Below are 72089 nucleotides of genomic sequence, written 5' to 3'. Positions count from 1 at the left end.
TAATCCATTTCTTATCTAACCTATAATAATAATAATATAAAATAACGTTTTTCATTATTTATATTATGCAATGTTTTAATTATTGGGCCACTTGCACAACCATATTAATTTTTAATTATTTAATTTATATGTGGTTTCATTATTCTATCAAAAAAAAAAAAAAATAGATAAGTAGATGTGTGGATGATAGTCAGGCAGGTTTTGATAAACACTTCAATACTATTATATTATTACACTATTTCAATTAATTGTTTTTTAATAAAAAAATTGACTATGATATTTTATGCACTGATAGCATGCCTTTTTTGGGGCTTATTATTATTATTATTATTATTATTATTATTATTATTTTACCATTTACTTGTCATCATTTTTGTACAAAAGAACATAAAGCGAATTGAAATATGAAAATAATAATCTTAATTAAGTATTTAGTTTATTATCTAAAAATAGTTTAAATTCGAAAGCAGTCCCGAGAACAGAGGCAATGTGGCTTGGAGAGGCCGACCCTTTTGACTGACAGAACCATCCTTATCAGGGATGGTCTAATCTCATTATCTTTGTAAGATTGGAATTAAGGGTCTCAAGATAGCATATTTTTTTAATTATTATATACAACATATGAAATTGACCTTCTAATACAGTAGTTCAATATTCGTCCTTTCATGTTTTCATGTTTTTCTGTTTTTTTTTTCTATTTTTCTCTATTCTCTCTTTCATCATATCTTGTTGTTTTGATCGATAGATGAAAGATGTATTGTTGTAATGTGATAAAATATAACTTAAGGAATATGTATTCCTAAGTTCACTTAACGAATATGTATTCCTCCATTTGTGTAATAATTATTTCATGTAAAAAAAATAAAAAAAACTAACTAAATACAGAAATAGATATACTATTTTAGTCTTAGCATATTCTGTGAACTAAACAGGCCCTTAAAGTCTAGCTCTCACTTTCATGAAATATATGCTTATTTTCTTTTTGTACTTGATTTGAAATTTTTTTCCTTTCAAAAAGTAAAACCTTTTCTTAAAAAAAAAAAGAGTAAACCTTTTCTTTTAAACATCCATTTTCTAATATACTGTTATTCATAATAGTTTAAGGCTTTGTTTGATAACTTACTTAATCACTTAAATTAAAATATTAAGTACTTCTTTAATTTAAGTGCGTTTGATAATAATCATTTAAATTCGTTAATTAAGCTAAAAATCATTTATTTTGACAACTCAAAATATTTAACTTAACATTTTAAGTTAAACATTAACAACTAATATTTTTTATAAAAGTTATAATATTCAGCATTTAAAATTCAGTACTTATTTTTTCAACACTTAATTTTCAATTTTATCAAACAACACCTAAGATTAAGGTAATTAAGTCTACTAGACATGATATTTAAAGTTAAGATAAAAAAAAAAGAAATGATATTTAAAGTAATTAAATGATATTTATGAAATCACTCCTCTAATATAAAGACACGTTAGAAAGATAACTTTATTATTTACATAAAAAATTAGTAGGTTTTTTTAGGCCAAACACTTTTTGATCCGAAACTTTCACAAGGATTAAGCTCTATACTAGCCTCTTGAATTTTCTCGTTGAGAATCTGGAGATGGATCTCTATTATGAGGGCATCTTCATACGATATGATGTTTAGTAAGCAACATAGTCCTGATTGTTTGAACATTTGTATGTCTCTTTAGCTTATTTGAGCTCTTTTTTAACATTCATCATTTCTATCGCATGTTCGTCTCTAAGGATGTTCATTGATTCTTGCATGAAAGTTATAGATGAGTTGTTTAGTAATCTCATCCACAAATTTCCTATATTCAGGATCCAATGAGCCTAAACATGCCTCCACATATTGATCAAATTCTAGGGTAACTAGTAAAAGCTTGATTGGATCATCATTTGCGTCCACCAGAGCTCTGGATCTCTACGGAGGGTTTGATGATAAAGAGATCAATAAATTGTTTTGCTGGGTCATGGTTTCATTCACTTGTCGCACCAATTCGATGCAGGATAAACTGCGGTGCGCTTTCTAGGGTTCTTCCAATGCTTGATATAAGACAAAAAAAAGGATCAGGGAAAGGTCGGGAACCGGCAATCCCATTCTGATAATTAAGTCAACAAAGCTAAAAGGGGAGATAAATAATGAAAATTTTATAGCTAAAATATGCAATGAGAATGTTATCTTATGATATATTATGTACCTTTCTATTTATAGAGTGGCAGAATTGTGCAATTTAAATGATCGAAATTCTACGTGGCAGCTGCTTAATAGAAGATGTTTACTACCAACCTGAAACGGTTTGTACCGGTCATAATTATAGTCCACAATTTAAGATGGAAGATTGCGATTAAATGTGCATGGCCCTATAGTTTTTTCGAATTGGTGCATACGACACTGATAATTAGTTTTTCGAGAGAACTTATCTCACATTTACATGTGTTATTATATTGTGATATGGATATCAATGCAAATTAATTAAATAATTAATTAGGGCACATACAAAAGTTAATGGGAAAAGAAAAAAAAAGAAGAAGCTCATGGTTTGTCCAATTTGCAAACATAGACACACGGTTTAAAAGTTTACAAATAAAAATTTGTGGTATGCTTTATTTACAAAATAAAATGTTGTAAATTACACTATTAAGTTTTGATTACATCCAAGAGTAATTTTATGTAAAAAAAGGTCTTCTTACATATCAACAAAACATATCCCCTCAAAACACAGCTCCATAAATCGAAATCATAAATCATATGGTGAATATTTTATGTTTTCTACTAATTTCACTACGCCAAAACCCCCTTCAGACGACGGTTAGAAACCGTCGTCCCGCGATATATAAATCTGTCACAGGGCTCGCTACCGTCTATTGCACCTTCAGACGACGGTTAGGTTATGTCATTTGAAGATACTATACATGACATCAGCCTAGTTTCGTACTATCATATGAACATTATTACGATGCATCTTTTTATTTATTAACGCCACTTTTAATGTCATCACATGACATACTAATAATTTAAAATGTCAAGTCGCTATATGGGAAATTGGCATATTGGTATTCACGGTGACAGTTTTTATAATAATTTATGTCGTAGTAACTTGTATCAGATGGCATAGGTCTTAATCAATCATGTCAATAGATTTATTTTAGATGACAGATTCTTTTATTTTAATGTCTTTTTATTGTTGTTTACATGATATTTTTTAACGTAAATGTCACTCCTTGCCTTCTTCTTCGAATGATTCTGGAAATGAACAATAATCAAATGAACAAGTATTTCTGTATATCAATGATTTTAATTTTATTGGAGACTAATGCTCATAATCTGTTTACATTTGAACTACACAAATTTCTGAATGTAGTAAGGTAAAAAAAAGCAATTAATGTACATCTCCAAATCTATCAATATGTAGTCAATCTTTCAGAGGCGTGGTGGTGTTGATTGGAAAGCCAAATCCAACTTGAACTGAAGCATATCTAAGTCATCATCTCCTAGAATCCCCAAAGTCTTGATATCTCCAACTTGAACTGAAGCATATCTAAGTCATCATTCTGAGACCCTTCACTTACCCACCCACATTATAAATAGGAAGCGTTTACCAATTCTCAATAGTCACCCAGGGCAACCTAACACTATACTTACAGTTTTTTATTTCAAGCATGGATAGACTTGTAAGGAACCTCTATCGTAATGTTGAGTTTCAGATTGACCTACTCCGATATGAGGCATCCATGTGGCTTGTCAATATAAATGGTCCTCACCGGCGGCAATGGACTGCCGTGATGAAGGGCCCTCCGAACACCCCTTATGAAGGAGGTGTATTCATAGTCCACATGGACTTCCCTCTCTATTTCCCCTCCACACCTCCAGTTGTAAGAACATGCATAAACTTGTTAACACACATAAATCAGTTCATATATTTGTAAATACACTCATGATATTACTATTGTTCGCATGTCATATTCAGGACCAAAACTTACCATCCTAATATCGGTCCCTTGGGGCATGTTTCTATGCCCCAGCTACTTGATCGCCCTGCCCATAGTATTGCCACGGTAAGATGATGCTATAAATCTTTGCATTTGGGGTCTAACTTATCTATTCATGTTTGGGGTCTAGTTTATCTACTCCTGTTTGAGGTCTAATTTAATTTATCTATGCATTTTATAGTTGTTGTGGAATATTTATGGACTGCTGGTAGAGCCCTTCATTGAGGGGTCATTTCCTGGCCGAGAGCGAATTGCTGAACGATACATCAGCAACAGGGCAGGTTATGTAACAACTGCCAGGAGATGGACTGAAGAGCATGCATGGGATATATGATGTGAAAATAGCAAGCAAGGGGGGCATTATGATGTGACGTGCGTATAGCGTACAAGGGGGGCGTGATGTGCGAATAGCAAGGAAATTTGGATGCTGGGCAACCATTGAGTTAGATGGTGTGGACTACTGGATGGGCATAGAGCCAATCTTGAAGAACAGAATGATTACTGATTACAAATGTACTTGGTAATCAATCTGATCTTCAATATTGGCTCCATGCCCCTCAAGTATTCGACGCTATTTAACTCTAATGGTTCCCCATCATCCCGATATCCTTGGTTACCATCTGCACATTCTTGAAGAAAGGAGATTTGGATGCCAAAGAAACACTGAGCTGGATGGTGTGGACTACTGGATGGGCATAGAGCCATTCTTGAAGAACAGAATGATTACTGATTACAAATGTACTTAGTAATCAATCTGATCTTCAATGTTGGCTCCATGCCCCTCCAGTACTCCACTCCATCCATCCAGCTCCAGTGTTTCTTTAGCATCAAAATCTCCTTTCTATTCGCGCATCACGCCCCCCTTGTACTCTATTCGCACGTCACATCATAATGCCCCCCTTGCACGCTATCCTTTTTTTTTATAGGCAATACAAAGTAGACAACTTATTCAAGTAGACATATATATGTATATTCAAGTGGATTATAGCATGCTATAACAAAGTAGTCAACTTATTCGTTTATGTCTATTAAATTGAATCATTTCTATTTCCTAACACATAACATGCTAAATTGATATGAAACATATGTCTATTCCTGAATCAGTTACTTCACAAACAGAATATAAAACAAGCCAACATGCTTCATACATAGACATATAACACATAACATGCTAAATTGATAACTTATTCATGCATGTCTAAAACTTGTTCTCATAACATCATAAAGCCACCATTATGTACCTGCCACTTGGATTGTACAGTTCATGATGAAGTTAGCATGGTGATGAAGTGTATGATACTGTCACTATAAGCTTAGTCATAAACTTGTGTTGTTAGAATCATACAACTTCATCACCATGTTAAAAACTTTTCCATAAGCATAACAATCCAAGCGACATGATACATAGTAATGGAGATTTAGGAGTATGCCTAACATGCTATAATAAGTAGACAACTTATTCAAGCAAACATGTATATTCAAGTGAACATGCTATAACAAGTAGACAACTTATTCGTGCATGTCTATTCCTTATTCAAGACAATATTCCTTACTTATCATCATAAGTCATGTTCAAATAAAAAAGAGTATGGTGATATCTTATCATTTGCAAGCCATATCAGTACATGCAATTAGCCTAAATTTACCCTTTAATACATGCTTCATACATGCTCAATGACCCTTTTACAATGTTCCTCTAATACTTGATGCATGATTAATAAGCTACATGCCCAAATGAACAATCGTACACATACTCATACAGAACCTCAAACATAAACATCAACAGAACATCAAACATAAACATGTTTCATACACATACACATACTCAATCACTTCTATCAGTATAACTCATAGGTATAAGAGTATTGCCAATCACAATGAACATTCAAAGCTTTAGAGTATGCCTAATCAGCCAAATGCTTAATGATCATTCATATGTAAACTCTATAAGTCATAGCTTCCTAGACAGTTATATCTAACCAATCAGTTCATACCAATCATTTCATCATCACCCACAACATCATACATATATGTAATCGTTCAGTTCAAACCCACATAACTATATATATATATATATATATATATATATATATATATATATATATATATACTCAAAATCAGGCTAGTTTCCTAAATCAACGAGTTCTATGTTCATATACATACACATACTCATTCATATAACAATCCAAGTGGAAGATATATTGCAAACCTATCTCATACATGCAACCAATCAGTTCAAACCAACATAACAACAATATATACTCAATAAGTTAAAGAAATCTTCCCATATGCTAAACGCAAGAACTGATTGACAATCTCTTCAGCCAGCCTTCGCATGTAGCATTATCCCTGCAAATATTATGTTCAAATAAAAAGAAATCAGAACATCTTCAGCAACTGGCACTGTATTACCCTAGGTTAAAAAAGATAAAGACCCAAGAATTTCAGCGGTGAATCTAACAATGAATAAAATAAAATCAGTATCTAAGCGAGAGATCTAACCTTTTAAATCATAGCTCTGAAAATCAATAGATCCGTATTCCAGCTGTTGAAATCGACATACACAAAAGTAAATCGGATGAGAAAAAGAGAAAGTAAAGAACAATGAAAATCAATAGATACTTACTTACCAGTACCGTGTTTATAGCTCACCCAGTGATTGCATGTTCAAATCAGCCATGGAGATCGAGAGGGATGAGAGGGATGAAGCTCTTGTGTAACCTAAACTGGGGTTTGGGGATTAGAGAGAGGGTTTATATATCAGCTGAAATTTCAGTCGAACAATAGAGCGCCTAAAATTTGGTATGGCCGCGTAAGTGAAATTTCATTTGCCGCTTTTTTGTTTTCGGCAAACAATGACATTCATTTATTAGAAGTGTCATCTGTTGAGCGCATCAAATTTAACGAAAACGCGTGTTTTCTTTGGATGATAGGATTATGTAATCGCAATGTCATCTGAGAATCGAGCGTATTTTTTATTTCGCTTTCAGATGACATACAGTTAAAATACTGTCACGAAAAATATTCAGACGACACGAAAACAAATGTCTGTCATGTATCTTGTGTCATGTGAAAGGGAAAATAACATAATGTTTGATAGTTTATGAACTAAATTGATTTTTAAATTCATGTTACGGAATTATAATTTGATTTGTGGATCTTTATTTTATCAATATGTAAATGTAATTTTGAATAATAATAAAAAATGCTCTTGATTTCTTATAATAACTTAAGATTATAAAGTTAAATCTTTTGTTTTATAAAAGAAAAAACATTATTCCTAGACATTTATTTATAAACTTTGAAATAGCACAAACACAATTTTCTTTTTATTGTTTTTTAGTTTGGCCAAATTAATTGTCAAGTGGCATGCCTTCCTATTAAGGGTACTTACTATGAATGTCAGCATATGGCAACAATAGTTTACTATTTGTTATATTATAGTATTTAACTTATTCTTTGAATAGTCTAGACTAGGATCCAATTCTTGTGGAGGGGAATCCAATAATGGACCATGATTTTTTTATTCTTTTTAAATTCATGGTGATGACTAAGATGGCAAAAATCTCAATAACACCCCTAAACTAGTTTGGTTTGCAACCTAATTCCCTTTTCATACTTCACTTTTATGCAATTACATACTATTTTTTATTTAGTTAATCAAGTCAAATTATTTAGTTAATCAAGGTTGTAAGAATTGGACTGACTCGATTGAATGAACCCAGTTCAACGAAACTACGACAATGACTTGGAGAAAAGAAATTGTTGACTTAATTATACATTTAACGGAAAATTTGAATGGACAATGACTTGCACTGCATCAAGCTATTCGGTTTATACAGAGAGCCAAAAAAGGATACAAAGAGAAAGGAAACAAATGACTATGAAGTCTTTTATCTATTTGTATATTTTCCAAAAAGGGAATGAAGTCTTTCATACCGACATATTATGCATTAATAAATTAATCACATATTGCTATAGAAATTAAAATCAATTACTTAAACCGTTAAAATCAAAATGCGGTGATTAGTAATGTCTTTAGGGCTCTACTCGGGCTAGCTCGACCCCCGCTAGCAGTCTGTTTACTTAAACCGTTTGTGAATAGCCGTGTCTGTCCATGAACAGTAGTGTCCTTTCGATTTCTATTTATACATAATGGACCTATCAAAATTTGGAGGCTAGAAAGGTTGTTGAAAAATATATTCTCTGAAAGTTTTCTGCTTTCCGTCTGTTCATGTTGTTCTTGTTTGCCTACTCTAGTGATAATGAATCTACATATGGTAAGAGTTCGCTTGTGTAATCTGTTGTATCCTGGAAGACGATTGTCGATAGCAACGAAATCTGTTTTAAGGAGATTGCTAATACAGGCCTGAAAGTAATCCGTGTTAGAAAAAAATGAATAAAATTATATAATTAATTTAAATACCAACAAACACCTCCTTTTATGATTAGTCGTGTTCGTTTGTGAACAGTCGTGTCCATCGTGAACAATCGTATTTATTCATGACTAGTCGTGTCCGTCCATGAGCAGTGGTGTCCTTTCGAGTTCTATTTATACAGAATAGAACCGTCAAAAAATTTGGAGGCTAGAAAGGTTGTTGAAAAATAGATTCTCTGAAAGTTTCCTGCTCTCTATCTATTCATATTGTTCTTGTTTTCTCACTCCGATGATAATGAATCTATACACGGTAAGAGTTCGCTTGTGTAATCTGTTATAGGGAGATTAGTTTACACAACCAGGCTAGGCACCACTTTCTCTGTCAACAACTTGAGTCAGTTCTTAGAAAAACCAACCGACATTCATATTCAAACAACAAGAAGAGTTTTACATACATCAAAAGTGATCCTAATAATAGGTTGTTTTACTCTTCAAAGTCAAAAATGGCATTGGAGGCTTATTTATATGATGATTGGGCATCTTGCACATATACTAGAAGTTGATTTTAGGATACTACATATTTCTTGGATAGCCTATGATTTCCTAAAAAAAGTAAGAAACAAGTTTCAGTTTCAAGATCATCAATAAAAGCATAATACATGAATATGTCTTCTGTTACAAGAGAAGTTCAATGGCTTGTGTATATTTTATAGGCTCTATAGTTAACATTCAAGATGTTAGTGCCATTGTTCTGTGGCAATGAGTCTGTTATTTACCTCAGTATCAACTCAACCTTTTATGAAAGAACAAAGCACATCGAAAAAGATTGTTATCTTTTTCAAGGAAAGTTAGTAACAATGCTTTATTTGTCCATTGCTAGTCTCTATTACAAGCCAACTAACAAACATCTTCACGAAGGCTTTGCCAACAAAACTATTTTTTCAGCAGAACAAAAAGCTTTCAATTAATGGGGCAAGATAATACATCTTGCAAAATAACATAAGTTAGCCAATTTGGCATTACATCTGACACAAAGTCGTTTTCGTTGGAACGAGCTTGCCTGGAAATTAAGTGAGCAACTCTGTTCGCTAAACGAGGAACATAGAAAACTGAAAATTCCTTTTGAACCACAAGGATCTCCTTACAATCTTGGATTAACACCCCTAGCTCGGACATATTGTCGCTATTAGTATTAATCGCATCCACAACCCCCTTTGCATCTGTCTCAAAAACTATACCTTCGACATTCGCTTGGAAACCAGCCACAATATACTAGATCGAACTGCTATTGCTTCAACAAATTGAGGGGCGATCTCACCTTTGATTAAGCTGCTGCTGCAACTAATAAAAACGTCCATCTTCTCCCCTCATAACAACGCATATGCCACAAGCTCCTATGTTTGTGAAAATAGCATCGTCGGTGTTACATTTAACAAAATCCTGCTAGGGGCATTGCCATACCGGACGACCCTAAGCTTGTGACGTGCTCGGCTTATCTGATAAGCGTCTGTTCTGCATCCATTCCTGTAGGAGATGTTGGGTTCGTCTGATACACATACCAGCTATAATAGTCTTATTATTAAACAATAGATTGTTTCACTGATGCCAAATTGAGTATAGAACCACAACCTTCCTTTGGATAATTTTTGTCCTATCCGTCTGACAACAGTGCAACAGCCACTGATCAATCGTACCGGTGCTACCCACGGGGGCTAAAAACCCGCCGCCCACCAACAGCAACCTGCAAAAAAACAGTTAGTAAAAACATGCTTGCTAGTCTCCTCCTCCGTGTGACATAAGACACATTCTAATGGGACAGATATATGACGCACCGCCAAATTTGATTTAGTTGGAAGGCAACCTGAACACAATTTCCAAAGAAAAATCTTCATCTTGGGAGGTATTGATAACTCCCATAATCTAGCCCATCCCTCAATTGGTTCCCTATCAAACATTGATTTCTCAAGCACTTGATATCCCGACTTCGATGTATATCTGGCATCCTTAGTAAAATTCCATATTAGGACATCTTCAATATCCTTATACGGTGGAATGATGGCACAATCTTTCGCTGCTTCCTCTTCACATAAGCACCCATACACTTTGTCTCTATTCCAACACCTAGTCCCTTCAAGGAAAAAATCATCCACTTTCATATTTTCCAATCCTGAAATACAATAGGATTTAATTGTAAACTCCTCCAGCGACTTTATCCATGGATCCTTCTACACTCCTATTGATTCTTTATTCCCCACTCTCCAGCGTAATCCCAATTTAAGAACATCAATTGATCCCCGTATACTCCTCCAAACAAAACTAGGACTATTGCCTAATTTAGAGGATAAAAAGGTGCCAGTAGCATAATATTTAGCTTTGAACAATCTACTGACAAGTGTAAAGGGGGAATTGATTAACTTCCAACCTTGTTTGCCCAGCAAGGATAAATTAAACAAGCGCAAGTCCCGAAACCCCAAACCTCCCTAGTTCTTCCCTCGACACAAAGTGGCCCAGTCAAACTAATGCAAATTTATTCTCCCACCTTCTTTCGAACCCCACCAGAAAGAGTTCATCATTCGTTGAAGTTCCTCGTAGATTGATTTAGGTAGCAAGAAAGTGCCTGGGCAACCGGTTTTAATAAAACTTCTTTCCCTGCACTAGAGAGAAAATGAAAACCCCAACTTCTGAACCGCTTCCTCAGTCTATCAATAAAAAAGATGAAAATGCTACGTTTATATCTACCAATGAGAGAAGGAAGACCCATATACTTACCCATATCCAGAGGTGCAGAGATATTTAGAATAGTGCTTACTGAAATTCAGACGTCTTCATTTACATTCCTACTGGAAAAAATTCCAGATTTGTTCAAATTGATTGCCTGGCCCGAGGCTGCCTCATAGGTAGTCAGAATCTCCATTATGGCTTGAGCTTCTTCTGTATTAGCTCCAAAGAACAAGAAGTTGTCATCTGGAAAAAAAATAAATGGGAAATAGACAGAGCTTCTCTACATACAGTGCAACCTTGAATCCTGTTTTCACCCTCTGCCTGCAGAATTAATTTAGACAGCACCTCGACACACAAATATAAATAGATATGGAAACAAGGGGTCCCCCTGTCTTAGCCCTCTCCCTGGTGATATAGGTCCCACAGCCTCCTGATTGACAGAAACAGAATAGCCGACAAAAGTAATGCAGAGCATAATCCACTTAACCCATTTCTGATCAAAGCCCAGTCAAAATAACACAGCCTGCAAAAAAAACTCCAATCTACTATATCGTACGTCTTGCTATAATGTCAATTTTAAGGGCCACTTCACCCTTTGACCCTCTATTATTTCTGTGCATATGATGAATTGTTTTAAAAGCAATTTGTACATTGTCAATAATAGACCGACCAGGGACAAAAACCGATGCCAGCAAAACTGTTTCAGCTAATTATTAACAAGTTAGGATTTTTTTTATTATAGGCTTAATACATCCGTCGTCCTCTGAACTTATCTCATTTTGTTATTTAGCCATCTCTACTTAATGACTAGCCTATCAACCCTCTCATCTCCAAAATTGTTATACTTTTGGCCCTTTTGTGCCTATATGAGATTGAGTACACCTCTCAAAACACTTTCTACATCCATTCAGATACACATTCTGCATCCTGATGTGAACCCTTCATTCATTGCTTTGAAACAGACATAAATACCTAAGTGGCACGAAGTGTTACATTTGGTGAGTTGATTGAGCTAATCAGATGCATAAGGTTAGTTGAAGGGGCTAATTAAAAGGTCACATAGTGTTGCATTAGTTGAGTTGAAGAAACTGATAGATTAACCATTAAATAAAAAAGGCTAAGTGATAAAATGTGACAAGTTCGGAGGCAACTCGAGTATTAAGCCATGAGATATAATAGTTTGTAATTATTGTTTGTTTTCTAGTGCAACTAACTACACCTCTCCCCCATTGAGGTTTCTCTCTCTTCAATTCTTCTCCACAAATTTGGTAGTTGGTTACCAAATAATCATTTAAATATTTATTTTGTAAAGCCATCTTCTTTCAAAACCCATTAAATTGATGAATTGATGCCAATTTCTCAAAATTTCTTATGTGGTATTGAAAAGACCATCATCAATTCATTATTGTGATAAGATATCTCTTTATTGAATGAGGCCACTTTCTTTTATTATCATTTAATTCAAAAAACAAAGTTGACCTTCATCAAAATGATCAACAGACTTCATCAAGTAGATATCTTACCATTTATATGCAGATATTTCTTTTATGAAAATAACTCTATTGGATTAAAAAACCTGAAAATTCCATTTCCATTTATTGTGATAAAAAAACAATTTGAATTATTAGGATTTAATTATTGCAAAAGTATATGTTTGGTTTTACATTTTTTTTTTTTTTTTTTTTGAAAGAGGTTTTACGAATTTAAGATTGAGAAATGTGATAAAAAAAAAACACATAATAAAAGTATACCTTATTTAAATAGTTGCTACCAAATTAAGCACATTGTAATACCTTAATGGTTTTATCAAAAAAATACCTTAATGGAAAATGTCACATCATTAAATCATTTGTCACATAATCAATTTAATTTTTAAATATATAACCATCTATCTAATCCCTCAATTTTTGAACTTATCACATATTTATTAAATTACAGTTCCACTATTTAATGGGGGAAAAGGATACTAAAAATGCAAAAAGAACCTACAGCCGATTAATTAAATTTAGGAGGTGTTTGTTTCAGTTTTTCGGAGGAGCGTCTAGCGTTTCACTTCAAACCGCATGAAATATAACATTTGGTTAGGTTTATATAACCGTAGCGTTTTCGCTGAAAAATGAACCGTTTTGGAGCTTTTCACGAAAAGCTCTTATTTGAACGTTTTCATAAACAGTTGTTTGTAGTTATTTGTTAGGGAAAATTACAAAACTGGATCAAATGGGAGGTCCATTTACATATTTAATCCATTTACTCAACCTACTGCATATCTAGACTGTTTTTGCGTGATTTTCTCATAATACCCCTAATCTTTCCTCTTCCCCCTTCTCCTTGGTTACGCGAACAGTTGGCAGCTCTTCCATTAATCATTTAAATTGCACGAAATCTGCACCATTTCTCCAAATCACCATGTATTTCTCTTCTTCCTCTCTTCATCTCTTGATTCTTCATCTTCCTAATCCTAGAAAACGAAACCATGGTTCTTCATCTTCCATTTCCTGCTCGTTTCTTGGTTTCTTTCTTCTTGTGACCATCAAAGAAATGGTGATTCTACGTTATTTTCATCGTTTTTTCTAGTTTATTATATTGTTTTTATCGAAAAATGTAAGTATATACTATTTTCTCTGCGTTTTTTTCCAGAAATTCACTTAGCATATGCCGTTTTTGCGAAGTCTGTGGGAAAATTTTTACTGATTTAACTTCGCAAAACGATGATTACGCGAAGTTTGTGAGGTAATTCGATAAATTTCTCTCGTAGACTCCGCGTAATCATCGTTTCACGAAATCAAAGCATCACATTTCTCCTCGCAGACGTCACGAAATCATCGTTTCGCTAAGTAAAATCACCCCCATCCTTGCACATTTATTTTCGCATACTTAGCGAATCTTCATTTCGTGAAGCCAAATCGTCCTTTTTCTGCCTAACACGATTAATTTTTTTTTCTGAAAGTGGTTGAATACATAACATTCATTTCTGGAAGGCGGCGTACTGGGGTGCCATGAGAGACATCCATCCCAAAAGGCCTGGACTTCCATCCATCGGTGGTGAATAAGTAACTTAAACTTAAAATAGTAATGTAACTTAAACTTCCATCCATCGGTGGTGAATAAGTTGAATTATGTAACTAAATTTTTATAATTTATTATGTGTATAATTAAACTTAAAATAGTAATGTAAAATTAATATAAAATATATTTTGAATATCTATAGCATATAAATAAAAGAAAATAGTACATTATATATTTTATAATTTAATTTCAAATTAAAGTATTTTAAATATTGAATTTATTTTATATTATAAAAACAATATGTATTTATTTTTAATTAGTTAGTTTAATAATTTTCTTTCGCAACGACTTTTGTGTTGTCAAAATATTTAATTTTTACGCAACGACACGCATTCGTTGCTGTAAATCTTCCATTTCCAGTAACGACAAATAATCGTTGCTGTAAATTCTTTTATTTACAGCAACGACACATATTCGTTGCAGTAAATGCTTTTATTTATAATAACGACATGCAGTCGTTGCTGTAAATATTTTCATTTACAACAACAACATACAGTTGTTGCTATAAAGACTTTTATTTACAGCAACGAAGCTATTATTGCCAAAGTTGTTACCTTTTTTCCATAAATGTAAGAAATCTTCAGCAACAACCGTTAGTAACGACACGAAAATTATCGTTGCTAAAATTCATTTTTAGCAACAACTCTTTCTGTTGTTGCCAAAAAGCAATTTTCTTGTAGTATATGAAAAACTCGCATAAAAACAGTCTAGATATGTAGTAAGTTGAGTAAATGAGTTAAATATGTAAATGGATCTCCCATTTTACCCAATTTTGTAATTTTCTCTATTTGTTATTTAGAAAATTATCCTTCTTATTTCCACAAAATATGTTTCTTCTTTAACATTATTTATATTTCTACAACATAATTACCGGAAGAACAAGGTTTTGTTACGTTCAATAATTTTTTTATATTGATTATTTTTATTAATTTATGTAATACATTTTTTTTATCATATTATTTATTTTATAATATGATAAGGTGCAAAAATACCCCTAACGTTTATAACTAGGAGCAATTTTACAATTAACGTCTAAAGTGGTCCAATTATACCCCTAATGTTGGCAGTCAAGAGCAATTTCACCCGTAACATTAACAAGTTATGTCAATTTGAGAAATAATTCATCAAATTGTCTTCTTGGTCATGAATATTGTCATCTACACTTCACATATCATTACTAACACATCACAAAGATATGATTAGACGTTATTTTTTAAAAAAAAATTACAAAAAAATATATTGTCTTTTTTACGGGATGAACAAAAAAATGTTCAAATATTTCGCCGAATTTATAAATATTAATTTTTAATTTTATTATTAAATCATAAAAAAATGAAATCTCTTTTTTAGAACTAACTGATATGTGTAATTGGTATAAAATAAGAAATAAAATATCAATGTTTTATAATAATGTCTGAAATTGATCAAACTTGCCAATGTTATGGATAAATTGCTTTTAGTTGCCAACGTTATGGGTAAAAGTGCATCATTTTGGACATTAAGAGTAAAATTGCTCCAATTGTAAACGTTAGGTGCATTTTTTCATATTATCCTCTTTATAATTTCTTTGTTGATTAATTTAAAACATGTTCATATTAGACATTTTAAATCCGAACAACAAAAGTTCAATATAATTTTACCAAAGACTAAAAATTAAACTGCTAATAACAAACAACTAACAGCTTACTGCAACTGCAAACAACTAACATCAATCGTAACAGCTATTAGCTAACAACTGAACCAAACAGACTCTTATCGAATTACAGGTCCACTATTTAATGGGGGAAATGAATACCTAAAAAATGCAAGAAGAACCTACAGCCGATTAATTAAACTTAATGAGAAAATAATAAAATAAATTAGAGTTCCATATTTAAATTGCAGTGCCATACTATAGTAATCCCCCTTTAATATAAATATATCCTTAAATTGAAAATAGTTTGTAACTATTTTTAGAAAATTAGTTTGTAATTGTTTTGGACCCGACCTCCAACAATACAATAGTTCGCTCGGAATCTATATTATATACCTTCCTAATTAGTAATTATGAGTATCGACTCCACATACTTCAGTAGATTTATAGTGGTTCTGTTGTAATCTCGCACTGGGTCAACAGGTTAGATGTTGATACATTAGCACCACTAATGATGTGTCAATAGCAATATCAGATTAGTGTAGACTGAGACCATAGTAGATATTTTCATTTCATTAAGGTAAAATTTTCAATATCATTTTTAGGCCATATCAATATGATGTGGTAAAATTTTCACTTCATTTAGGACATTTTCACTTCAATGGAATATTGTGTGTAAAAAGAAGAGTGCAAGAGAGTTAAGAGTTCAAAAGATGCGTAGTTTTAATTTAGCAATGCTTGCAAAACTTAGTTGGGCGGTTCTCACTGAGAAGAAAGCTTTTTGGTTCTTTGCCGTAGCATTGTTCCAGGGGGCTCAATTCTGATTCCAAAGGCGGCAAAGTTGATTTTTAATGGTCAGGGTACTCGTTTTTGGATTGATACCTGGTGTGGTAACTCTCCTCTTGCTCCACTTTGTTCTATGGCTATTATTGAGGAGGATTAAGAGGAGACAGTATGCAAGTTCTAGGTTGATGGAACCAATAATTGGGAATGGGAAAGTCTGCAAACGAGTCTTCCTGCTTCGACTCTACTAAACATCGTTGCTTTCATTGTCAGTCCGAGTAGTCCTATCACTGACCTGAGGTTTTGGCCGTTGAATGATGTAGGCGTCTACTGTTGGTCCCTTGAGAATGAGAATAGGTTCCTAAGGGGGGGGGGGGTTAAAGGAACTATTTAAAATTTTGCTTATTTAGGCTGACTTGTTTGAGTTATGAGTTATAGTTTTTCACTTGATTCTTAGCATAATGATATTGGGTATAGTCAGAGGCAGCTTTAGTTGGTCAACGACTAAAGTTGCTTCTAACGTTGAGTCAGGAAATAGCACTTGGGAGTCTATTCATGAACTCAGCACCAAATCACACAACTCAGTATACTTTAAGTTAAGCATTTACTAGGCAAAATAAAAGCAAGCAGATAAAGGAGTTAAGGGATAGAAAAGGTTACTGAGCAGCTTTATCCTGGTTCGGCCGTCTGCCTACATCCAGTCCCCGGAATCCTTCCGAGCTTTAATCCACTACAAAGCTCTTTTGGATAGAGCACAAACTCCTTACAATAGTCAGCGAGTATTGTTGGTGTGCCCTAGTTCTTAGGCATTGGTTCATGTATATTGTATTATGCTTTTGATTATTCTTGCATAGATACACTATTTGTGTTACATTAATAAAGGCATTAATTTAGTTCATTTATATCTTGTGCTATAATATGAATAGAGAATCCATTGATTGATAATCGTAAAACCATATCCCCAAGTCTATTCTATCATGGGAATGATTAGGACCACAGACTTGTACATTCGACGACTGTATGGTAGTAATTGATACTAGCCATAGCACTTGATAAGTCAGTTGTGAATATGGGTACATGTTGTATAGATGTGACTAGATCGATCCGCCCGAGAAAACTACATGGTGGTTGTGTCATTAGTTTTTCTTAAGTAGGTCTCTAACTGTCTTCAGACTAGATTTCATTATAATACCAATGTGGGATCCGGTTCACTTTGACATATGCCTAACAAGTCTGTAACAGGATGCCAAATATAGGTATGATTGGGTGAACAGGTGAACACATTAGTATTGATAGTGAAGTGATGGAATTACCACTCACATAACAGTGAGATGATATCACGGGCCACTTGATAAGTGAGATTGATAAGTGTGTGGTCACACCCTGATAAGTAGTTTACTTATCTGATTCATTAATCTACTTAAGATCAAGAAATATCATAAACAACAGAGAGGATGACAGCCGCCATGCCTCTAGTTTATCATATCGATATCAAATGGTAAAAGACATTAAGAGATAACTACATGGTCTCTGCATCTTTAGACTGCTGAAATTCTATCTTGGTTAGGAGCAGTAATGGTTTGCTAGAACCCACTTACTGTCTGTGGGCTGTGAGCCCACTGTTAGCTAAGGACAGTCCCATAGGATCGTGCACATCGAATATCTGAGTTAGAACTTATAGAACAATACATTTGAGAGGTGAAATTAGTTAATTGATTGACAGTAAAATGTCAAGGTAATTAATTGGTGGTTAATTAATTGATTAATTGATACTTTGTGTCAAGGTAATTGATTAATGGTCTTAAGTGTTGAGTATTTAATTGATTAATTAGTTTGCGGGATGTAATTAATTAATTTATAAATTAATAAAATTGCATTCGGTGAATAATTAATTAAATTAGGACGTCAGTTTATTATTTAGTGTTATTTATTTAATTGGGATAATTAAATTTAATCCAATCATTAATTAATTACATAGAATAAATATTGGTTAATTTGTTTGTTTGTTTTCTTCTTTCCTGTTTCTACCAAAAAAAAAAGAATAAATATTATTGTTATTTCTTTATGTAATTAGATTAGGATTGGATTAGTTTTGTAATTAACCAATTAATCCTAAACTAATTAGGTTTAGGAATACACTATATATATATATATAAATTAAAACACTAAAACCCTAATTAACCAATATACTAATTCGGTCACCACCAAGATTGAGAAAGAAAATCAAATTGATTTTTGGCTGCACCACTATGATTCATATAGTGGGATTTTGGTAAAATTTCACAATCTCTCCTGTTCTTCATTCGTTTTTCGGCTAGCACCGGTTCTGACTCGATAGCTGTTCGTGCACCTGACTACGGAGATTTTACTACCTTGTTGATTCTTCAGCCGTCTCTAGAAGAGACAGTCCGGGTGTGTTCATATCCCTAAACGGATCAAAAGGTTTTATTCAATCAATGGTTAACGGACAAAGATCAAATTAAAGGGATTAGAAATAAATTTTAAATCGCAATTCCGCTGCGCTACAGTTGATTAACTGGCAATAATCCCTAACAGTGGTATCAGAGCCATGGTTTAGTCCGTTTTGATTGATTGAAAAATTGATAAGATTTGGTTTTATTATTTTTCCAAATCAAGTTTTGAAATTTCCTATTAATTCCTCGTGTAGAAATTGTTCTAGGAAGTTTTTTATTTTTATTTCTGTCTGTATTTTGTTGTGTTTGGTTCTGAAATTATTTTTAAAATAATTTAAAATTTAAAAAAAAATACAGCAGCATTTTTCTATATTAACAGAGAAAAAAAATAGTTTCGGATACAGAACAACAGTCACGGGACTGCTGTCTGCGGACAGCAGCCCCGCGGCTGCTGTTGGGCGGACAGCAGCCACGGGACTGCTGTCCGCGGACAGCAACCCCGTTGCTGTTTTGGGTCCGTTTTGGGTCTAAATTTAGTCTAAATTTAGATTATAGGGACTGATTTTAAGTTTTAAAAATTTTCATGGGTATTTTATTAAAATCAGGGTCCTAATACCATTTAATTTATTAAACGTGTTTTGAATAAAAATTAATTGGTATTAAAATGTTTTTGTTTGGCATGCATATTTAATTTTTTAATCGAATTGATAATTTGTATAAAATTGAATATGGTTAACTTGTGAAATTGGCCCAATAGACCGTGACACCGGTTTAAATTGGGAGGCCTAAATTTTAGATATGCGACGACCCTAAAATTCAGTGGGAGCAAAATTGTAATTTTGCATACAAATGGATGTTAACCGTTTGGGCCTTAGTCACATATTGTAAAATTGGCGATTTCACCCTAAGTAACTCGGCTTAACTTTATTAGATGATTTTGGAATGCCATGATCATGCATTATATTTGTATGTCTTACTGTCCAGCAACATGTTATATAGTTCTATGGGCCCTAAATTAAAGTCGGTTTGTAATTTAATTTATTTTGGGAAATATGGCATGCGTGCCATTCTTTCATTAATGTAATTTTAGAATAGGTTCTATTCATAAAATTGTAATTGGTCGTGAAGAAGCCCAGATGGTCCAAGCCCATGGTGGGAGCCCAAGGAGACTTGAAGCAAGCACGTGGAGATTAGATAGTATATCTAGTTTCACTAGGATGTATTATAAGGCCCATAGAGTCTCTATGTTTATTTTGATGATACAATTGCTTAGTATAACATGAAATATAAGTAGCAACGATCACCAGATCATCATCCGCGATAATTATATGTTAAAGCCGTATCACTTAATTAATCCGGATAATGAAATATTGAGTCGTTTAAAAGTGCTTTCCAGATTCACACCTCTTCCTCCCAGGTAGTGCTACAGTGTATGACGTGCCCTAGCAGGTATGCTGTAGTAATTAGTGGGCTGTCGAGGGTTAGGATACTTCGGTATGGCTAACACCTGTATGGTGGTTGGACTCAACGTGGGTAGCATTAGCTCAGAGCGGACCCTAAGCATAGATGGGCTAAGTGTCACAAAGCCCATCAAACCAAGAGTCCTTTCAGATGATTGGATAGTTTATCCTACCAAATCGTCAATGGTTGACGGCGGAGCCCTAGCTCGGTTGATTATTGATGGATTATGGATCTTGGTCAAGACAGCCAAATAAATATCACCAATAACGAATTAAAATGGATTATTAATTTGATCTTTGGCTTAAGCCCTTTATTCTAACTCTAATGTAATTTTTTCACGTAGATAAAAATCACCAAGTTACATAAAAGAAATAATGACTGCAACAAGCAATAACTCACTCAGACCACTCCTGGAAAAGGAAAAACTTTCAGGGACTGATTTCCTTGATTGTTCTATGGACTTGCAAAAGGTTTGTAGACACGAGTGGAAGGAATCTGTACTGACTGCTACCTTGCCAGCCAACAAAGGGAACACACCTAAGGGAAAGGCCAAGTCCAAGTCCAAGGTGAACGCCCAAAAGGCCAAGTCAAAGACAAGGAAGGCGGCAGCTCCTAAAGTTAGGTTGGCCTTGGCAGATGATATCTGTCACGAGTGTAATGAGAAAGGACACTGGAAGAACACGTGTCCAAAGCTAAGGGAGAAACAGAAGGCCAAAGCTTCTGGTTCTGGCATTTATGTTGTTGAGATAAATCTGGCTATTTCTACTTCTTGGGTTTTAGACACTGGATGTGGTACTCACATTTGTTCAAATGTGCAGGGACTGGGAAATAGGAGGTTATTAGGATCTGGTGAAGTGGATCTTCGAGTTGGCAATGGTGCTCGTGTAGAGGCCTTGGAAATCGAAGATTACACTTTAGAGATGCCTACTGGTTTAGTTTTAGAACTTAGAGATTGTTGTTTTGTACCTGCAATGCGCAGGAATATTATCTCAGTTTGTATGTTGGATATTTCCGGTTTTAATTTTAATATTGGACGTGGTAAGATTTCTATACATCGTGGCAATATTGTTTATGGAACCGCATTTCTAGAAAATGGTTTGTATATCCTTGATCTAAAACGTAGTGAATTAATTTATAACATAAAAGCTAAAAGGATTAAGACTAATGAACTAAATCCTACATATATCTGGCACTATCGTCTTGGCCACATAAATGAGAAACGCATAACTAGGCTTTACTCTAGTGGAGCGCTAGGGTCATTCGACATGCAGTCTTATGACACGTGTGAATCTTGTTTAAGAGCGAAGATGACAAAGGCGCCTTTCAGCAAACTGGTGTAAGGGCCACGGAGCTATTGGAACTGATACACTCAGATGTATGCGGTCCAATGAGCACTAGTGCTAGATCTAGTTTTCTGTACTTTGTTACCTTCACAGATGACTATAACCGATATGGGTATGTGTATCTGATGAAACATAAATCTGAAACTCTTCTGAGATTCAAAGATTTTAAAAATGAAGTAGAAAATCAACTTGGCAAGAAACTAAAAGCGCTCCGGTCTGATAGAGGGGGCGAATACTTGAGCCAAAAGTTTGTCTCATTATTGAGAGAGTGTGGGATTGTATCCCAACTCACTCCTCCTGGTACACCCCAATGGAATAGAGTGTCAGAAAGGAGGAATAGGACCCTACTCGACATGGTCCGCTCAATGATGAGTCAAGCTTCTCTCCCTATCTCCTTTTGGGGATTTGCTTTGGAAACTGCTGCTCATATAATTAACAATACACCGAGCAAGGCAGTTGAAGGAACACCATATGAATTATGGATAGGCCGAAAGCCCAACGTTTCCTTCATGAAGATTTGGGACTGTGATGCACATGTTAAGAAATTGATAAGTGGCAAACTAGAGTCCAGATCTGTTAAATGCCAGTTTGTGGGTTACCCTAAGGAAACTAAGGGTTATGACTTCTACAACCCAACCAAGAATAAAACATTCGTGGCTAGGTTTGCAGTCTTTTTAGAAAAGGAATTCCTTTCCAAAGTAGACAGTGGGAGCAATATTGATCTCACTGAGATTCAAGACTCACCAACTCCTACAGCAGATGCTGAGGATGCTCAGGTAACTGATTTAGGTCCTCAAGAAATTGAGGAGGTTGAACCAGTTACATATGAACCTAGAAGGTCTGATAGGATGCGTCATCAGCCCGAAAGGTACGGCTTTGTCGTGACTGATGATGGGGATATAATGGTCGATGACCAGGATGACCCTAATACTTATAAATATGCTATTGAAAGCCCACAATCAGATGAATGGCGTAAAGCTATGGAGGCTGAAATGCAGTCTATGCGTGATAACCAAGTGTGGAACTTGGTGGATCCACCTCCGGGTGTTAAAACGATTGGCTGCAGGTGGTGTTTCAAATTAAAAGCCGATAACACCTTCAAGGGGTGACTGGTGGCAAAAGGTTATAGACAAATCCAAGGAATTGATTATGATGAAACCTTTTCACCAGTTTCTATTTTCAAATCCATTAGAATAGTACTAGCCATAGCTGCATGGTATAACTATGAGATATGGCAGATGGATGTTAAAACCGCTTTCCTGAACGGGAAGTTACTCGAAGATGTCTACATGACACAACCAGAAGGTTTTATCGATCCGAAGTATCCTAACCGAGTATGTAAGCTTCAAAGATCCATTTATGGATTGAAGCAAGCATCTAGGTCTTGGAATCAGAGATTCAATGAAGCCATAACTGAATATGGTTTCGTGCAGAATCTTGATGAACCCTGTGTGTATATGAAATTCAGTGGGAGCATATCCACTTTCCAGATATTATATGTCGATGACATACTGCTCATTGGAGGCGATATACCAACACTGCAAGGCATGAAGCAGTGGTTGAGTAAATGCTTCGTAATGAAAGACTTAGGAGAAGCCGAAACGATCTTAGGGATTAGGATCTATAGAGATAGATCCAACAGACTTCTAGGCTTGAGTCAGGCAACGTACATAGACAAAGTTCTTAGAAGATTCAGCATGGACCAGTCTAAGAAAGGATTCATGCCTATGCGCCATGGGTTGAAACTTGGTAAGAAAGATTGTCCTCAGACAAAGCAGGACAAAGAGAACATGGAAAAGGTCCCATATGCGTCAGCCATAGGATCCATCATGTACTCTATGTTATGTACAAGGCTAGATGTTGCATTTGCACTTAGCATGACTAGCCGGTACAAGTCAGATCCCGGCGAGGAGCATTGGAAGGCAGTCAAGGCTATCCTAAAGTACCTTAAACGTACCAAGGATCTTTTTTTAGTTTTTGGTGGGCAAGAGGAGCTGGCAGTACCAGGTTACACTGACGTGAGTTTCGAGACTGATGAGGACCAGAAACAATCACAGTCTGGTTACGTTTTTCTCCTGAATGGCGGTGCCATTAGTTGGAGATCCTTGAAGCAGCCTACCATTACCGATTCTACAACGGAAGCTGAGTACATAGCTGCATGCGATGCTGCAAAGGAAGCAGTTTGGATCAAGAAGTTCATAACTGACTTAGGTGTAGTTCCCACTATCCTAGGTGCAGTTGATGTTTTCTGTGATAACAACGGTGCCATATCACAAGCACTGGAGCCCCGATCACATAAGAGATCCAAACATGTACTTAGAAAGTTTCACCTCATCCAGGAGATCCAAGCGAGAGGTGACATTACATTACAAAGAGTTGACACCGAGAACAATGTCGCAGATCCATTTACCAATGCACTTGCACAGCGCCTACATGATGGTCATACCAGATCTATAGGGATTAGGGCAATGCCTGCTTGGAACTAGTCCAAGTGGGAGACTGTTGGTGTGCCCTAGATCTTAGGCATTGGTTCATGTATATTGTGTTATGCTTTTGATTATTCTTGCATAGATACACTATTTGTGTTACATTAATAAAGGCATTAATCTAGTTCATTTATATCTTGTGCTATAATATGAATAGAGAATCCATTGATTGATAATCGTAAAACCATATCCCAAGTCTATTCTATCATGGGAATGATTATGACCACAGACTTGCATATTCGACGAATGTATGGTAGTAATTGATACTAGCCATAGAACTTGATAAGTTAGTTGTGAATATGGGTACATGTTGTATACATGTGACTGGATCGATCCGCCCGAGAAAACTACATGGTGATTGTGTCATTAGTTTTTCTTAAGTAGGTCTCTAATTGTCTTCAGACTGGATTTCATTATAATATCAATGTGGGATCCGGTTCACTTTGACATACGCCTAACAGGTCTGTAACAGGATGCCAAATATGGGTATGATTGGGTGAACAGGTGAACACATTAGTATTGATAGTGAAGTGATGGAATTACCACTCACATAACAGTGAGATGATATCACAGGCCACTTGATAAGTGAGATTGATAAGTGTGTGGCCACACCCTGATAAGTAGTTTACTTATCTGATTCATTAATCTACTTAAGATCAAGAAATATCCTAAACAACAGAGAGGATGACAGCCGCCATGCCTCTAGTTTATCATATCGATATCAAATGGTAAAAGACATTAAGAGATAACTACAGGGTCTCTGCATCTTTAGACTGCTGAAATTCTATCTTGGTTAGGGGCTGTAATGGTTTGCTAGAACCCACTTACTGTCTGTAGGCTGTGAGCCCACTGCTAGCTAAGGACAGTCCCATAGGATCGTGCACATCGAACATCTGAGTTAGAACTTATAGAACAATACATTTGAGAGGTGAAATTAGTTAATTGATTGACAGTAAAATGTCAAGGTAATTAATTGGTGGTTAATTAATTGATTAATTGATACTTTATGTCAAGGTAATTGATTAATGGTCTTAAGTGTTGAGTATTTAATTGATTAATTAGTTTGCAGGATGTAATTAATTAATTTATAAATTTATGAAATTGCATTCGGTGAATAATTAATTAAATTAGGACGTCAATTTCTTATTTAGTGTTATTTATTTAATTGGGATAATTAAATTTAATCCAATCATTAATTAATTGCATAAAATAAATATCATTGGTTTTTATTTATGTAATTAGATTAGGATTGGATTAGTTTTATAATTAACCCATTAATCCTAAACTAATTAGGTTTAGGAATACACTATATATATAAATTAAAACACTAAAACCCTAATTAACCAATATACTAATTCGGCCACCACCAAGATTGAGAAAGAAAATCAAATTGATTTTCGGCACCACCACTATGATTCATATAGTGGGATTTTGGTAAAATTTCACAATCTCTCCTGTTCTTTGTTCGTTTTTCGGCTAGCACCGGTTCTGACTCGATAACTGTTCGTGCACTTGACTACGGAGATCTTACTACCTTATGGATTCTTCAGCCATCTCTAGAAGAGACAGTCCGGGTATGTTTATATCCCTAAATGGATCAAAATGTTTTATTCAATCAATGGTTAAAGGACAAAGATCAAATTAAAGGGATTAGAAATAAATTTTAAACCGCAATTCCGCTGCGCTATAGTTGATTAACTGACAATAATCCCTAACAAGTATTACAGAGTACCGTCCTCTATAACCTATACTCAGCACTATCTACCTATGAGTGCTAAATACCGAGCAACTCAGAGTCTCCTCACAATTTGATAATTGATAAGGTTGTTTGTTCTATAACAAATAACACTTTGAAAGATCTAAACTAATAGTTTACACAAAAATTGAGAGTTGGTGTAAGATGTCTTTGCTTTGCTTTTGCAGGGAACTTCAAGAGAGAATTTGCTCAGCATTTCGACTTGTTGAAGAACCGCCTTGATTGAAGCAAATGACATGCCTTTTATAATGACACTTGAAGCCATCGGCCACTTCGAATTTTAAAATAACCGTTGGAGGGAAACGGCTCGGTTGTCCCTTTGAACCTCAGTGCTCAGTGTTGCGGCCAATGGGAACATAGTCTTCTCTGTTGTTTGATGAGTTCCTTAGTTACTTTAGTCAGTAAGCGTCAGATTTTCTCTCCATTTTCGGCAAAACTTCCTAGATAGTGGAGCGACAGCTTATCTGTTGCATCTGAACCTTTCCTCATTTGGATAGCCTTTGTCCCCAAGTTTATCAAGTCAACTTCTGCTTTGTCTGTGTGTCCGTTGAACTCAGCAGCTTCGTTGTGAAGGAGTTAGCCACCCTTCTGGATCCTTCTTCATGCTGGGCTGAGTGGATCAAAAGCCTTTTGATCCAGTTGACTTTCTTCTTGGCTTTGTTTGGGCCTTTGACTAGGCTTATTAGACTTGGGCTTTGTCTTTAATATCTTTTGCACTTGTATTTTTAATTACTCCAAAAATACTCAACAAACACATTAGTGATAATAAATCAAAGCATTTAAATTTAATATGTTGGAAATTTATCTTAGGGATTTAATTCTAATTTAAATAGATTTGTCAAATCAAAATCAGTATGAAAATGTGTTTCAACATCTACTCTGTGCGATTTGGTACAACTTGCTGGAAGGCGGGTTACTGTCGGCTGGAAGTGTGAACTGACAGGAGATTTGGCGACTGGATGAAGCTAAATTGTTTTCTCTAGATATTGGCTTATGGTGGCTTTTGTGTAAGGTTAACCGGGTGCGACGCCATCTTGCTTCTGATCCCGGGTGTATGCATTGTCCGAGTGCGGAGAATGAATTTCACGTGTTGCGAGACTACCACATTGCAAAAGCTTTCTGGTATGATGTTGTTTCGTTTCATCACCATTTGGTTTTTTAGGGGATTTGAGTATGTGGATGACACATAATTTGGGTATTACAGGAGTTGTGAGGAATGTCTAGTGGCCTATGATTTTTTCCTATATGGTTTGGTGGTTGTGGAGGATCCGCAACAACTTTATCTTTACCGGAGTTCGTCACTTAGCACTAATATCGATCATGTTCTCCAACGCTGTGAGGAATTTAGTCGTGCCCAACAGTAAAATCTCTACAAGTCGTGCTGCGATTTATAGCAGGATCTGGATCGACTTGCAGCCACCAGAACGGGGTTGGGTAAAAAATTAACACTGATGGAGCTTGTAAAGGAAACACGGGTCTGCATCTGCTGGGGCTTGATTAGAGATGAAAATGGAATCCGGCAAGGGGGCTTCAGTGCTAATATTGGGTACTGTACTACTATGACTGCTGAGCTCTGGAGCCTTTATTTTGATCTTTGTTTAGCTTGGGAGAAGGGGTTCAGAAAGATTACAATGAAAATTGATTCTAGAGTGGTCCTTCAATTCCTAACTGATTCTGTGGAAATTCATCATCCCTTTTGATGGCCGATTCTACGTTGTAGAGATGTTAGAGATAGAGATTGGTCTAGTGTTTTTGTTCATACATACCGAGAAGGTAACCGTGTTGCTGACTAGCTGGTGAACTTCACAAGTTCTTGTTCTCTGGGCCACCATGAGTTTGATATGCCTTCTGCATGGCTCTAGGATATCCTTTTAGATGATCGAAGATGATTGGTGCTTAACAGAGTTGTTTATTCTTAATTTTTGTGTTCTTTTTTCTTCCATATGAGCCTTCTCTATATAAAGAAATGTAGTCAACCTAACTTTAACGAAGACTAGAATATTTTAGTGCTCTGTTATCTCATACAAGATTATTTTATCGCATAAATCCCTTTTTAGCTTCCTCTCTTCCTCATTTATTGATAGAGATTGTAATTTAGTTGCACAATCTTGTAAGATTGGCTAGGTAAAAAGCATCAGTTTCATGATCGGACTCGGATTATTCGGTTTGTTAATTATTCCTATGTCCACATCCCACGTAGGAAAGAAATGAACTAGTTTATAAGTAAAGAGTCTTTACAAGCTTTTAACCAATTACAATGGGTAAAACCTCTCTCACACGCAGAGGTGCAATCAAAACACAATCGAATTATTGGTCTAATTCATTTTTTGGTTTATAACTTAATAAAAACAATTTCTTGCATTTATTTTATTTTTTTATTTAATATTTTTTTAATAAATGTTCAAAAATCTGGGATTGTACTGGTTCCCAGTTCAACAAACCGGACTGCTAGTCGAGACCGGTCTAACTAACCGATCCGATCCGATCCGATTGTACTGGTTCCGAGTTCAACAAACCGGACTATCTCGAACCAGACTTTGGTCAAGACCGGTCCAATTGGCCGATCCTGTCCGGTTTAAAATTGCTTGTAATAATGAGCTAGTTTTGATGGAGGATGTCCCACCCAAGTTCAACTTTGTACTTTGGCAGATGTTGTTTTCTTGGTTAATGAATCTCAAAAAAAGAAAAAAAATAAGTAAATAAAGTGTGGTACATAAGTATTTAATGGATTCATTAAAAGAGCAAAATTGAATATTAAAAGGGCAAATTTGTAAATCGGAGAATGAATCTTGCTTCATACTTAGGGAATACCTACTTCTAGTTCTAGTACTGGTATTCCTGTTCCATCATTAAATAATGTACTAATATGTCATAAATAATACTAATTCACATGCATGTTTTTTACTCCCTCATATAGATACAATTTTACTTTTTGTGCTATGAAAAATGTTCATTGTTTTTATTAAAAAAAATGTTCATTATTAACTTACAATAGACAGTATATTTCAGAAAGAGAGCAATTATAAGTTTAAAGAATGGTTTTAACTAATCAAATTGTGTTTGGTAAAAAAATAAATTCAATTAGTTTTTTTGAATTCAACCCTTTAGAATTTTTATCCCTAATTACTAGTATTTACCCAAACAAATGTTATTTTGTTCATTTATAAAAAAAAACTAATAACATGATAAACATATTTATCTAACTACATTATGTTTTTGGAAATTATATTTCTATTTAAAATTATATGGATTAAAATTAACAATTAAACTAATTAATATTATTGAAAACTTTTGAGAAGAATATAAAAATATTAGGTTTTTGTTTTAGTAAAATGTTAAATTATAAATTAATTGGTATATATTAGAAAATGTATTATATAATATATATACTATTAGCAATCTAAATCTAAAGATTTTGATCCAACATTTAGAATCATAGATGAAGTTCTCACTTTTATTGGTAACAATCTAAGAATAATTTCATTATTTAAATATATTTTTATGTATTATAAAGACTTAAATTTGGTTTTTGAAAAAAAAAAATAAAGACCTAAATTATAGCATGTGTATGTAACATTTTTTAGAAGGTGATTAATAATATAAATTATTAAAGAAAAACTAATAGTCATAAAATATCAATATCTTTATTTGTTATTTTACGCAAACAACTTTAGTGAAGCTTGTCTTTCTTCTCTGCCTCTCATTTATGTTGTAATTTTAGATCACACATGGTTTTGTCTTGTTTCTAATAACAAGTTTTGTTTTGTCTTGTTTCTAATAACAAGTTTTGTTTTCTCTTGTTTCCGATAACAAGTTTTATTTTGTTTTGTGTTGTTTTGCTTCATGGTATCGTCAAGTAGTATCGAGACTATGTATACCAATTTGAGTCTGGAGGAGGAGGAAGAGGAAGATAGAGGTATTCTGATAGATGATAGAGATCTCAATTTTGAGCAGGTGGATCTAAGATGGTGTCTGGTTGGTAGATTCCCCTCTGATGTCTGAAAACCGCTCACGGGGAGAATAAGAGGACCAACTAGAGATGGGTTCTGGACAGAACTTCGTTACGAGAGAATAAAAAAAAATTTGTTTTGTGTTTGGGTTTTTAGACCATACAGATTTCTCATGTCCAAAAGTTTATAATTCGATTGATAGAGAAGTTGAAAAGCTCTATGACTCTCATATGCTTGTTCAGGCCGAAAGGAATCAATCCAACAAAGGTGCAAAATGGCTGGTTATTGAGGTCCGGTCAGACATCAGCGACGGTGATCAGGGAGTGGTGGTGGAGCGTGGTGGTAAGATCCAAAAGAAAACTCTCATATTTAGTTGCATTAATGATGAGACTAATGACGACAATTGTAGAATAATTAATATGACCGTTGATTATGAAGGAGGAGTAAATGTTGAACGAACTCCCATATTTAGTGGCATTAATCGTGAGACTAATGACAACATTAATGGAACAATTAATAGGGCAATTAATTATGAAGAAAGCATAATTCATGGGTCAGTTGTTAGGGAAAGGACAAAAACGGTTGAACAAACTCCCATATTTAGTGGCATTAATCGTGGGACTAATGACGATAATAATAGAATAATTAATATGACAGTTGCTTATGAAGGATGCATAAATCATGGGTCAAGACATGAGTCTAGAGAACATGTTGTGGTTATGGAAGTAAAACGTATAAGGAAAGAAGATGTTTTAAATGAGGGGGATGAGGCAGTTTCAAATAATAGTCTAATTGTAGATCCAAAAATCAGGGTTTAGGTGGGCTCTGCTGGACAAGCCCACCCATCATCATGAGTCTATTAGTCTGGAACTGTCGTGGACTAGGCAACCCATGAGCAGTTGGCATTTTAATAAATTTTGTCCAAAATTACAAACCATTTATTATTTTTCGTTCTCGTACTGCTGAAAACTTTTCGGTTAGGGAAGGTGAAGCTATTGGTATTCGAGAGGCTCTTAGGTAGAACAAACTCAAGGGTGTGGGTGGTGTGGAGGTGAGGTCAGATGCGCTGTTAGTAGTGGAGCATATTTATCAAACATACATTTGTTCTTATTATTGTTCAATTATAGATGATTATAAAAGTTTTATTTCTTGTATCAATGATATTTCTGTCAGATTTATAGGTTGTTCTGCTAATGGGGTGGCTCATGCTTTAGCTAGGTCTTCTCATTCATTGTCAGAACTTGTGAAGTGAGATACTATCCCTTCAGATTTTATTTTACATCCTGGTATATTAATTCCGTTTAATGAAACTTATTTTTCTTAAAAAAAAAGTTTTACTTACCAAATTTACATAAAAACCTGGCCAAATCAATTAAATAAAAAATAATAAGCTAACAGTTTTTTTTTTTAAACCTAAAGATCATAAATCTCAAATAACAATAGGATTCGCATCCTCAATAATAGTGTTTAACAACCATTCCGGAATTTCGGAAGAAACAAAATCGCTAGCATTGGAATAGGCCTGCCTAGCTAACAGTTAACCATTAAATTCTATTTATCAATCATGCCTTAATTTATTAGTAATTAAATATTTATGGAATGGTGAAGATAAATTTTTTATTTAAGGTATAAAATATTTATGGAATGAAGTATATATTGTTCTCAACATTGCCTTAATCTATTGTTTTGTTTCGTTGTATTAAATTTCAACTATATTTATAATTGACACAGGTATTGAATGTTTGATGTGATTGTTATATTTATTCATCAATTCTTCAAAAAAAATAATGTTTGAGATTAAGTAGTACTGATTATTAATTACATATTTTTAAGACCGCTAATGTCACGAACTAAGTCATGACTTGCTGAATTCTAGAATCTTTTATATCACATGGGTATAAGGATAGTAAGGGGGCGGAAATTTTTCGAAACCCGTGAAGTTTCGTACCGACGGGAACGTGAAATTACCGAATTATTTAAAGACAGAAAATTTTACACTCAATGAATAAATTTGAGTGGAGGGTTTGCTACTACCCTTGAACAATTCCCACGTATGTCCCCAGAAAAATCCGTGAGAATTTTTTAGAAAAATTTCCAAAACTATATATAGTATCAAACCTATTCTAATTTACTAAATAGTATTATATTAAAAAGCAAATTTTAAGTTACCCAATTACCAAAAAATAATAAACCAATGCTGTACAAAAATAAGTTAGTACAGCAAATTAGTTTCTGAATTATTTTTGGTTCTGACTTCTACTTAATTAAGTAGTCCTTTTTCCTGTTGTCAAAAAAAAAAAAAAAAGTAGTCCTTTTCCCTATTTAATTTTGTTTGAAAAGATCCTTTTCTCTATTTAATAACACCAAGAAACAATTAATATTATTGAGAAATTTATGTAGACCAATATAAATGTCATTAGCCTCACCAAATGAAAATTTGTCTTTATTGGATTATTCATTATTGTACAAATAAATCACATTAAATTCGATTTTCAGCTTATAATAACTCAGTTTTCTATGTTGCTCAAGCGTTTTCATATCTGTAAGCCAAAACTAAGAGCTCGTTTGATTCACATGCTGTTTGTTATTCGTTTTGTTGTTAAAAAAAGTTGTTTTTCTAAAAAGCAGAGGTTTTTGTTTTTATAAAAAGCTAATTTTCAGCTATAAAATGTAAATAGAAAATGTCTAACCAAACACCTAAAACTTTGCATTTTAAAGTGAAAATATAAACATGAGAAGAAAAATGAGTAAACAAACACCACTAAATGTAACCGGCAACCATAAACATGTTAAGAAACTTACACTTTACTGGTGAAGGGTTTTTTTTTTTTTTGTAACGGAGATTTACTGCCATCCATGTAGATCAATTGGGTGCGATGCCAGGACAAAAAAATCTCGATCCTCTTTTTTTGGATTCTCAAAGACCGTTCCTAAAATTATTAGAGGTGAAATTGTATTCCCCGCTATCACCCCTAAATGGATGCTTTTTAGTTTCATTTTAAGTGTCCTCATAAGTTATACTTTTGTTTTTTTTTTCTTATAAACATGAAAAGAAAACACACACAAAAAAATTAAGGCAGAATCATCCTTGAAAAACTAACACCCAAAATGTCATCTAACAGCAGCTTTCGAACCTCATGTGGCGGGAAAGAAAGAACGGAGACTCCGAAGTCAAAATCATGAGCCATACCAGCCAAAAAATCAGCAACCTGATTCTGCTCCCGGAAAACATGACGAACCCGAACATACTCAAAATTCCTAATAAGATGCTTAATACCTTTAAAGAGATTCCGACCAATGCAACGAGCAACACCATCTCCATTAAGAGCATCCACAATCTTGGAATTATCCGATTCAATTTCAATCAAACGGTAGCCCTTATTTGAAGCAAGAGAGATACCAGAGAAGATCCCCCAAAGCTCTGCATCACAAGAGGATCCTTTACCAATCTTCTGACCAAAACCAGCCACCCAATCCCCATGATAGTCACGAATGACTCTGCCAGTGAAATGGATTCGTCACTCATCCTCGAGCCATCAGTATTAAGTTTGAGCCACTCCACATGAGGTCTCACCCAGTGAACGTTATGTTGAAACACCTTTCCACAGGATTTTGATTTGACAAAGTTAATTAAGTGAAATTAAATATTCTATAACACATTAAGTTTAAATGCTTTGATTTGTTGTTACTAATGTGTTTGTTCAATGTTGAGTTTATAATTGTTATAAGACATAAAGATCATAAGGCCCAAGCCCTATATGGAAGTCAAAGCCCAAGTCAAACAAGCACAAGATCACTCAGCCCGCGTATTTCAAAACGCTGCCGTTGAGTATTGAAACGGAGCTCACCAATGAAGGATCGAGAAGATCCACGTAGACAACTTCGGTATGAAGCTGCTGAGCTGTCTCGACAAAACGTACAAGACAGCCGCTGACCACAAAGCAACTTCCAGACCAAGTATTTCCTCTGTTGGTAAAGAACAGAAGACGCAGGAAGCTGTCTGTTTGACATTACCCGATTTGGAGGAACATACTGCCACACTGACCGAAGAACAGAAGATGCTGGAATCTGATTGGCTAAGAGAACTGCTGAACAGACTGAGTGAAAGCGACATGTAGCCGTTTCCCTCCAACGGTTATTTCGAAATTCGAAATAACCAGAAGCTCTCACAGCTCTCTATAAATAGAGCATTCAGAATCCACATTCAATAGAGAACTTTGAGCAAAAGCCGTTACGCTGACCAAACGTGTACAAAAAGTTCTCCATCAAAAGCAAAGCAAATTCTTACACCACAAGCTTATTCATTTGTGTAAAAGTCTAGAGTGATTGATCCTCAATCATCAAAGGTGTTCTAGCAATTGTTGTTTAGGACAAATCTTAATCATTTCTAGGAATAGAAAGGAGAGGCTGAGTACTCGGTTTTAAGTACTCAGCGGAGAGATTAGGATTGAGTAGAAGTATAGAGGAAGGTACTCTTGTCATACTCAATTGCTGATACTGTAAAAGGTTTGAGGCTCTACCTTTAAAGAGCTCAGTAGAGGATTTGAAATCTCGGAAGTGTTCCGGGGACAGGACGTAGGCTTGGAAGAAGCCGAACCTGGATAAATCTGCTGAGTGAAGTATTTCTAAACCTTAACTCCTTATTTATATTGCTTGCTTAAAACAAACTAAAACTGACCAAGTAAAAGAGGTCAAGCTGAGTTGTGCGCTATCAACGAATTAGTTCAGGAATAGACTCCAAGTGCTATTTCCTGACCTAAGCAACGAAACTGACCTAGTCACTAGTTGACTAAGCCAGTGTCTTGTCGATTGATCAGCGCCGCTGTCATATAATCTTTTCTTAAGAAAAAGAAATTTGCCCTAATCAATTAAAAAAGGTAAAATAGTTCCTAACCCCCCCCCCCCCCCTTAGAACTATATTTGCAACCTTACAAGGGACCAACAAGTGGTATCAGAGCTTAAAAGCTCATTACTAAAGGTCTAACAACCTTGAGTTGATCCATACCATGGGTGAAAACAGCACTCGGTTTCTCCCTGGAAACCAGACAACTCAGATATTACCTGAGGGGCTGTCCATTACTAGGCCTCCCCTATTCTTCGGGTCAAACTATACCTTTTGGAAGAATAGGATGAAGAACTTCATTCAAGCTACAAACATGAGTGCCTGGCTATCTATAGTCCAAGGCCCGTTTGTACCTGTGAAAGTTGTTGCTGGCCAGTCAGTTGTTAAAGCTGAGGTTGAATGGACAGAGGATGATCTCAAGAAGCTTCAAAACCATGCTTCGGCTATCAATATGCTTCACTGTGCGCTCGATGCTGCAGAATATAACAAAATCTCAGGTTGTGAGTCGGCATAAGAGATCTGGAAGAAGCTGGAAGTCACCTACGAGGGAACAAACAAAGTAAAAGAATCCAAGGTGAATCAGCAGATGAGACTGTACGAGCTGTTCGAGATGAACAATGATGAGGGCATTTCAGACATGAACGCAAGGTTCACCAACATCATTAATGAGCTCAAGAGACTTGGGAAAATCTTCACTGAGGAAGAATAAGTCAAAAAGATACTCAGGAGTCTTCCAAAAGACTGGCAAGCAAAGAAGACAGCAGTTGAGGAAGCTCAGGATTTAACCACCTACAAATATGACGAACTCATCGGTTCATTGCTGACCCATGAGATATCCATGAAAAACTTTGAGGTGAAGGAAAAATCTGATGACAAGAAGCAGAAGTCACTTGTCATGAAGGCTGACTCCACTGACGGGAGTTCAACTGATGATGAGGAGATGGCTATGTTCACAAGAAAGATGAAGAGGCTGTTCAGGAAGAACGGCAAATATTCTAAAAAGCCTTACAAAAAGTTTGATAAGTATAAGGCTGACTCAAGCGACAGCAAATACAGAAAGGATAGCTCAAAGCCCATTACATGCTTTGAGTGCCATCAAGATGGCCATATTAAGTCAAACTGCCCCACGCTGAGGAAAGACAAGAAAAGTGGGAAGAAGGCAATGGTGGCTACTTGGAGTGACAGTGATGAATCTTCATCAACAGAAACTGAGGCCACCGAGTCAGCGAAGATATGCTTTATGGCTGACGAACTTGCTGAGCCATGCATTTCTGAGCATGCTGACCAATCTAATGAGGTAATCTCACTCTCTCAACTCAGAAATGAAATGGGTAACGCCCTGAGTGATCTCTATACACTTGTTAAAAAGTGTAACAGGAAGATTAAAGCACTCAGCCGGCGCTGTGATGAAGTAGAAGAGGTCAAACTGAGTGACCTCAGATACCTTCTTCCAGACAACTCAGTTTTGCATGAAAATATGAAAATCATTCATGAGTCTGTCTCTGAAGTCCAGTCAGTTTCAAAGAAACTGAGGAAGGATGTCACAACCATTCAGAACCAATTAAAGGTTCCAAACAAAAACAATTTTCCGCTGAGAACTCAGTATCAAGGTACACAGTACCAAGGTACTCAGCAGAGACGAAATCCCCAGCGAAAAGTCCAATGTGACTTTTGTGGAAGTTAGGACACACTACTAAAGTGTGCTGGCACGCTCAGCACTGGGGTGCTGACAAGTCAGTAAAAAATCCTAAACAGAAGGTCAGTTGTGACTTCTGTGGAAAGAATGGCCATACTGTCCATGTATGTCGCCATAAAATAAAATATGATGCTATACCTGTTGCACCTAACAAGTCAGGACCCAAAAAGAATTGGGTACCTAAAAGTAACTAGTTACAATGCAGGTAAGCCTGAGATGTGCCGAGAAGTCAAAGATGTGGTATATTGACAGCGCATGCTCAAGGCATATGACGGGTGATGAAACTCAGTTCATCACGTTTGAACGTAAACGAGGAGGGAGTGTAAGTTTTGGAGACAACAAGAAGGGTAAGATAGTAGGCTCAGGAATCATCGGAGGTAACCCTACTATTGAATCTGTCTCCCTAGTCAGCGGACTCAAATATAACTTACTCAGCGTAGCTCAGCTATGTGACAATGGGAGAAAAGTTATATTTGATATTACTGGATGTAAAATATACGAGGGTAAAATTAATGAGTTAATTTTAACTGCCCCTCGGATAGATAATGTCTTTATGCTAGACTTAGAGAAAAAGTCTTCAAAAACTGTGTGCTTAGTAACAAAGGAAGAAAATTCCTGGCTATGGCACAGGAGACTTGGTCATGTAAGCATGGACCTCCTGGCCAAATTAGCAAGAAAGCAATTGGTTGAGGGACTGCCTGAACTTAAATTTCAAAAAGACCAACTATGCCACGCTTGCCAAGCTGGAAAACAAACCAAACAATCTTTTCATAGTAAAAACATTGTCTCAACTAAACGTCCGTTAGAGTTACTACACTTGGATCTCTTTGGTCCAGTCCAGCCACTGAGTCTGGGTGGAAGAAGATTTTCCTTGGTCATTGTAGATGACTTCTCTCGGTATACGTGGGTTATCTTGCTGACCAGCAAGGATGAGACCTTTGAGAAATTTTCAAACTTGGTTAGAAAAATTGAAAATGAAAAAGACCTAAAATTAGCTCATATCCGTAGTGATAACGGTGGAGAATTCAAAAACCAAAAGTTTGTTGAATTCTGTGAAGCCAGCGGCATTGACCACAATTTCTCTGCTCCTAGAACGCCTCAACAAAATGGGGTTATTGAAAGGAAGAATAGGACTCTGGTTGAAATAGTCAGGACAATGCTGGATGAGCATAGGCTTCCAAAGTATTTTTGGGGAGAAGCTGTTAACACAGCATGCTATATTCTAAATAGGGCTCTAGTCAGACCTATACTTAAGAAAACCCCTTATGAACTTTGGAAAGAACGAAAACCCAACATTGGATACTTTCGCGCCTTTGGCTGTAGATGTTTTATTTTAAATACCAAAGATAGCTTAGCCAAATTTGATTCAAAAGCTGATGAGGCTATCTTTCTAGGCTACTCAACAAACAGCAAAGCATACAGAGTTTTTAATAAGAGAACCCAAGTATTAGAAGAATCTATACATGTGCAATTCGATGAAACTGACCCTGCAGGAAGATACCAGCCGCTGATAGAAGATGAACCAAACTCAGCAATTGCTGATCAAGAACCAGCTACTGAGTCCTTCACAAAACGGCTGACCAAGAGTAAGAGTGAACCTAAAATTACTTTCACTGACCAATCTACTTCTGCAGAGAATGTTGAAACACGAGTAGAACAAGACATGAATCTACCCAAGGAGATAAGAGTCCCAAGAGGGCATTCAGAAAATGCAATTCTTGACTCAGCTGGAAATACGCTGATGACAAGGAATCAACTAAGGAAGTATCTCGGCAATGTAGCTTTCGTCTCAGTTCAGGAGCCGAAGAACTTTGCCGAAGCTGAGCATGACGAATTCTGGATGAATGCCATGCAAGAGGAACTCGACCAATTCAGGAGGAATAATGTATGGGAGCTAGTGCCACATCCAAGAAGCCAAAAGACCATTGGAACAAGATGGGTCTTCAGGAACAAGCTGGATGAACAAGGAAACATAGTCAGAAACAAGGCAAGACTTGTAGCTCAGGGCTACAGTCAGCAAGAAGGTATTGACTATGGTGAGACCTTTGCCCCAGTGGCAAGGCTAGAAGCAATTAGGATTTTATGTGCATATGCATCTTATATGAATTTTAAACTGTTTCAAATGGATGTTAAAAGTGCATTTCTTAATGGAGTAATAAACGAGGAGGTCTATGTCAATCAACCTCCAGGGTTTGAGGATTCTAAGTTCCCAAACCACGTTTACAAACTCAAAAAGGCTCTGTATGGTCTCAAGCAAGCACCACGTGCTTGGTATGAGAGGCTGACCAACTTCTTACTGACTAGAAATTATGTCAGAGGTCAAGCTGATACAACCTTATCCATTAAGAGAAAAGGTAAAGATACCCTGCTGGCACAAATATATATAGATGACATCATATTTGGTGTTACTAATGAATCTATGTGCAAGGAATTTAGCAAGCAAATGCAGACTGAATTTGAAATGTCAATGATGGGAGAACTCAACTTCTTCCTTGGACTTCAAATTAAATAAGGAAAGAATGGCATATTCATCAGTCAAGCTAAATATGCCAAGGAGATATTGAAGAAATATGAACTAGAACATTGTAAGCCAATATCCACTCCTATGGGCACTGACACTGTCCTCTGTGCTGATGAAAATGGTAAGTCAGTAGACAGCAAGTTGTACCGAGGTATGATTGGCTCTTTACTTTACTTAACAATAAGCAGACCGGACATTCAGTTCTCAGTATGTTATTGTGCTAGATATCAGGCTAACCCTAAGGAATCCCATTACATAGCTGTAAAAAGGATCCTTAGATATTTGCAAAGCTCAGTTAATGCAGGTTTGTGGTATCCAAATACTCATGACTTTACACTCATTGGATACACTGACGCTGACTATGGACGGGACAAGCTCGAAAGAAAAAGCACCTCTGGAGGATGCCATTTCCTAGGAAGCTGTCTTGTATCTTGGTTCAGCAAGAAGCATGCGTCAGTAGCCCTGTCCACAACTGAAGCTGGGTACATTGCTGCTGGAAGCTGTGTTGCTCAAGTCCTATGGATTAAGCAACAGCTTGAAGATTATGGTGTTCAAACAAAGACAATTGAAGTTAAATGCGACAACAAAAGTGCAATTGACCTCTCAAAGAACCCAATCCAGCACAGCAGGATGAAGCATGTCAGCATAAGACATCACCTCATCAGAGATCATGTACTCAAGGAAGAAATCAAGCTGACTTATGTACCAACCGATGAGCAGCTCGCTGATATCTTTACAAAGCCTCTAGCACGAGAGCAATTCAGCATACTGAGAGAAGCCATTGGTATGTTTAATCCACTGTCTTAAATTCCTAAGTAAAAATGTGATATGATGCATGCTGAATGAATGTTAACATGCTGAGTGTTTTAAAGAGTATCTGTCAAAATCACATGCCCAGAAATAAATGCACACTGTGTGAGTTATCTCATGCCGAGTAACTAACCTCTATAACTATCCGTTGAACAAAACTGACTACTCAGAATATGAAACGTTTATAACAACAAACGCTGAGTAAAAGTAATTATTAGCATTTAATGCCACCACACGCGTAATGACACCTGTACTGCGCATGCGCCGAATACGTCTTAAAGTGTCATAAATGTCAGATTTTCTGCCGATTGGACAATCCAAGGGCAAACCCGACCAAAATTCAAATAAAAATCCAAGTTTAAAATCTATAAATAGTGGATATTAACCCACTACCTTCTCTTCATGCGCACTGAACTTTAGAAAGCTTCAGAATTTTCCTTAAGCACTTAAGAACTTCAGAACTTCAAAAAAAAATGTCCTTAAACAAAAGTACCTTCTCTCCAACCCTCAAATCCACTGATCAGGCTGGTCCTTCAACTAGCATGGTAAGAAGGATGATCAAGGTACACTCTTGGGCCAAGAATCAAGAAGTACTAAGGAGTCGATACTTTCACTCTGGTTTCGTCTCTTCTGAGAAACCATTCAGTGAATGGATCAAAAAGAACAAATGGAAAGGTCTCTTCTCTCTTTCCGGACAAACCTATCCCACGATAGTGAGAGAGTTCTACTCCAACCTGCACGTTGATACAGATGACTCTGACTACTTAGAGACCACAGTTAAAGGTCAAAATATAGTGATAACTCCTGAATATCTGGCAACACTGCTAGATATACCAAATACAGGGATCCAGTTCAAGACAACAAAGGAGCCCATACTAAAAGCCATCGCAGAAAAGATGAAGGGGTTCTGTAAACCCAGAGACTACAAAGGAGAAGTACCCAGCACCTGCATGGGCAAAAATCAGAAGATGGTCCACTTCATGCTGACCAACTTCATCTTTCCTAAACTCAGCTCACCCTCATCCGCCTCCAACTTTGAACAATGCTTCATCTGGCACATGCTGACCAGCACTCCATTCAATCTTCCTGTCTTTTTGGTCGGAGCTTTTCAACGAAGTGGAAGGAAGCTCCGTTTGGGTTCTCTCATCACCAAGATAATATAGGACAAGAATATAGAGACTGTAGGTGAAATAAGTTCATCAGGAAGTGTTATCACTGCAGGTCTGCTGAATGGACTATCACATAGTCAACCCCTGAAAGGATATGAGGGAAATGGAAGCACTGAGAAGGAGGATATTATGGCTGAGACTGAGCAACCCATTGGAGAAATGGAAAATCTAACAGATCTGGATGATGCTATAGCTAATGTTATGGCTGAAACTGCTCAAACTGATGAGGGTACAGAACCAACAGATGAACCTCAAACTGAGTATACTTCTACTGTGCCATCTGAGATTGCTCAAGCTGAGAAGAAGAAGAAAAAAGGAACCTGCTCGAAGGATATTCGTACTGTCCCAAGAAAGGTAAGGCTAATGGAAAGAAACAAGAAGAAAGCTGATCAGGACCTAGCTGAGTCAGCTCAGAAGAAAATGAGAACAGAAGAAGAAACTGTTCTTGAGCCCCACATTACCCAAGAGGGTTCTCCACAAAAACAAGCCTCTGTTCCTCAAAGTGAGAAACAAGCCAAAACCCCTGCTAGTCCAAAAGAAGCTCAAATCCCACCTCCAACTCAATACCAGAGCAACTCAGCACCTGAAGTTAACACACCCCATAGTCCTGATGCTACTCAAGGCACTCAGTGCGAGCCCACTCCTACCAAATTTGCACACCTAGGTGCTACTGAATCAGGACGGCGTGTCATTGCCTCAGTTAACACTCTGCTTCAAGAACAAATTCATTCTCCACCAAACCATAACCAGTCCACTCACGATCAGTCCTCTCATCCATCTGTAACTCACCAAATTCTGCGTGAAATCCATGACTTGATCAACCACTTCTCTTCGGTTCAGACGCATCAACCAACCCAAGCTTCAATGACCAAAATGACCGAACTCATGTTGACTATGGTCAATCACATGAATTCTTTGGAGGGTCAAATTCGTCTGCTGCAAGAACAAGCCAAGTCTCCTGCCCCTACCGTCAATTTGCCTACTGCTGATGCTGGCAAAACGGGGGAGAAAAGTGGCAACTCAGGAGAAGGAACTCTAAGTTAGAAATTAGAGAATTAGAAGTTAGGGAAGAATTTTAAATTTAAAAATTCCTGTTTTTTTATGTCTTGTCTTTATCTTTTTTTAAAGCAATACTAACTTCTGTTATGTCTTGTTTTTTTTTATTCATCCTTCAAATGCCAAATATTATCTGAATGCATGCTGCGTTTAAAAATTAATGTTTGAACGTGTCTAAAATAAACCATTGAACAAATAAATTACTCAGCGCTATGCTCTGTCACTATACATTACTTCCGCTGAATACTGAGTAAAATAGAATATGTCCCATAAGCTGACCTATACCTGAAAACTGATTTTAGACTTATTCAATTAAACCTTAGAATGTTTAGAATAAAACTAAGTCAGTAGCTCAGCCCTGACGGGGGAGTTCACTTAATCAAAAAGGTCAACTATCATGGGGGAGCTCAACGCTGAGTTCCTTGCTGATTAGTTTTGCCAACATCAAAATGAGGGAGTTTGTTGAAACACCTTTCCACAGGATTTTGATTTGACAAAGTTAATTAAGTGAAATTAAATATTCTATAACACATTAAGTTTGAATGCTTTGATTTGTTGTTACTAATGTGTTTGTTCAATGTTGAGTTTATAATTGTTATAAGACATAAAGATCATAAGGCCCAAGCCCTATATGGAAGTCAAAGCCCAAGACAAACAAGCCCAAGATCACTCAGCCCGCGTATTTCAAAACGCTGCCGTTGAGTATTGAAACGGAGCTCACCAATGAAGGATCGAGAAGATCCACGTAGACAACTTCGGTATGAAGCTGCTGAGCTGTCTCGACAAAACGTACAAGACAGCCGCTGACCACAAAGCAACTTCCAGACCAAGTATTTCCTCTGTTGGTAAAGAACAGAAGACGCAGGAAGCTGTCTGTTTGACATTACCCGATTTGGAGGAACATACTGCCACACTGACCGAAGAACAGAAGATGCTGGAGAACTGCTGAACAGACTGAGTGAAAGCGACATGTAGCCGTTTCCCTCCAACGGTTATTTCGAAATTCGAAATAACCAGAAGCTCTCACAGCTCTCTATAAATAGAGCATTCAGAATCCACATTCAATAGAGAACTTTGAGCAAAAGCCGTTACGCTGACCAAACGTGTACAAAAAGTTCTCCATCAAAAGCAAAGCAAATTCTTACACCACAAGCTTATTCATTTGTGTAAAAGTCTAGAGTGATTGATCCTCAATCATCAAAGGTGTTCTAGCAATTGTTGTTTAGGACAAATCTTAATCATTTCTAGGAATAGAAAGGAGAGGCTGAGTACTCGGTTTTAAGTACTCAGCGGAGAGATTAGGATTGAGTAGAAGTATAGAGGAAGGTACTCTTGTCATACTCAATTGCTGATACTGTAAAAGGTTTGAGGCTCTACCTTTAAAGAGCTCAGTAGAGGATTTGAAATCTCGGAAGTGTTCCGGGGACAGGACGTAGGCTTGGAAGAAGCCGAACCTGGATAAATCTGCTGAGTGAAGTATTTCTAAACCTTAACTCCTTATTTATATTGCTTGCTTAAAACAAACTAAAACTGACCAAGTAAAAGAGGTCAAGCTGAGTTGTGCGCTGTCAACGAATTAGTTCAGGAATAGACTCCAAGTGCTATTTCCTGACCTAAGCAACGAAACTGACCTAGTCACTAGTTGACTAAGCCAGTGTCTTGTCGATTGATCAGCGACGCTGTCATATAATCTTTTCTTAAGAAAAATAAATTTGCCCTAATCAATTAAAAAAGGTAAAATAGTTCCTAACCCCCCCCCCCCCCCCCTTAGAACTATATTTGCAACCTTACAAGGGACCAACACGTTAGTCTCAACACAAGAAGGCCCATAACTGCCTTCCTCCGAGTTATTCCATACTGCCTGAAAATCATTAACAGTCGAATGGATAACCAACAAAAAGTTAGAGGGGATTTCCTCTTCTCTATCAAAAACAAAATAATTACGTCACCGCCACAAGAGCCAGCAGCAAGTGATAAAAGTAATTTGCCAATTATTAATCGAGTTTAGCTCCTTATCCTAGAGGCACCATGAAAACCAGTCTAGATCCGGTTTTGCAAAGAAGACAGGCATCAGGCGAGTCGGAACAAGGTATTGCCATACATCCCCATTCTACTGACAGTCACGGAGCGTGTGAGTTATATTCTCACAACCAAGCACGCAACGAGAGCGAAGATCCGTAGAAACTATGTGTCTACGAAATCTCTCTTGGTTTGTTAAAAGCTTATCGTGAGCAGTCAGCCAAGCGAAAACTGCGCAATCTTTGCGGAATTCTTAAGGCTCATACTTTTTTCCAATGACCCGAAACAACACCTACCAAAGGTTCGCGAACAAGGTCATATGCTGATTTGCAAGTAAATCGCCCAGAATTGGAACCACCCCAGATGCGAACATCAAAATCAGCCACATCCAGGCTAAGTTTAGTACTACGAATCCTCAAAAGGCAATCAATGTTAAGAAACGGTTCAATCATATCCCAGTCCCATTCTATTGACATAGTCCGCCACCCTCAACCAAGAGCAGAAGCATGAGGTTTTGGATTAACTACATCAATCAGTTTAATATTGTTAACCCAAACATCACTCCAGAACCTCACATCAGTCCCATTTCCAACATTCCATTTAACCCCACTGTAAAATTCCTGGAATACAGAGTGGAAGCTCTTCCAAAGGAAGGAACAATTTTTAACACGACCAGTCCCTCCAAACACCTCGTCTTTCATATATTTACTAAGAAGGACCCGTACCCACAAAGCATCAGGCTCTTTCCACATATGCCAAACAAGCTTCATAAGAAGAGCCTTATTATTATCTTTAGCTTTTCTAGGACCAGCTCCGCCTTCATCTTTAGGCCGACAAACATCACTCCAAGGAATAATAGTTTAGTTGTTAACTATTTTCGATTCAATTATAATTTTGAAGTCGAGCTGTCATGTTTAGACAAATCAATTGTTAAAACATTGATACTTTAATTCAATTTTAAAAATTGAGAATATATTTTATGTTTGTGTATAAGTTCGCATATATTTGTACTTTAGGACTAAGTTCTCATATATTTGTATTTTAGGATTACTGTTTTTTATGAAATGCAGATTTAGTCCTAAAGTACGAAATGGTCCAAATTTAATCATACCATTTTCAAGCAATATCAATTTTTGCCTTATGTAATCGAAAATTTGGATAAACTGGTTTGACTGTTATTTAACTGCCACATCGAACCTTTCATACATCAATTATGTATAAGATATTTAATGTGTCCATAAATTTTTTTGTTAAAATGCTAACAACTAAATCTGCCACGTACAAATTAATCATAATTTTTTTGTCAATATGTCTAAAATGTTTACTGTGTTACTAACACTACTAGAAAAAGCTAGTTAGCGATCGATTTTAACAACCAGATTAAAATCGGTCGCTAATGATTTTTCCCTGTTGCAAAAAGTAGTGAAATGGTTTTTCCCGATACTAATGTTTATAATATTAAAATGTCAAGTTGAGAGATAGATAATGAGAAAGCAATTGATGGAAGTAGTTTAATAATTAATGCAAAAACTAATGAATTTATTTTTGAAGGAAATTGACAAGCCATTTACATATTTAAAGAAGCACTAAATGAAGGCTTGCTCTTTGGGGTCCTTGATGTTTTAACAGGTTGTATTATTATTTTCTATATATGATAGATAATTTTTAACGATTAATATGTCAATAATCATTACACTGTAATTGAATATAAATTTTGAATTAGAAACCTCCTAAATAGGAGGCTCTAGTCGGGGACGAGATTTGAAATTGCACCATTGGATAAAATTTAGTTTTAAAATTATATTATTTTATATGTGAATACTAAATTTGTAGTTTATCACGTTCCGTTAAACTTACTTTGTAGTTGCTATAAGATTTCAAAATATTAATAACATACTGATGATTTGATTAAGATAAAGTCAAAAACAATAAAAAAAACAAAATTCATGGACTTTCACATTTTGTCAAATAGGTATATGTGGAATTTTTTGCATCCAAACGGAGATTGATGTTTTTTTTTTTTTTTTTTTTTTTGCGATCAGGAGATTACTGAAGTTTTTCGCTTTACTAAAAATAAGGACTTAAAAATTAAAATGAGCTTTCAAGACCTCAAAATTGAAAAAGTCAAGGATTTGATGATATTATAAGCAACTTTAATTCTCCAACTTTATAGTTTTGAGGTCATTTAGGTGTTGTTTGGTGAAGATAGTGAACATGAATATTTAGAGAGAGAAAGCTCTGAAAATGATGATTTTGGAAAATAAAAAATTTGGTTCCATAATAAATATGGTATTTGTAAACAAAAGTCTAACTCACCCTAAAAGGTACCTCAAAGGGTGAAGAGTGTTTCACATATTAAAGGAGTCATATAGCTTGCTCATTTAGCAATGTGTGATGTTTAACATGCCCCCTCATACTTCTAATTCATTTGGTGTGTGACGCTAATATCAGCGGGAGCTCTAACATTGAACCATGGCTCTGATACCATGTAAACAAAAGTCTAACTCGCCTCAAAAGGTACTTCAAAGGGTGACGAGCGCCTCACAAATTTAAGGAGCTATATAATTTCCTCATTTAATAATGTGGGATGTTTAACAATATTAAATAATTTTAATTCCTAGAATTTTCCATTTTGAAATTGTTAACTATCACTTTTATATTATTAAACTCAAAGATTCTCAATTTTAGTTCCTATTTAGAAAAAAATAATAATTCCATAAATACCTGTTTGACAAAAACGTAAAAAATTGTCCTCTGATTAAAATATATGTCCACAACAATTGGAAGAAAATAAAATATTAAAATATTGCCTTAAAGCCAAATTATATTCCTAATTTGTATTTAAAAGTTAATTAGGTTAATTTTCAAAAAAAAAAAAAAGTTAATTAGGTTGCTAAGCTTCTAAAATCACCTTATATTATCTTAGTAGTATATCATATATTAATATTATATATTTCATATTTTTATTATATTTATAATTAGCTCATTGACATATATACCTTGAAAATTAATTAGCTTAGTAACCTTGTAAAATTGCTAATTAAAATATGAAGTTGTCAAGTGGATCCCTACCATAATTAAAATAAAGTTTGTTTCAATTTTTTATAATTTCAGTTTTTTATCAATATTTTTTTATATTTTAAGTTTTGATTATCGATTCGGTTTAGTTAAAAAAATTGATTGATAGGTATCTCACTATAAATTTTGATAATGAACCAAAAAAAAAAGGTTGAGCTAAGGTTTTTTCCTTTTCGTGGGAGCTAGGGTTTTCTCCTTCTCGTGAGAGCTAGGGATTTTGGTTTTTATTTCTTGCGATCTCAATATTAAAACGTTCTAAGTTTAGTTTTTGTCTTCGTCGGCGTATCCTAGTGCATTCAAGGTTTTTTTCCAGGAGTTAAGGTGGTTTGCGTCTGATTTCTGGAATTTCAGTTTCATATTCTACAAGGCAGAGATGTTTAGTGTCTTTACCTAATCCGTTGGTTTTGGGCATGGAGCACTCGTTTGAGGAATTGTCATTGGCAGAGGAGGAGGACGCTCCATTCGAACTCCCTATTACGGGCAACAATAGGCGAGAATAATACTAGGAGATTGGTGTTAGTTGGTAAATTCTTAACTGAAAGAACCATCAATTTTGCCACTATGAAATCCCGACTGGCAGACATCTGGATGCCAAAAAAAAGGGTTTGGATCACGATGGTGAACCCTAACCTATTTTGTTTTGAATTTTTCCACAAAATTGATAAAGAACGGGTCATGGAGGGAGGGCAATCGTCTTTTGATAACAAAATGTTAATCTTAGGTGAGGTTACTGGTGGTCAGTCGCCGGAACATGTCGAGCTTATCATGCTGAGTATTTGGGTTCAGGTTTACGGTATCCCTGTTGGTCTCTTTTCAGAAGTTGTAGGAAGACAGATTGGGAACTTCATCAGCAGCTTTATCGAGTATGACACTAATACTGGTTCTTTGACTCGCAAGCTGGAGTTTATGCGGATTAAAGTTATCATCGACATCCGAAAACCTCTTAAGTGATGCAAACGCATTAAGCGGGTAAATTTAGAAAGTTCATTTATTCAGTTCAAGTATGAGAGGTTCTGCAATTTTTGTTTTCTATTCGGTATCTTGGGTCACATAGAACGTTTTTGTGACAATCTATTTCTCTCTGACACCCGCAATGTTAAGAGGGAATGGGGTATTTGACTGGTTGCTCAAGGCCATTGTGGAAGTGGATTTCCAACATCCAGATGGTTACGAGAGCCATGTATGATGACTGAAGAGGTGTGGCAGTCGAGTGTACGGATGGGAGGAGTATCAGGTGGTGGATCAGGAAGCAGGAAATCGGGGACTAGTAATACAGATAAGTCAGACGAGGTGATGAGTTCAGGGGAGGATGATGAGCTAGAGCTCTTGGAAGCTAGGAAGCATAGACAAGAAGAAAGAGAGCTTAATGAGCAAGTTGATAGTGCCATTCCAGAAAAGGCAAAAGTTGGAGTGTAGTTGGAACATGTAGTTTCTAAATTACCACTAAATTATATGAGTTTGATTATCAATGACTTGCCTTAGTTGGAACTGTCGGGGTGTCGGCAACCCCCAGACATTTCGGGTCCTGAATGAGTTGCTTAAAACTTATAAGCCGAAGCTGGTGTTCTTAATGGAAACACTTGCTAATTGTGGTCGTGTGGATAGCTTTAAACGACAACTTGATTTTAATGGCTATTTTACGGTTAATGCTAGAGGGCATAGTGGGGGATTTGGCAATGTTGTAGAAGGAGGATTTGGGTTATGATATTAAGCCTTATTTTCATCATCATATTGAGGTTGCGATTTGTGATATGAGCATGGGAGATTGGCATTTGATTGGGTTTTATGGTTATGCTGACAGAAGGAGACAGAGAGATTCTTAGGATTTGATTGGCATTTATTCTATTTGTATATTTATTGGATTGCATTATGAGCAATGATTAGAAAAAGGGTGGTCCTGATTACCCGCCACAACTTATTAGTCGGTTCACTGAAGTGGTCTGTTCTAATGATCTTTATGATCTTCAAGTATGGGAGTGGCTTTACATAGGATATGGGGAGGGGTACGTATTGTTGGTTCCATGAAAAGTTGGATCGAGCCTTTGAATCAGGGGGCTGGATGTCCCATTTTGCAAACTATCTTTTAACTATAACGACTTCGTACTCTGATCACTCGTCGTTATTACTGGAATTTGATCGTGTTGAGGTAAGGTGCAGAAGTCACCATTTTCGGTTTGAATCGGCTTTATATAAGGAGAAAGGCTTCAATGAAGCTGTTCGAGTTTGTTGGCAGTCGACATGTGGGAATGTTGTTCCAGGCCTCCTAAATACATGTCGAATGGCACTGGAGAAATGGGGAGCTAATAATAAACGACGTTTTCTGAGAAAGATTAGCAAATTTAAAAAATTAATGGAGCACAAGTCAGATGCAGGTTCGATTGCATTATATATCGACAACATGGATCAGCTAAACTTGGTTCTTGAGCAGGAAACATTATATTGGCAGCAGAGAGAGAAAGTGTACTGGCTTAAAGATGGAAATAGGAACACAAAATTCTTCCACGCTTACATCACGGCTCGGAAGAAGGTAAACCATATTGATTCTTTGGTTGATACTGGGGGTGGGGGGGGGGGGGGTGGTGCATACGGATGAAATGGGTAAAGGTTCTGTGGTTTTAGAATATTTTACAAATTTATTCTCTTATCCTTTGTTAGCCAATTTTTTTGATGTCAATGTTGTGCCATGTTCGGTGACGAGCGAGATGAATAGTTTATTAACTGCGCCATTTAGTTTTGAAGAATTTTCTCATGCCATGTTCCAAAGGCACCCTAACAAATCCCCAGGCCCAGACGAGCTTAACCCGAGTTTTTTTCAACATTTTTGGCCCATTATTGGGCAAGATATTTTCACGGCTTGTATCGGTTGGTTGGCATGTAACAAATTTCCAGCAAAGCTTAATGAGACTATTATCACTCTAATTCCAAAGTGTGATAATCTGGTAAGAATGTCAGCATTTAGATCTATCTCATTATTTAACGTGCTTTATAAATTGGTTGCTAAAGTATTGGCGAACATATTGAATTGTGCTTTGCCGGATGTTATTTCTGAAAGCCAATCAACATTTGTACCTGGACGCTCATTAATTGATAGTGTACAAATTGCATTTGAATCGTTACATTATATGAAAAGGAAATGAAGAGCAGGTAGGGGAAAGGTGGCATTAAAGATTAATATTAGTAAAGCCTATGATAGGATGGACTGGGGTTTCTTATAGGTGGTCCTAATTCGTATGGGTTTTAATGATAAATGGGTGAAGTGGATCATGTTGTGTATCAGTATTGTTACGTATGAGGTAGCGGTAAATTCAGAATTGGTAGGCCCGATGATTCTTGAGAGAGGGTTGACGCAAGGGGATCCATTATCTCCTTACTTATTCATTATATGTGCAGAAGTCTTGTCTAGACTTATTTCTCAAGCAGAAGTTGATGGCATGATCACTAGATGTCGAATTTGTACTGTTGCACCTAGCATCTCACATCTTTTTTTTTTTTTTGCAGATGATAGTATTTTATTCTTCAATGCCATAGAGATAGAAAATAGAAAAGTTAGCAGTATTTTGCGGTCTTATGAGATTATGTCTGGTCAGGCGGTGAATTTGCAGAAATCAAGTATTTATTTTAGTGTCAATGTTAGTAATGAAAATCAGATTTCGATTAAAAGGTTACTCGAGGTCCATGCACCTTTGGACACTGGGCGTTACTTAGGGCTCCCTTCTCTAATTGGGAGATCTAAAAAGGCCATTTTTGGTTTTTTGAAGGAACGGTTGTGTAAACGGTTCAAAAGTTTGACTTTTAGATTTCTGTCGAATGCGGGGAAGGAAGTCCTATTGAAGTATGTAGCGAGGTCTTTACCTACTTTTTGTATGAGTACGTTTTTGCTTCCTAAATCTACTTGTGATAATCTCCAATAGATGATGAATTCCTTCTGGTGGGGTTCCAAAGAAAATGGTGCTCGTAAGATACATTGGTGTGAGTGGGATCGGTTATGCAATAGGAAGGAAAAAGGCGGGTTAGGGTTCATGAATCTCCATGACTTTAATCTTGCACTTTTGGGAAAACAAGGATGGAAGCTTATAGAGAAACCTAACACTTTGGTGAGTTGTATGTTTATAGCTAAATATTACCCGAATGGTTCATTTTTATCCTCCAAATCGGGAAAAAACTCGAGTTTAGTTTGGAGAAGCGTATGGAGTTCTCTTCAAGTGCTGATGGAGGGAGTGAGATGGAGAATAGGTAGAGGAGATCAAATGTCAATCTGGCAAGATCCTTGGTTGGTATGTGACGATAGATGTGTTATGGAGTCACTGTGTTCGGAGGAGAATTACAGTGCGGTGGTGGCTGATTTGTTCGTTTCAGGCACTCGGGTATGGGATAGAGGCAAGCTTGCGAACTGGTTTACATAGGGTGATACTGATATTATTGCGAATATAGTGGCATCATAGGGAAATCGGGAGGATTCCATAATCTGGTATTTCATGACAAATGGGGTCTATTCGGTAAAATCAAGCTATCATCGTCTTGAATTATTACGACACGGTACAATGTAGCATCAGGGTTGGAACTAGATTCGGCTTTTGGAGAAACTGCCAAAGTTGCGGATGTTCATCTGGTGACTTTGTGCTAACCTATTATCGTTACGTGTTTATATGGCCTAAACGACAATGCCACAAGTAAGTTGAATTATCTAGCTTATGTCTTTTGGTATCAATTGCGAAAACAGAAATTTTGTCATCTAGCACATAAATCCCATTTTGTGATATTCCTGAAAAATAGAAAATCCCATCTCTATAAAAATCGCAATGTTTGTCTTTTATTGAAATATGAAAACTGTCGTCAACAAGACGGCTAATAGAAATAATGTTACGAGACATTTCTGGAATATACAAACAGTTCCGTAATTCTATTACAAGCCCAGAGGGCAAGCTCAAAGCATAATCTCCAATGGCGAGGGCGGCAACTCTTGCTCCATTTCCTACTCGCAAGTTTATGCTTCCTTTCTTCAATTCCTTAGTCCGTTTGAGTCCCTGAATATTCATACAAATATGAGATCCACATCCGGTATCTAATACCCAAGATTCAGACTGTGAAATTATATTTATTTCAATATAAAACATACCAGATGTTGAAGTCCCGGCTTCTCCCTTCTTGAGGGTAGCTAGGTACACCAAACAGTTTCTTTTCCAATGCCCTTCTTCACCACAAAAGTGGCACTCTCCTTTGGGCTGCTTCACTTCATTTCCCTTTGTTTCGGTGAGCATGGCCCCCTTGCCCTTCTTAGGATGGTTTGGATTGGGAGAGTTCCCTTTCCTCTTCTTTGATCCTTCAATAGCAAGGGCCGGTATCCCCTCGTTTTCTTTCATATTGGGCTCGACTGTCTCGAGCATATTTGCAAGCTCTTCAAGAGAGGTTTGCAAGCCACTCACTTGGTAGTTCATGATGAACTGTGAGTAACTCTCGGGGAGGGACTGAAGAAGTAAGTTTACACTTAGTTCATGATCCATCGCATCGCCAATACTAGAAAACTTGGTGATAAGGCTAATCATCTTGACACAATGTGCCATCACAGATGTGCCCACCTGCATCTTGCATCTATATAACTGATTTGTTATCTCGTAGCGTTCGCACCGAGTTTGATTCACAAACAACTCTTTCAGGTGCGCGACCATGGAATAGGCATCCATTTCTACATGTTGCCTTTTCAATTTCGATGTCATTGATGCAAGTATGATGTCTCCCGCATGATCATCATCAGCCTTATGCTTCAAGTAAGCATAAAATTCTTGGTAGGGAGCATCATCCGCCGGGTAAGGGGGTATCGGTGTATCAAGTACATACCCTTTCTTCTCGAACTTCAAAACGATTTTGAGGTTACGATACCAGTCGGTGAAGTTTGAACTACTCAACTTGTTATCGGTAAGTATATTTTGCAGATTGGTGTTAGTCATGATTTTAAGAGTGTTTTAATATAACCTGAGAGTGAGAAAGAGTAAACGTACGTTATTCATTTGCTTTAAAATACATCAATCTAAAATTATAGGCATTTTGTTTATTTTAGATTGCTCCCACTATTTTGCCAAATTAATAGCCCTCCATATTAATTCGAAGAATTTCGCAAATCCTTTAGTGAGCTAGGATCCTAACTCCTGAGATTTCACCTTGAGTTTGCTCAACAAGCTAGTCTCATTTGTTAGGTAGATTCATGTAATCAATCACATCTTTGATGTGATTCCTAGGTTATTGGGTTACTAACCACATTAGTAACTAATATGCTATTCACATTAATCCCAACCATATTGCCCATTAGTTTATGACAATATGAGTTTGCTCATCCAATTATCATAATCTAATTTAAGTATTACCCCATATTCATGAAAGAACGATTTTCGATAATTCAGGTGTTACCATAAGACCCCGAGCTTGAGTTTGCTTAACAACCCAAAGGCCCCCAGTACTGCTGGCTGAATTATAATATTAGGAAGGGGCAACCGATTTTCATAACTTGCTTATTTACTTAACTTTTAATTAGTGAGGGATTTTTATTTTAAGTCTCATAATCTAACTTAGTCTTGATTTGCTTTAGTATACATCAGACACATACATTGCCATTATGGACATATCATCTAAATTATTCTGTCGAGCCAGAGACGGAATAAAAGGCCAAACCTATGGAAATACTAACTATTACATATTTCTCTTTAGGTCCTCCGTCTTCTCCATGGAGCCTTGAAATTACATATTAATTTCTATTCTACTAAAGAAAACTTCAATTAACTTGAAGGGAATTAGATGAGATGAGAAATTACAATAGATAGTAGAAACGCAGGACTCGCAGGCCCTATTTCAAAAATACCAAAAGACTAAAAGAGGGTCCAAATATGTCCATAACTCCAAACATGCATAGACTCAATTAAATAAATTTAATTGGTTGATTACATAAATACTTTATGTAATATTTAGGTTAATCACATTAACACATCAAATTAACTTTCATCCAATTTTAATTCTAACAGTTTCGTATCTTCTATATTAACCTTTTAGATTAATACAACTATCCAAGACTTTAATTATCCATGTCCCAATTATTTTGATTTCAATTCATTTAATACTTTTGATTTACAAATAGGTAAAACAAACTTTTAAATAAACTTTTCATTCGATAATCAAAACAGAAAACTATTAATTTCTGAAACATATATATATACAAATATATTTAAAACTCAGTTTTATTTAAAAACAATTTTTAATAAAATAGAGGTCCTCTCATGTCGGGCCCGCAAAGGAGGCCCGAGACTCACGGCGCCGCCGCCGTTTGGCAGCAGCGCCGCGGCTGGCCGCCGCTGCCTTACGGCAGCGGCGCCCAGCCGCCCACGGTTGCTGCCACGAGGCAGCAACCGCGAACAGCAGTTCGGGTTGCTGCCTCGCGGCGTAACCCGGACTGTTGTCCGTTTTTTTATATAATTATATATATATATATATATATATATATATATATCAGTTTTAAAACGGTTTTAAAACGGTTTTCAGAAAATAAGAAAACCTATTATAGATTTTCCGTTTTATCTTTAGAATCAATAAAATTAACTTTTATTATAAAACTAATAGATTTTGTTATAATGATTATGAACCGAAATATTTAGGAACATATGCATAAACTATTTTAATTAATAATTAATTAAAACTTATTTATCTTTAGAACTAATTAATCAAAATAGATTTGTTAATTAACCTAACTATAAATATTTATTCAATCTGATTGAAAAATTTCTAAATTTTCATATATGAAATAACGGATTTAACGTAGGCTCTGATACCACTGAAGGAAAATAAGGCTAATTGATGGCAGCGGAAATATAAAAATTTTAACCTATTTCCATTAACCCAAGATCCGTTAATCGTTATTTCATATAAAGAGGGATAGAAGGAAATACCTTTATGAAGTTCTATCTACCGTTGCAATCGAAGTGCCCACAACTCTTACTCTGAGTTCCCGAGCACAAGACAAAACACAACCCAAATCAAGTTAGATATCAACCGTATTAAAACAATCAAGAATAGATTGTCTCTAATAAATCAACACAAGATCAAGGATAAAGAGAAAGAGATGAAATCAATTGAATCGGTAGGAAGCGGTGGATTATTTCGTCCTCGACTAGGGGGGTCGAAATTCTCTCTCTCGGTTGCACTTGTGTATTTCGAAAATCACAGGTAGGGGGTATTTATATTCTCTTGTATCTAAACCCTAGTTAGATAGAATTAGGTTACTGAATAAGAATTTAATTCAGAATACAATTCTTATTTATTATCTATAATTATATCTTAAATATAAAGATAATAATAGTAACCTTATAGGATAATAATAGGAGCAATTTAATCTAATTTAATTCACAATTATAATCTAATTAGAATTATTTAAGAATCAAATTAATTATTCATGTAATTTCTTACATGAAAATTCCCCCCCTATATACTAGGCCTTAGTGGACTCAGTTGGGCTTCCATTAATTAATTAACATCTGTTTCCCTTTTGGACTCCAAGTCTTATGTGTGACCCATTAGGTTCTTATTGCTTATAGCCGTATGCAACTATTAAATTAATTTTCACAGAATTATATTTAATCTTTGCATAACAGAATGAGTACGCGAAATGTGATTAGCAAATCCGAAACATTCCCCCAGAGCTATAAGAAGATAGGTTGATTCTGTCGTTGACCTTTCCATATTAGTTACGGTATAATTCGATCCTTTATCAACTACATCCTTGAACTGAATCTTATGACTATGGATAATGTCAAGTCACATATAGCGAGACGTTCGTTTTACTTGTACAGGCCGAGTCAACTCCAATTAGATAAGTTAAGTGAAATCTGTATTTCAAGTCTTAAGCTATCACCTTGCAAGGATTTAGAGTCGAGTCTTCCACAAACGATCCATGGACGTATCTCCCATTTATCGGGAGTGACAAATGCTCAATACAATGTATAATTATCCTGCAATTACTTTCTGTGATACCCAACGTCTGCCGTTCACACCCCAGAGTCATCTTTGTTATGGATCGTGTTACAACAGGATCAAAGCATCACATTCCGTAATCCAGAATCACTAATTAACATTCCTTTGAGTCTGAGGATTACTTATACCTATTAATACCAATGAGATGAACATGTGACAAGGATGAATCTACCCATCCTGTTATCTCAAGTCGGGTCCCCAATCCTAATGAACTTCTTTTCATTGGATCCATGTAACCGTCCAGATATCTGTATATATGAAGCTTATGAGATCAACTTTCTGTCTCGACAGAAGACATTGTTACATGCAAGTCTCATCAGCGATATGTCAATCCTAAACATATTACTTGACTTGGGGTGGTTTTAAGTTTATTAGTTTATCATAAAGTTTCGTCTCACTTCATGCTTGTATGAACACTTTATAATCACTTTAAACAAACTTATGGATTTCCTTTTATTAGACTTTGTTTAGTTCTTAAAAAGGGATTGCCTTTATACAGTTATGAAACCATATCTCATTAAAACAAACTATATAAAGAACACTTCATTTACATTAAGTTTGTATCCTAGAACAATTGTCTATAGGACACTAAACCCCAACAAGTTGTATGTTTATAGCTAAATATTACCCGAATGGTTCATTTTTATCCTCCAAATAGGGAAATAACCCGAGTTTAGTTTGGAGAAGCGTATGGAGTTCTCTTCAAGTGCTGATGGAAGGAGTGAGATGGAGAATAGGTAGAGGAGATCAAATGTCAATCTGGCAAGATCCTTGGTTGGTTTGTGACGATAGACGTGTTGTGGAGTCACTGTGTTCGGAGGAGAATTACAGTGCGGTGGTGGCTGATTTGTTCGTTTCAGGCACTCGGGTATGGGATAGAGGCAAGCTTGCGAGCTGGTTTACATAGGGTGATACTGATATTATTGCGAATATAGTGGCATCATAGGGAAATCGGAAGGATTCCATAATCTGGTATTTCATGACAAATGGGGTCTATTCGGTAAAATCAAGCTATCATCGTCTTGAATTATTACGGCACGGTACAGTGTAGCATCAGGGTTGGAACTAGATTTGGCTTTTGGAGATACTGCCAAAGTTGCGGATGTTCATCTGGTGACTTTGTGCTAACCTATTATCGTTACGTGTTCATTTGGCACAGAAACGGATTCCATCTCTAGTAACTTGTGTCGTGTGTGATAGAGACATTAAACACGGATGTCACTAATGAGCGCCTCTAATAGAGCGGTAAACTATGTGTATATGTTACGGTTATGATCTCTCTATGTGCTTTAACTCTACTAGACGCTACGTAGGGGCAAGTGTACCCCATCGTATCAAGTAATAAATCCGGTTAAGATCGGGTATCGAATCCATGGGATTTATACCTACAAGTATTAAACTACTCGGTTCTATACATTATCTAAGCGGTGAATACTTTAGACTTGAGTTGGGTGACAACTATAAACTACTCCTAAACTATGGATAAGACAATTGTCATGTATTTCAAGCCCTTATGGAATGATACAGATAATGATAAGTTATAACATATGACAAACAATTTGAAACATATACAATTAATAATTTACTCTTGCAAAGACGACTATCTATAGACCGAACAACTCCGTGAGGTTCTTAGGTCATGATTTCCCCTTAAGGCGACTTTAATTCTTAGGATCAGAAACTAGGGCCCGTAAGTTCCGTGGCTCGTTAATTCCTACGGTTTCTCGATTGTCAACTCCGGTAAGGCAACACCTATGTGAATCCTAATAGATTTCGAAGCTCGTAAGCGACCTACACAATAATCAATTATAAGTATCAAAGCAAGTAATAAAGAATAACACGTATAGTGAAACTGAAATGGTAAATCATATATTATCAATGTGGAACGCGTAAATACGGAATACAACCAAGCTTAGTACATAGAAAGAGTACAAGCTAATTAACAAGTAGAAAGGGAAGAAGAATCGACCCTTAGAACTAGCTAACCAGACTCAAAGTCATCTCTTAGGACTTGGAGGTGGAACTCTCGAGCTTGGTGGATGCGGATGGAACATAACTTCGGCGGAGTAACGGGAGGATTATACAAGCTCTCAAGGTTAACTTTAAGCTCGGGTTATAATTGTAATTACATTAAGTAAGAAGACTTTGAATGTGCGTAAAGGTGGTAAGAAGACTTTGAATTTGATGTAAAATAATGAAGCATGTGATGTTTCATTATTTGCTTATTTTCTCCCTTGCAGATTTCACACCTGTGAAAGATTTCCTAGGCTTCAATATGTTCATCAACTTAGATTAATTATTTGAGCCTGTTACACTTTGAATTTGGAGATGATTATTATTAGTCATTTGTACATCTTCCTCTTAGCTTTCCAACTCATTTTGAATTGTCCAATCCGAGTTCATATGAGTGAGATACGATGAAAATACGAAAATATGTCAAATCTATCATCAGACTTCTTTTTTGCGAAAATCAGCATGACACGCTGTGTCAAGGCATGACACGCCGTGTCATTTGTGCAGAAGCTTCTGGTTGAATTCGAAACAGTTGACACATCGTGTCAACTGCCTATTGACTAGGAAACATGCCCGAAAAGTCTTCATTTGACTGCCAGTCTTGTCCCTCTAACTCCCACACGTCGTGTTGACTTTCGACACGCTGTGTTGACTTCTGGAAAGGTATTTTCTTCCTTTCACATGGCGTATGATGCGTCGCTTCTGTGTTTTTTATCTGTCTCGTGCATCTTGCGTGCGTTCCTTGAGCCTGTAGAATACAACCATTGAACTCAAGATTACTTGATTTATTTATTCACTTTATTTATAACGAAACGAGATTCAAAATGATTAAAATTAGCTAAAAATACATATTTTATTACTTCTCGTTGATTATTAAAATATGCAAAAAACTAAACACTAAACTTCATTATTTAACCTAAGAATAAACAGTCAATTATCCCAAAAGATAGGGATAAAACGTCCCTATCAGTCACCTCTTCGCGGGATGTGAATTCATTGGGTCGTGTTGGCAAGTTGTGCGGTTATCGTTCCCATGATCTGAATGGGAGTGGATAAAGGATTGGATGCTAGATATGTTGACAACGGAGTCGTTAGAATTGGCTAGAAGGCGAGCGGTTGTACTGTGGTCAATCTGGACTCATAGAAACAAGAAGCTTTGGTCGACTATAAGGGATGATGTTGCTACTGTTGTCAGGCAGGCAGATCAGGTCGTTCGTGAATGGAGAGAAACTCATACAAAATCAAGACATCAGAACAGTGGCTCTATCGAAGTTGAAGTGGCCGAAGTTAGTTCTATACATATGATCGTCAATTAGAAATATAAACGCCAAAATCCTGATTTTACAGTTTTGGAATGAAATCTGTCATCCCATTAGATGGCAGCCTCCGGCTCCAGGTTGGGGAAAGTGTAATGTGCATGCTTCAATTTTCGTTGAGACGGGGCAATTCGGGGTAGGAGGGGTTCTAAGGAACAGCTCCGATTCGTTTTTGGCATGTTTCAACAGCTACTGTCAGGGGCGTATTTTTGCTCCTCTAGCTGAAGCGCTAGCAATGGAATGGTGTAGCTCGCTATCTTATAACAACGTGCAATTTGAGTCTGATGCAAAACTTATCACAGATAGGATTGCCTCTTTCTCCATGGATCAATCTGAGGAAGGGGATGTGATCGAGGATATTCGAAAGATTTTGATGAACGTCCGGATTTTTCTGTGAGTTTTGTTCCTAGACTAGCAAATAGTGCAACACATGCTATGGCTCAGTATGCACGTTCCAATGCTAGTTTTTTCAGTGATTTAACTTTGCCAAGTTACTTGGCCCCGATTCGTTGTAATGATTCAGTCTTAGTTTAATGGAAGTTTATTTCGTTTAAAAAAATGATTTTTAGCTGAATAAAACTTAATATATTATACCAATTTTTTTTTATATGTCTATATATAATATTTATTTGAATAAGATTTAACTAATTTTTCTTTAGTTTATTATACTGATATTGAAACTGAAAATATCATAATATATAATTAAAATTGAAGAAGAAATATAAAAAATAATCAAGCCAATAATTGAAACTAAAAATATGGTAAAATACTTAATTTTATTTCAATTGATAGAGGAATCAACTAGCAGTTTTGATTAAAAAAAAAAAAAACTAGCAGTTTTAACTAATGTGTATTATTGGTAGTTTTAAAAGATTAGAGACGTAATTAACTTTTGAAATAAATTGATTACCTGATTAATAAGTATTTTTAAGGTTAAAAATACATTTGACTTGAAATATTAGTTTCAAAGTGAATGTTGAAAAATACTGTTCCATTTTATATTTACCTAAAATAAAGAAGACGAGAAGAGGGGCGGAATAGGGAGGTGGCGGCAACCTGTGAAGCAGGAGTTAGGCAGATCAGTAGGGGTGGAATTATGGGCAGCCAACAACAGAACTGTGCAAGACGGCAGCAGCAGAGCCGGCAGGTCCAATGGCAACGTCCAATGCGAGGCTGGTTGAAAATTAATATAGACGGTGCAGTGTTTCAGGCAGAAAAATACAGTGGGTGGGGAGCAGTGGTTAGGGACAAGGATGGGAAATTTATGGCAAGAGCAATGGATAAGATAGACCGAACGAATGAAACACGAATGGTGGAAGTATACGCATTGAGGGAAAGCTTAAAATAGGTTAAGGAACAAAATATTGAGGCAACCACTTTTGAAACAGATGCGAAAGAGATAGTAAATAATAGTAAATAAAGTAAATATAGAGATACCGATGTTTCGTTGTTTTGAGACTTGATAGGGGATTACAAAGAAATTATATAAAGTAATATATTTTCAGTACCATTTATTTCTGTAGCTAGAAAAACTCTTTCCTATGCTAATATTTTTTTTTTCATTTTTTTGATTTGTTGATTAGTTATCCGTTATTATTTTTGAGGATATTATCGTATCGTTAATTTAAAATTCTAGTATTAATTCAAAAATAAAAAAGATGACATCCATACATTTTTAGAAAAGGACAAATCCGTATAATTTATGAACTTGCATTTGTCTTATATGGGTTTTTTCCTTGAGTGGGTCCTATATGAGATAAATTACACCCATGGGCACTAAAAGTTTATGTATTCGCACTGAACTTTAATTAACTCGTTAAAATAACTATTAACTTTACATTTTTTTATATTAATGACCACTTAACTTTAATTAACTCATCAAAATAACTATTAACGAACTCAAAATGAAAATATTTAAAAATTAAAGTTGTTTAGAACGGATTTACTATGAAACCAAATTTTTTTATTTTTCAAAATTATATTTTTTGAAGTTTTTTCTTTCTAAAAACTCACACTCTCTCCTAACCGAACAACATCTAAATGACTCAAAAACGAAAAATATCAAGAATTAAAGTTCCATATAATATCATTAACTCTTTGAATTTTTTATTTTGAGGCCGTTAATGGTCGTTTTGAGGCGTTGAGTGGCCACTGATGTTATGAATTGTAAAATTGAGTGGTCGTATCGTTAAAAATTGAAGTTCAGTGATCATAATATTAAAAAGAGCAAAGTTCAGTAGCCATGGGTGTAATTTACCCTCTAGTTTAATACTCCTTATATTTGTCCAAAAAATCAATTCTTCCCTTATACTTAAAAAAAAATCTATTTATCTACCGAACTTGCTTAAAGTAATCAATTGACTATCTAAAAGATACTTATTAATCCCTTAATTATACTTCTTTAAGAGAAATTATCTCGTTTAACAAAGTATAAAATGATTATAATGTCATGGAACCATTTGAACATGTAAATGCCCCCTAAGCTTGTAGCGTGTATAATATAGACGCATCACAACATGTGTTTCTAATTCCATAAAGTGATAAGGTTGTTAGATTCGAACTCTCGACCGTTTGATCTAAAAGATTCTGATACCATATCATGAAATCAATTGAACTAAAAAAAGTCATATTTATAATTAAAATTCAATAATAAATCTTATATTAATCTCTGAAAATTATATAATTATTTAAAATTATAAAATTATACTCAAAACAAAATACGCTAACCTCGTGAAAGGAATGCTAAATATATAGTCTACATAAAAATGATAAATTATTTAAAATTATAAAATCGCTCAAATAATTGTTTAAAATAAATTTTTTATTAAGTATATAAAATGTGGTTGGAAATAAATTATAACTAATTCTTGATCAAAAAAAAAAATTATAACTAATTAGAATGTGGGGTATTTATAATGTGGTAAGCGATACATAATTTTTTGCTGCAACTTTTGTCAAGTACGTAGTTTTTTTAATAGGGCTTTAAATGAGCTGAGCCATTCATGAACGAGTCAGTGGTCGGTTTGATAAAAGCTCGGCTCGACTCGGTTCGATTTGTAAATGAGTCGTTCGTGAGCATGATTTACTGGCTCGGTTCGTAAACGAACCAAGCTTGAGCAGGCCAAAGCTCGACTCGAAAACATTTATGAACAAATTTTAGTTCTGTAGAAAACTATATAGTTTTGTGTTAGTTCACAAATATCTAAACTTAATATTATTTCATTTTTTTATTAGATGAGTTCGTTCACAAATATAATAAATGAGTAATAGACGAACTATTTGTAAGCATCTTGTTTATTTATTCACAAACTTTGTTTGTGTGCTTGTTTATGTACACAATTAAAGAGTTATTTGCGAGCAAACTTCACAAATATAATTAACGATTTACTCACAAACAATTCATGGTTAGATAATTTTCTTAATGAACCAAGTCCAAAGAGGATTTTAGGCTAACAAGCTCGAAGTTCGGCTCGAGCTCGTTGAGCAAGCCAAAGCTCGGCTCGAGCTCGAGCTCATTAATTTTATAGCGAGCCAAGCTTGAGCAGGTCAAAGCTCGGTTCGACTCGGCTCGATTACAACCCTACTTTTTTTTTTTTTTTTTTAATCTATAAGGTCCTTTTATTTGATATTGCTCATTCCCCTATACTCATGCTGTTGGGGTAAAAGGACGTCTGTCTAGGGTGTAAGAAAGGAATAAGTTTCGTTTTCATCCTTTCGCAATTAAATTTCAAAAGGTATAATGATAATAATTTTAAGTCTAAATAAGCATAGCACATATCCATCACACAAGAGAATGGGAGGGCCAAAAAGTAACGTTTTTATAGGGTAAATATATATAGGAGTGAGGCTAGAGAGGAACTGTTTTACTTTTTATTCGAACAGAAAAATAGAATTAGTCTAGTTACTAAAAAAAATATCATTCTAATTTAATTAAAAAAAATTAATTAATTAAAATCATAATTTTTTATCACCTTCTATTTTTTTAGGATAAATAATTATAAAGTCCTTATATTTTTGCTTAACATACTAGTAGGTCCATCATATTATTATAAAGTTCTCAACTTTTATTTTAATCAACTCTTTAGTCTTTCCATTTGTTTTTGTAGATGAAAGTCCAAATTGCCCCTAATTATTTACATAAAAAAATTATATTTTAGTTTCAAATTTAATCTAAATAGTTTTAATAAAATTTATGAAATATGTATACACCGAAATTTATATAATTGTATATACTAATCATTAAAAATGTAATTTTATTCTCTTAAATTTTTAGTTTTTAATATAATATTTTTAAACTAACATTAAATATTAATATTTTTTTCTTCATTTATAAAATTTATTAGAGATAAATAAAAATTACTTTTTATATAGTTTTCCCCTTATTTTGATAATTTTTGAAATATTTTTTATTTGTTTTTTTAGTCAATAAAATTTAGACTACTAATTAAAGTTATGATTATATAAAATTTAATAAATAAATTACTCAATATTATAGAGATTATGTAGGAGAAAAAACATAAAAAAGGAAATAGTTGTTTTATTTTTTTTATGAGACAAAATAGTTGTTTTATTATTAAAATATAGAGTAAAGGGTAATTTTGGTATTTTAAAATTTATTTGGTATAGTTTGACCATTGACTCAAACATAAGGACTAAGGAGTTGATGAAAACAAAAACTGGGGGACTATATAATTATTTCTAAAAACAGAGGGACTGACTAATGTAATAAGTAAAAATCCAAGGACCTTATAATTATTTACCCTTTTTTTATGATCAATTCTTGGCTAATTTGAAATGGGAAAAGGAGGAGACGGCGGAGGTGCACGAAGTAACAGTAGAGCAAGTATTGTCTCTTCTCACCGACTTGTGCAATTTACATAAATACTAGTGTATTAAGTGCAATTTACAGAAATACTTTCCAGAGCACTACTAATATTGAAACACGAGAATTCATAGTCGATCTGGTCATCTGAGAGTTGGTGATGATTAATGACGATCGACACTGTTTGAAGAAGAATTAAAAATCCTAAAGCAAGCATGACGAAGAAAAATTGGGATAAATAGATTTAAGGATATCTTATTGAGTTTCATACAACTACCACTGGGACACTTGCTTTAGTTTGTTCATTATACAATTCTTTTATTTATATATTAACCTCTAATGCTAAAAAAATCCAATATTATATTTTTTAAATAAAAATACACTTGCTTTAGTTTGTTCATTATACAATTCTTTTATTTATATATTATTAAGTGCATCTGATGCTAAAAAAAATCCAATACTATATTTTTTAAATAAAAATATATTATATATTTTAATAAAATTTCATATTAATATTTTCAGAACATACGATATTTTTAGAACTTATGACATGAAATTTAGAACATATGTTTTAATTTTTAGAACCCAAACTATAAAGTTTAGAACATGCGATATATTTTTTAAAACATATGTCAGAACATATATTTTAACTTTTAGAACACGAACTATGAAGTTTAGAACGTACGGCATATTTTTTAGAACATACATTAGATTATATATTTTAATTTTTGGAAAACAAACTATAAAGTTTAGAACATACGTTATGTTTTTTAGAACATGCGTTATATTTTTTTCGAACATGAGTTATAAATTATATTATAGAACAAATATAAAAATGATTCAGATATTTACTAATTTATTTTTTAAACATTATACTTAATTTTTAGAACACAAATTATAAAGTTTAGAACACATGTAACATTATTTAGAACATCGTTCTTAACATTTTAAAACATAAATTACAAAAATATAGAGGAATTAAATAAATAAGAAATTGGATTTTTTTTTCTATTAATAATTCATTATTATACACATTTCTTTTTTTTCTATTAATAAATCATTATTATGCACATTTAATCTATATTAACAAGTGCATGCGTCAAATATTAAACAATAGAAGCTACTAACACAGTGGTAAGCAGCGTCCATGATAAACTAATGTGTATGGTTTGACTCCTTGCACCATCACTTTGGTGTTTTTTCTATTAAATTAATTATTAGGTACATTTATTACATATTAAGCAGCGCGCGTGATATAATGTACAAGAGAAGGAAGTGCGCAACTAGCAGCAATTTGTGTTTTTTTTCACAAGAGTCATCCTCTATATATATATATATATATATATGGTTGTTTTCAATGGTGAGCACTAAATTATCACCATGTATGGTGAGTGTTTAATAGCCATTGGATCAAGATCTAGTGGTCCATGATTTAAGTTGTGATTTAATATTAAAATGAGTTTTACCTGATGACATGTCAGTTGTAACTTGGAATATTATGCTTTGAAAAACGTTTTCTCTTTCCTCAAGATATAACCAACTTCCAAGAAATAAATTTTTTTCCCGGATGTTTTTATTTTACATAAGAAGACGTGTTCTTTTAAGTAATTTTGTATTCGTCTAATCAATGTTATATGCATTAAATCTTAATAAATGATTATTCATTGGGAACACGAAAAGCTTGACATTGAGAATGTACAACATTATTTATGATAACCAAATACAACATTAATGATGTTCTAATTAATGGTGTTGTCCCCCTATTTATTACCTTAGAATTGTAAGCTCAATTTATAAATTTCTAGGATTGTAAGCTCAATTTGTAAATCCTTAGGATTCCAAGATCAATTTGTAAATCCTTAAATTTTTTTATTTCTTTAAGCATTCATTTCTTTATAAACAATCATTAAACTTACAATCTCTATTTTGAACTGAAATATTACTAAACTGAAACATCACTAAACTGAAATATTTTGAACTGAAACATCACTCAACTGAAACATCACTGAACTGAAACATTACAAAACTGAAACATTACTGAACTAAAACATCACTGAACTGAAATATTACTGAACTGAAACATCACTAAACTGAAGAATTACTGAACTCATATATTACTGAACTGAAACATCACGAAATTGAAAGATCACTGAGCTGAAACATTACTGAACTCAAACATTACTGAACTCCAATATTACTAAACTAAAACATTACCGAACTGGAACATCACTCAACTGAAACATTACTAAACTAAAATATCACTCAACTGAAACATTACTGAACTGGAATATTACTAAACTGAAACATTACTCAACTAAACATCACTTAACTGAAATATTACAAACTGAAACACCACTGAACTGAAATATTACTAAACTGAAACATTACTGAACTGAAATGTCACTAAAATGAAATATTACTAAATTGAATATCACTGAACCGAAACATCACTCAACTGAAATATTATTGAACTGAAATATTACTGAACTGAAATATTATTGAACTGAAACATCACTGAACTAAAATACTACTAAACTGAAACATTACTCAACTGAAACATTACTAAACTGAAACCTCACTAAACTGAAACATTATCGAATTGAAACATTACTAAACAGAAACATTATTGAACTGAAACATTATTGAACTAAAATATTACTGAACTAAAACATAATTAAACTGAAATATTATACTGAACTGAAACATCACTAAACTGAAACATCACTAAACTAAAACATCACTGAACTGAAATAGCACTGAACTGAAATATTACAAAACTGAAACATTACTGAACTGAAACACCACTGGACTGAAATATTACTAAACTGAATATCACTAAACCAAAACATCGCTGAACCGGATCATCACTGAACTAAAACATCACTAAACTTAAACATAATTTAACTGAAATATTACTAAACTAAAACCTTACTCAACTGAAACATTACTGAACTGAAACATCATTGAACTGGAACATTACCGAATTGAAACACTACTAAACTGAAACATTACTGAACTAAAATATTACTGAACTAAAACATCACTGAACTGAAATGTTAATGAATTGAAACATCACTGAACTGAAACATCACTGAGCTGAAATATTACTGAACTGAAACATCACTGAATTGAAATATTACTGAACTAAAAGATTACTAAACTGAAATATTATTGAACTAAAACATCACTGAACTCAAATATTACTGAACTGAAATATTACTGAACTAAAACATCACTGAACTGAAATATTACTGAACTGAAACATCACTGAACTAAAATATTACTGAACTGAAACATCACTGAACTGAAACATTACTGAACTCAAAGATTACTAAACTGAAACATTACTAAACTGAAACATTACTAAACTCAAATATTACTGAACTGAAATATTACTAACTTCAAACATAACTGAACTCAAACATCACTCAACTGAAACATTACTGAACTGAAACTTTACTAACTTGAAACATTACTGAACTAAAACATCACTAAACTGAAATATTACTACACTGAAACATTACTAAACTGAAATATTACTGAACTGAAACATGACTAAACTGAAATATTACTAAACTGAAACATTAATGAACTAAAACATCACTGAACTGAAATATTACTGAACTGAAACATTAATGAAATATATGGAGAGTAACGTAACTAACGTAACGTAACGTAACGTAACGTAACGTAACGTAAATATTACTTAACTGAAACATCAATCAACTAAAATATTACTAATCTGAAACGTTACTAAACTGAAATATCACTCAACTGAAATATTACTGAACTGAAATATTACTGAACTGAAACATTACTGAACTTAAACATCACTGAACTAAAATATTACTAAATTGAATATCACTAAACCAAAAAATCACTGAACCGAAACATTCCTGAACTGAAAAATCACTTAACTGAAATATCATTAAACTGAAACATTACTAAACTGAAACCTTACTAAACTGAAACACTACTAAACTGAAACATCACTGAACTGAAACATTACCGAACTGAAACATTACTAAACTGAAACATTACTGAACTGGAACATTACTAAACTGCAATATTACTGAACTGAAACATCACTAAGCTAAAATATTATTAAAATTAAACATCACTCAACTGAAATATCACTCAACTGAAATATCACTGAATTGAAATATTACTAAACTGAAAACATCACTCAACTGAAACATTACTGAACTGAAATATTACTGAATTAAAACATTACTAAACTAAAACATTACTGAACTGAAATATTATTAAACTGAAATATTACTGAACTAAAATATCACTGAACTGAAATATTACTGAATAAAAACATCACTCAACAGAAACATCACTGAACTGAAACAACACTGAACTGAAACATTACTGAACTGAAATATTACTACACTGAAACATCATTGAACTGAAACATCACTGAACTGAAACATTACTGAACCGAAACATTACTAAATTGAAACATTTATCAATTGAAACAATACTGAAATGAAACATCACCCAACAGAAACATTACTGAACTAAAATATTACTGAACTAAAACATCATTGAACTAAAACATTACTAAACTCAAAGATTACTAAATTGAAACATTACTAAACTGAAATATCACTGAACTAAAACATTACTAAACTCAAACATTACTCAACTCAAACATTACAAAACTGAAACATTACTGAACTGAAACATTACTGAACTGAAATATCACTAAACTGAAACATTATTGAACTCAAAGATTACGAAACTGAAACATTACTGAACTCAAACATTACTCAACTCAAATATTATTAAACTCAAGCATTACTGAAATGAAACATCACTAAGCTGAAACATCATTGAACTAAAACATGACCAAACTGAAACATTACTAAATTGAAATATCACGCAACTGAAATATTACTGAACTAAAATATTACTGAACTGTAACATTACTGAACTGAAACATCACTGAACTGAAACATTACTGAACTGAAATATCACTGAACTAAAACATTACTAAACTGAAATATAACTAAACTGAAACATTACTAAACTCAAACATTACTAAATTCAAACATTAATGAACTGAAACATTACTAAATTGAAATATTACTGAAATGAAACATTACTCAATTGAAACATCACTGAACTGAAACATCACTGAACTGAAACATCATTGAACTGAAATATTACTGAATTGAAAAATTACTAAATTGAAACATTACTAAACTTAAATATTACTGAACTAAAATATCACTGAACTAAAATATTACTGAAATGAAACATCACTAATCTGAAATATCACTAAACTGAAACATCACTAAATTGAAATATTACTGAAATGAAACATCACTCAATTGAAATATTACTGAACTGAAACGTGACTGAACTGAATCATTACTAAATTGAAACATTACTATACTGAAACATTACTGAACTAAAACAATATTGAACTGAAATATTACTGAACTAAATCATCACTGAACTGAAATATTACTGAACTGAAATATCACTCTACAGAAACATCACTAAACTGAAATATTACTGAACTGAACATCACTAAACTGCAATATTAATGAACTCAAAGATTACTAAATTGTAACATTATTGAACTGAAATATTACTAAACTCAAATATTACTGAACTGAAACATCACTAAACTGAACCATTACTGAACTGAAACATCATTCAACTGAAACATTACTAAACTGAAAAGTTACTAAACGTAACGTCATGTAAATTAATGTAACATAATATAGCATAACGTAACGTCATGTAAATTAATGTAACATAATGTAACGTCAAGTAACATAACATAATGTAACGTAGCGTAGCGTAACGTAACTAACGTAGCATAACGTACCATAGCATGATGTAATGTATCGTAGTGTGATGTTACGTAACGTAACGTAACGTAACGTAGCATAACGTGATATAACGTAACGTAACATAACGTAACGTAATGTGACATAACGTAACATGATGTAATGTAACGTAACGTAACATAACGTGACATGACGTGACGTGACGTAACGTAACGTGACATAACTTGACATGATGTAATGTGACGCAACATAGTGTAACGTAATATTATGTAACTTAACGTGACGTAATGTAATGTAATGTAACGTAATAATATAAGCTCAATTTACATAAAGTTATTATGTTACAAAATCAAAATCACTTAGTTTCGTGAAAAATGATACTTTCATGTAAAATTTTTGAACTTTACGTCAATCTCACATCTTTAGAGATAATTTATGTAAAGTTGGACTTAATTAACGTAAAGTTGTATTTTTACAAAAAAAAAAAAACAAAATTCATTAACATTACGTAAAATCGAGTTTTACGTAAAATATTTGAAAAAATTCTAAGAACTAATAATATTATAAGCAACTTTGATTTTTGAAAATTTTCATTTTGAGACCATTTAGGTGTTGTTTGGTTAGGAAAGTGAGTGGATTTTTAGAGAGAGAAATCTCCAAAAATTGTGATTTTGGAAAATAAAAATTGTGGTTTCATAGTAAATATCGTTTCGAATAATTTTAATTCTTGAATATTTTCATTTTGAGTTCGTTAAGGGTCATTTTGAAAAATTATTTAAAGTTTAGTGACCATAAATATTAAAAGGTGTAAAATTGAGTGACTTTTTATATTAAGTTTATAAAGTTCAGTAGTCATATCGTTAATAAAACAATGTTTAGTGGCTATTGGTGTAATTTATGCTATAAGAAAGTATCAGCCAAAAAAATATATAAAAAAGCTCAATATAGAAAATTAAGAATTAATTAATTAACAAGTCAAACTATTATATTACAAATGCAAATTATATGGGTTTTTTTTATACTCATAGATAAAGCAAATATGTAATTCATTATGATTTTGATTTAATTCGAAAATTAGAAGCAGAAGCATATATATATATATATATATATATATATATATATATATATAATCTTGTGATTTGATACATGTAATAACAATAACACGTGTCCTCCTTTCTATGGATTTGTTATTTTGGAATGTTAGGGGTGCGGCTAGCAAGGCTACCCGTATCCATATTAATGATCTTATTAAGCAGTTTAATCCATCTTGTTTTGCTCTTTTGGAAACTAAGATTAGTGGTGAGAAAGCAGATGAGGTGGTTAAGAAGTTTAAGAACTGGCACTGTGTTAGATCGGAGGCAACTGGCCGGGCTGGGGGGATTTGGCTTTTTTGGAGGCCAGATCGGATTCATTTTGATATTCTTAGCATGGATAAGCAGTTCATTCATTGTAAAGTGAGTATTTCCGGCAATACTCCCTTTTTTATTACCCTTGTGTATGCTGACCCTATCTTGTCTAATCGAAAACGGCTCTGGGAGGTTCTCTATTCTATGAGTGTCAGCATTTCGGAGCCCTGGTTTGTGGCAGGTGACTTTAATGATATCGCCTTTATGAGTGATCAGAGAGGGGGATCCAATCATTATGTTAATCGCTGTCTGCATCACAAGAATAGTATGGATTTATGTGGGCTTTCCGATCTGGGGGCTTCTGGTCATAAATTCACTTGGAAGCGTAATAATACTTTTGTTCGATTGGACAAAGTCTACGCTAATGTTTTAGCTCTAACTTCCTTCCCCGAGTGCTCTGTGTTGAACCTCCCGTTCCGTCATTCGGATCATTGTCCTATTTTGTTTAGACTTTTGAGAGGTAAGCATCCTAGGGGTAAGAGACCGTTCCGGTATCAGTTGGCTTGGGAGTCCCATCCTAAGTT

Source organism: Euphorbia lathyris, chromosome 4, assembly GCF_963576675.1.
Source record: "Euphorbia lathyris chromosome 4, ddEupLath1.1, whole genome shotgun sequence".
In the NCBI taxonomy this organism is placed as follows: domain Eukaryota; kingdom Viridiplantae; phylum Streptophyta; class Magnoliopsida; order Malpighiales; family Euphorbiaceae; genus Euphorbia; species Euphorbia lathyris.
The sequence above is the reverse complement of the archived record's forward strand: the minus strand, read 5'-3'. Positions refer to the sequence as shown.